The following is a 53,661-nucleotide window of genomic DNA, read 5'->3' as shown; positions in this document are numbered from 1 at the left end:
GCACGAGAAAGTATGAACCCCCCTCAGGCAGATTTGCCTACACTTAAAACTTGCTCAACATGCCCATATGAGCTTTTTGCTCAAGTGTGGAACCCCGTCTAATCCAAGATTTTTGAAAAAATACCCTCGGGAAGTTCCTGAGAAAGTATGACCCCCTCAGATTGATTTGCCTACACTTATAAAAGCACATCTGCCAGATTGTTGTCCATAAATTTGTTAAAAATAAGCCCCTCTTGATATTTTTTTTGGCCACACTTAAAACTAAGCCAAAAATGCTGATAAGAGCCACACCCACCCACACCCACACATATTTACTTCCGGTCCACTTCCGGTTTGCCTACTTCCGGTCCACTTGTGGCCTATTTCTGGTTTATTTATATTGCATCATGTTTTGCAACAAATTACCCAATATTAAGCAACAAATTATTAGACATGTGTAGTTTTCTGATTGGTTGCTTATGACATAATGTAATGATGTGTTATATTCTGATTGGCTTATTGTTTCAGATGTTTTCAATGCGGTCTGTGCTTATGCTATATAAAGAGATTTTGCATTGCATATCAGCCAGTATTGTGAGAGTTGTTGAAGAGTAAGGGTGTGTTGTTGCAGTGCTGCTCATATTTTTTTAAACACAAAAATATTGCAAATTTATATAAATTGAATTACAAATCTATTTGATTTAATAGACAGAATTCTTGACAACCTGTCATAGGTTTATTAAGTATAGAGTTTTGATTTGAACCCCAAGAAATTTTATATAAATACCAAAGCCAAAAATATTAACACACATACATACATACACTAAATATACAAAACACACTGCTGAACCCAACTGATATTTTTTATTAAGCATAGAATTTTGATTTGGACCCCAGGACATCTTTTATAATAAACAACAACAAAAATGCCAAATCAAAAATATTGTAATCAATGCAATAAGAATATATCCAGCCCCAATTGGGCTAAGCATCAAAAGAATTGTAATCCAGACAAATGCAGAACTCCCACAAAAATATGCCCTAAATGCCATAGAAAATATAATCTGGAATATTTCACATATAAACATAAAGGTACTTGTTCTGCACAGTCATCAACATTGCCCCCACAACCATCTACATCTGGTCTGAAAAGGAAGCATGAAACACCTCTTAATGCTAGACCGGCAAAGCAGCCACGCTATGCACCTATCCATAGCAGTTTTAATGGCCAATTAAGGGATCACCGTTTTGTATCAGAGCCAAGATGTGACATTAAGAATTTTTTGAATAGTATAAATCCAGATGTGCAGGCAATTCAAAATTCACAAAATGGCTCTTATAAGCTGTCCCTCAAATTGTTTACACAATATAAGAAGCCAAATGGCACAAAATTTACACAGCCCCACATAACAGACACTGTACCGGTATATTCAAATGCAAATTCAGACAAAATAATAAGCAGTTTGATAGATCAATTGATTATCAAACACTCTGAATTTGCTGGAAAAGAGTCTGGATGGAGCCTATGCGGATCTCCACACAAGTTATATGTTAATATTTCTGAATTCAGCCCATTACAAGGATCTACATATTTGCCATTACCTGCCAATATTAAAAACAAACAAGCCGTGGTTAATATAAAAAATAATGATGAGAAATGCTTTTTGTGGTGTATTTTAGCTGCTTTGTATCCAGTTTCAAGGAATCCTCAGCGAATAACTTTTTATAAACAACATGAAAATGATTTTGATGAAGCAATGGAGGGTTTAGAATATCCAATGTCTGTTCAGAATATTGATAAATTTTGAAAAAAAGGCCAGGAATATCAATGGAAAACAATTATCTATTAATGTATTTATTTGTTCTACTGGCCGTGGCAATTGCTTGATAGATCCTCTCAGAATCAGTACACTTGATGATGAATCTGCTATTCCAATTGATTTGCTCTTAATTAAAGGGGATGGCACATATCATTACACTTTGATACATAATCTTGAAGCTTTAGTCAGAACACAACTAGACAAAACTAATAGAATATTTAAGTTGCGCAGAAGATGTTTAACTGTATTTGATGGTCAAAAAATGGTGAATGGGGTTCGTGAAAAAAATGCAGAAATTGCTAAAAACAAGTTAATTGAGCATCTGAAATACTGTGGCAACCATAAACCTGTTCATATGGTGATGCCAATGCCAAGTGAAAATGCCAAATTCAAAAAGTTTGAAGCCTTGTTGGAACACCCAGCATATATAGTCTGTGATTTTGAATCAAATCTCAAACCTCTTGCATTCTGTAGCCCAGACCCTGAGGAATCTTCAATTACATCGTACCAGTTACATGAACCTTCCAGCTTTTATTATGTGATTGTACAGGATGGTGTTGTTAGTAAAGAAGATTTATACATGGGAGCAGATGCCATCAAAAAATTTGCACAAAGAACAGAAAATGAGTGCCATGACATAGCGTCTAATGTCTTATTAAAATCAAAACCCATGTTGCCTTTAACAGAGAAACAGATTGAAGATTTCAACAATGCAGAAAAATGCCCGGTATGTGATTCTGAATTTTCAGATGCAAATATCAAAGTGAAAAAAGTGAAACACCATTCTCATACAGATGGTAAATTCTTAATGGCCCTGTGTAATAGCTGTAATATTATGATCCAGAGACCAAAATTTGTCCCTATACTTTGCCATGGTGCATCCAATTATGATTTTCATCATTTGATCAGGTACGAGGGGTTTGACAAGCAGAATTTAAATATTTTAGCTGAAAATAATGAGAAATATATTGCCATTAGCAAAATAATTAAAGTTAATGGTGTTCCTATTCACTTAAGATTTCTTGATTCATACAGAATTTTATCGGCTAGCCTGGCTACACTGGCCACTCAATTATCTGATGATCAATTCAAAATTACATGTTCTTTGTTTCCAAATCAGGACCTGAAATTAATTAGGCGAAAGGGTGTATATCCATATGATTATGTTACAGATTTTTCTAAATTTGATGAGTGTTCTCTGCCACCAAAACAACAGTTTTACAGCAAAATCAGCGCATCTGGAATCACTGATGATGATTATCACCATGCCCAGTTGATGTGGAACAATTTAAAATGCCAGACATTTGGTGATTATCACAAGGCATATTTAAAACTTGATGTGACCCTCTTAGCTGATATACTGCAGGCATTCAGAAAATCTTCCATGCAAAATTATAAGCTGGATCCAATGTATTTTTACAGTGCTCCGGGCCTAGCATGGTCTTCAATGTTTTTGAACACTAAAATTCAATTCGATCTGATCCAAGATCAAGATATGTACTTGTTTATGGAGCAATGTATAAGAGGAGGCATGGTGCAATGTTCTCAGAGATATGCCAGAGCAAATAACAAATATATTCCTGATTATGATCCAGCACTGCCATCAAGTTATATACTGTATGTAGATGCAAACAGCCTCTATGGTTATGCTATGATGGATAAATTGCCATATGCAGGGCTTGAGTGGGTTGAAAATTTCAATATTGAAGATCTTAAAGATTTTGATGACAGTGACTATGGCCTCTTCTTAGAGGTTGATCTGACAATTCCAGATAATTTACACAACACATTTTCTGATCTGCCCCCAATTCCTGAGGTTGAGTGCTCACCTGGCTCTAAACAGAAGAAATTCATGATGACTCTAGAGCCAAAACAGAGTTATGTCATATATTACAAAAACCTCCAGTTCCTGATGCATCATGGTGTTCAAGTGACCAAAGTTGGAAAAGTTTTGAGGTTCAGGCACTCAAGATGGTTGAAGCCATATATTGATACAAACACAGAGCTTCGAACATCTGCATTGAGCCAATTTGATAAGACCTTGTTTAAATTGATGGTCAATTCAGTGTATGGCAAAACAATTGAAAATGTCAGAAAACATATTGATGTTAAAATAATTACTGACCCCAGCCGGAGCAAAAAATTGATTGCAAAGCCTAATTTCAATTATAGAAGAATTTATGATGAAAATATGGCACTCTTCAACATGAAAAAAACAAAAATTAAATTTGATAAGCCTATTTATGTAGGGGCTGTGATATTGGAATTGGCCAAATTACACATGTTAAAATTGTATTATAATGTGTTGAAACCTTTTTATGGTGATTGTGTAAAATTGATGTACATGGTCACAGATAGTTTTGTTCTTGATATTCAAACAGAAGATGTTTATCAAGATATAGCACAGCCTGAATTGTTTAAATATTTTGATACCACTGAACATTCAAAAATTAAACACCACAACAAATAAGTGCCTGGCAAGTTAAAAGATGAGACACTTGGTGATGTTATTGTGGCATTTGCTGGGTTAAGAGCCAAGATGTACAGTTTTGAAACATGTAGTGGTGTTGTTGCCAAAAAGGCCAAGGGCATTGGCAGAGTAACTGTTGACAAAGAGCTTGAATTTGAGGATTACAAAAATTGTCTCAAATCATGTAGCACAATCAGAACATCAGAAAATAGAATTCAGAGTGTGGATCACTTATTGACTAGCAATATTGTAAGAAAAGTGGCTCTGGACCCACATGATGATAAGAGATGTATTTTATCATGTGGCATACATACTCTACCATGGGGGCATTGTGATTTGAAAAGTGGCAATCAATGCCCAATTACAGAGCATGATTTGAAATAAATAAACATGCCTATGAACTTATTTGGGTTCAAAAAACAGGCTATTATGGATCTGCCAACACCACAACCCTCTTTTGATATGATATCGAAACTAAGTGCTTTGTTAATTATTCATCTGAACAGCATACTTACAGATGTTGATGATGAAACGGGTAAAACATTGTACATATTTAACAATAAATTAAATCATTATCAATTACCTGTAGGTGGTCAATTGCAATTTATTACAACCCCTGAGGGTAATGTCAAGATTTCAGTGGGGAGAAATATTTATAGAATTAAGCACTCAAACATGGTTTCTGGCACTGTATATACTGTTTCTGCTGGTGACTGCTTATATATTGAGGTCCCGGGATCATATGACAAGCTTATACCTTTTTCTATAGAATTAAGAATTAGATATTCAATAATAAATAACCACTAAAACAAAAATGCCTAATGATATATTTGGCCATACAAGACATGAAGATCACAGTGATGAGATTCTGATGTTTGATGTCAGAGTCAAGAAATTAAGAAGTGATTTACAAGCTTTACAAACCACACTCAATGCCAGTCTTCAATTAGAAATTACAAATTTACAATCACAATGCATGGACCCTCTTCTTAAAATTGACTCAGAACTTAAATTATTGCTTCAGAAATATACTGATTTGGCCACATTGGATAATTTTCAAAGTTTAGAAGGAGCTGTAGCAGCTCTTCAAGCCAAATTTAAGACCCAGGCCACCAACTCTGAGCAATTGAAACAACAATTGGAAGAGCAGATAAATAATGTCCAGACACAGCTCCAAACAATTATCAAAAGCATAAAATCACAAGAAGATTTTGATCTAGTGATTTCCACTCTAAAGGAACAGATTCAATCACTCCAGATACCTAATCTGGACCCCTTGAACAATGCCATAGCCGAGGTTAAAGAAAAAATTGAGACACTTGAAAACTTGCCATCTTCTGATGCTTTGAGTGCAATAACTCGGAGTGTTGCCAACATTCAGCTGCAACTTGAAACATATGAAGATTTTGGAAAAATTCAAAGTACCATAACCCATCTTGAGGGTACAATAGCAGCAGTGCAAAGTGATTTGACAGATGTACAAGAATCTCTAGAATCCCGCCTGCCCGGTATTGTAGACACACTTGTCAGTGTCCAGCAACAGATCACAAAGCTTGAAAACCTCAACACTGAATCTGAGCTATCTCATTTTCATCACTTGATCGATGATATCCAAACAAAACTTGAAATTTTACAACAATCAACACCCACTCAGGCAGATATAGCCCTGCTCCCAAATGCTATGCAAAATGTGGCTGATGCTTCTGAATTAAATAATGTGAAATTGGCACTTGAATCTTTGCAGAATACTGTATCAAATCTGCCTACATCACAGGAACTTAAAAATATTAAGAGAGCTGTGAATAGGATATTGAAATCAGAAGATATCAAGAATATCCAGACAGAGATCAAACAACTTACTCACACAGTGGCCACTCTACCAACTAATCAACATATTAATGAACTGCATGCCCTGTTTGAGGATATCAGAAGACAGGTCCATGATCTTACTGCTCAAAATTCAAAATTGGCAGTTATTGAAAATTTGCAACAAATTGTAGCTAATATCAAGCAACAGCTAGGGACCATGGAATCCAATCAAGCAAATGATCTGTCTGTTTTTGCCACCCAGCTACAAGAGATTGTGCAACAATACAAAAAAAATTGTTGTGGACATAAAAATCAAGCCAGGCCATGATGATGTTGTTAGGACCATCAATGAGCATCTTGAATCTGTAACAAGCAGATTGCTTACAGCAGAAAAAGAAATAACAGGCATAATCGAGAATTCAAAACATACAGTAATTCTTGAATTGTACAGCATCCCCAACAAAGAATATGATTCACCATTTACACCAGGTGGCAAAATATATATGCTGTCCCCTGCACAATTTTATTACCAGTTTTTTGTTGGGGGCACACTGAGACCAATCAAGATCAAATATTGGCTTCAACCACAGGCACACCACTACCCTACCTTATCAATAACAAATGCTGATAACGAAGCAAAAATCACCAGTGTAGAGTTAGAGGATTTTACAGACCCCAATACATTAGAAACAGCCTATGCTGAAGATGATGGCTCTCTGGAATTTAAAATACAAATAGGGGACAAATTATATTTAGAAAATCCTGTAGTATCAGCTGCTGAACACCCTATAGTTGCAATATTCTTGTTTTCATATTATGTCTAGACAAATTATTGTTGATGAATTACACAGACAAGCCAGACATAATTATAAGAGACTGCCAGTAGTCACAAAAGGCATAGATGATTTATGGCAGAGCGACTTGATTGAGATGGCAAGTGGACAGCTGAAAAACTTAGACAAAATCAACAAGGGCTACAAGTATCTACTCACTGTAATAGACACATTTTCAAAATTTGCCTGGGCTGTGCCACTCAAATCCAAGACTGGAAAATGTGTTACAGAAGCCATCAGGACAATCATCAATCAGAGTGGAAGATCACCGCGCTATTTGCAAACAGATAATGGCAAAGAATTTTATAATTCTGTGTTCCAACAATTTATTAAAAGCCAGTCAATACAACATTATTCGAGTTACAGTGATCTCAAAGCCTCAATTGTAGAGAGATTCAACAAAACCCTAAAAAATCTTATGTATAAACAATTTACACTTCAAGGTAATTATAAATGGATTAATATTCTTCCAGAACTTCTACATAAATATAACAACTCGGTCCATTCCACAATCAACATGAAACCCTCTGAAGTAACTCCATCTGATGAGCAAAAATTGATCAGGACTGTTTATTATCCTAGATACCAGCCAACAACAAGAAAGGCCAAATACAAGGTGGGTGATCAAGTAAGAATCAGCAAATATAAGCACTTATTCAAAAGAGGCTTTACAAGAAACTGGAGCACTGAATTATTTACAGTGGTTCAAATTAAACATGGGACCCTTAACACATATATAATAAAAGACCACCGAGGAGAAATTCTCAAAGGCAGATTCTATGAAGAAGAACTCAGCAAAACTAAACAGCCTGACACATATCTCATAGAAAAAATCATCCGCAGAAAAGGCAACAAGTTACTTGTCAAATGGCTAGGACTCCCAGAACACAGCTGGATCGATGCAGACAAAGTAATAATATGAGCACCTGGGATGTTATAAAAAGGCTGCCAGAACCTGAACAGCAGATTAAGAGAAATGGCAAGTTGCTGCCTGAAAATATTAGATGTCTTATTGTTGGGCCATCAGCTTGTGGTAAAACTACACTAATGATTGATAATTTTTTATTGGCACCCAACTGGTTAGACTGGAAAAACAGGCACTTGTATGTCTTCACTAAGAGCTTGGAACAATTAAAATATCAGCAGCTGATGAAGCTATATGATGGATTGGATATAGCTACTTTTGAACCAGATGTTAAGCCACTCCATGAATGTCTTGATAACTCTGTTGTTGTGTTTGATGACATTATACTGGAGAATCAAAACAAGGTTAGAAATTTTTTTACACAGGGCCGACACAAAAACATTGATTGCTTCTACCTTGCACAGACTTTTTCAAAAATACCCAAGCAGCTGATCCGAGACAACAGCAATTTTATATGTGTGTTTCATCAAGATCATACCAACCTCAAACACATACATGATGAATATGTAGGTGGGGACTTGAGCTACAATGATTTTTCCAAGTTTTGCAGTAGGTGCTGGAACCAGGACAGTTATGGGTTTGTCACAATTGATATGACAAGAAAACCCAATAGTGGCAAATACAGAAATAAAATCAACAATTTTCTAGACATTGAAACATATATAAATAACCATGAAAAGGCCAATCATTGATGATCTTAAATTAAGAGATTATCTTGTAAAAAGATTTAAGGGATGGAAATCACAGAACCGAGGAATTTATGAACAACACAAACAAACAGAACAGCCTATTATTGATGCTATTAGTGAATTAGGTAAAAATATCAAAACTGTTACAGAGCAAAATCAAAATTTGATCACAGAGCTTGTACCTGTAGCTGCAAGGAACATATTAGATTATCCAATCACCCCACTTTCCAGTATTCATACACCTAGTCCTACTGCTCCTCGAAGAATTGAAGCTACTCTGGATCCTATTGAATTGGGTCTTCTTGCTCAAAAATATTTAAGCACACCTAAAGACAACAAAGATGAGGTCTTTGGCTTATATGCTGACACAGAGCGTGATGGTAGCATCATACATAGAATTGGCAATTTCAGAGTAACATTTATGGGAGATGATCTCATTGTATATTCAGAATCTCATCTTGGAGAAAAAGGTGGTTTTGTTAAATATCTTGGCACACCTGGATTGTGGGAACTGATGACTAGGAAAAGGCCTTGCAGCTATACAGATCAAGACTATGAGCACTACAAAGAAATATTAATAAAATCAGATGCTCTATACCAGAACAATGATCATACACAAAAAAGAGTCAAGTCTAGCAGTGGAGCAAAATACAATAATTTAATCAAGCCCATATGGTCACAAATTAAGACAGGCAGTGGAATCAAACAATACAACACCCTGCCTAAAGAATTTGTGTGGGTTGATGATGTCAGGAAACTTGTAGATAGGTTATTGGTGATAGCTGGGGAGGAAAATGCTGGCAACCACAATTTTTACAATGAAAAGGTTGGAATTATGGACATGATAAGCACAAAATTGTCTAATGTTAAAGTGAATGACACTAAGGGGATTGGATATCTTATAAAAATTATTAATACTCTACCACCTAAATTTTGGAATATTTCTGAGGGTCGGGGGTTGGTTAATGACATTATAAACAAGCTGCCATTTGAACTACACATTCCAGGCTATCAGTATTTTGGTCCCGGTACAAAATTGGACCATAGATTAAACAGAGGTGATCCTGGTGTTAATTCCCTAGATGCTGCTTGTAGAGACCATGACATAGCATACAACACAGATAGTGATCTTGACAAGAGACATGTTGCAGACAAGAAATTAGAAGAGGCTGCATTTGGTAGATTTGTAAGCAAAGATGCTTCTTTAAGTGAAAAAATAGCAGCATTAGGGACCACCATAGCTATGAACACCAAACAAAAACTGGGGTGGGGGCTGTGAATATGTATATAATAAACCTACAATGAAGGCCAAGGGTGTTATGTATCAAATACCTTATGCAGGTCTTAAATCTCTTAAAACTATTGATAGTCTTTTAACCAAAAAGCAGCGCAAGAAAAAAAGCTCTTGTCTTGCAAAGGGCCATGGTATGAAATTGTTGCTTAGTACCCCCCAATTAAAAAAATTACAACAATCTAGAAAAAAATCACATGTGGGGGGTTTCATATTTACTATCCCGGCCATCTTAGCAGCACTCGGGGCTGTTGGAAGCTTGGCTGGGGGATCAGCTGCCATAGCAAAAACAGTAATAGATGCCAAGAAAAATTGGGCAGAATTAGATGAATTGAAGCGCCATAACCTGGCCATGGAGAAACAAGGCAAAGGTGTTAAGAGAGCCATGAATAAGTTTTAAAAAAACAGAGCCGCTTACAAACCAAGATATTGAAGCTTTAATCAAGCCACTGGGCATCAAAAATTTTAGAGGTGTGTACATGTCTGATTCTTTGCCAGAGCAACCACTCAACAAAGACTGTGGCATTGTTAATTTGGATAAGTACAAAAATCAGGGCACTTACTGGATCTGTTATCTTAAATATTTAAACAATGAGGCATTTGTGTTTGATTCATTTGGAGGTGTTCCACCTGAAAATTTAATAAAATATCTAAAATCAACTAATCTTTATTACAGTAATGCCCGTGTTCAAAATTTCAAAGATGTTAATTGTGGACATTTGTGTTTATCTGTTCTTAGATATATGTCTCAAATAAATAAACCATCAATTGAAAATTTTCAAAAAGCCCTGTGGTATCTGAAACATAATGGGGGTATTCCATCTCACCAGCCAAAATTCAATATTGAAACTCAAATTACATGATCATATAGTGTATCCCAAAACAATAGCTCTCAGAGCATTTTATGGCATGTACTTGATCCCTAATATTACACACCACAACAATACAATTGCAGTAGGGGATCAAAAAATTGTCATCATTCCAGGGCAATATAATCTATCTACTCTAAATGCTCAATTACCCAGAGGTATAGTATTAACTCAAAATTCTGTCACTCACAGAGTAGAGATTGTATCTGCTACAGAAACGGTGGATCTGGGTACTATAGGAGAGCTGTTAGGCTTTGAGAACAACACAAAACTTGAACCAGCCATCAAACACACTGCTATTAATATACCTAAATTCTTAGCCATAGAGACTCTGAATATTCACTGTAATGTGGCGGAGGGTATGATCACCAAATCAAATGGCATAGGCACTCACAAACAAACTGGCATCATTGCAACATTCAAACCTAATTCTGAATTTATGGAGCCAATCATCTACACTCCATCCCCAACATTATATTTTCCTGTGTGCCATAATAGAATAGATAATATTGAATTGATGGTCACTAATGAAAAAGAAGAATTAGTTGATTTTGCTGGAGCCACAACAACTGCTATCATAGAGATTAATATTTAAATAAAAATACATACAAAAAAAATGGAAAATATTGAGAGTTATGAGCTACAATCATTCCCCCCAAACAGGAGGACATTTGCAAATTTAAATCAACCCAACACAGAAATTGAGGTTGATCTTGATGTAGGGAATGGCTTTATACACCCCCACAGAGCAGATCTATACATCAAATTTGATGTTGTAAAGCTCGATGGAACAGATTATCCGGCAAATTCAAATATAAGATTGGTAGACAATTTTGTGCCGCATCTGTTCTCTGAAATTGAGATCAGAAAGCATGGTGTTGTTATAAACAGAATAGATTATCCCGGCATTACCTCCACAGCTTTGGCCACACTAAAATTATCCAAAACCGAGGCTTCTTACTACAAAATAGGTTGATTTGAGGCTGGTGATAAAATTATATCTAAGAACCACACAGTGCTGTTCCCTATGCGCCTGTTGCCAGGATTCTTTTCAGATTACAAAGATATTATGTGGAAGGGTGGTTTAAGAATCACATTTAGAAGAGCTGCCAATGATAATAATGCTTTGATGAGGTACAGTTCATTAAACTCTACAGGGGAAGCTCTGCCTAATACCCTACCTGATGAAGGCAAATGCATTATTCAGACTATGGAGCTAAGAATCCCAGTTGTTGAATATGAAGCCAGTTATGCTCTTAAATACAAAGCAGATATAATAAAAAATCCACAAGTACCTTTACAATTTTATACATATCAATGTGTACAGAAGCCTGCCGCTGGTACTTATTATGAGTTTGATGCTTCAAATTCATTCTCCAGTATACAATATGACATGCCGGATTTTGTGGTGGTATTGTTTCAGACTGGAAGACACAATAATCAGGAAAAAAATTCAAGTAGATTTGATAACTGCAACATCAAGAACATATATCTTAAAAATGGCAGAAATGAGGTATTTCCTAGAGAAAATTATAATTTAGACATGTCCAAGGATGATTTCCTTAAATTATATGAAGCATTTACAGCATACAAAAGGGTCACTACTGGCAATACTGACATGTATTACACACCAGATGAATTCAAAGCACAGAGACCCATGTTTGTCATCAACACTTCAAAAAGGAAACAAGTTGTGGTTAATGACAGGACAAACATTAAAATTATCTGTGAATTCCACGATGCACTCCCTGATGACACCATATGTAATGTTATTCTTATAGGAGAAAAATCATATGTTTATGATGTAAGAAATGAGAGAGTCACAGAACAATTCTAGAGGGCCTCTGCATATCGCACAAGTTGAGGCTGGTGTCCAATTGAACTTAAACCAGAAGTAAATATGTGTGTGTGTGTGTGTGTGTGTGTGTGTGTGTGAGGGGGGCTTAGTTTTAAGTGTGGCCAAAAAAAATATCAAGAGGGGCTTATTTTTAACAAATTTATGGACAACAATCTGGCAGATGTGCCTTTTATAAGTGTAGGCAAATCAATCTGAGGGGGGTCATACTTTCTCAGGAACTTCCCGAGGGTATTTTTACAAAAATCTTGGATTAGACGGGGTTCCACACTTGAGCAAAAAGCTCATATGGGCATGTTGAGCAAGTTTTAAGTGTAGGCAAATCTGCCTGAGGGGGGGTTCATACTTTCTCGTGCTGGTTATAGCATCAATTATACTACTTGCCACACTCGATCGGATCCGAAGCTGATCTTTAACTCAAACGAGTGTGCTGCTTCCTGTGAACAGAAGAGTACAATATTAGAGTACACACATAAAGTGATTTTCTAAACTTTTCAAATTAGCAAACTTATACACTTGTTCCCCTTCATCCAATACGACATGCAGATATTTTCAGTCATCTCCACTGCCTGCGCCTTTCCTGTCTCTCTTTCTGTCATTGTCCAATTCTCTGCTCCTTACATAATTGTTGGCACATACATAGTATGTTATATATTACCTTTTTGCATTTCATAGGTTCATCCCTCTTCCATATTAATTTTCGAAAGCGTTGATAAAGTCCACCACCCATTTGTCCTCTTCTGTTTACCTCATCTGTGCTTCCACTTCCTTCAATTATGCCCCCTAGATATTTGAAACTCTGCACTACCTTTAACTCTTCCGTGTCCATTTCTGTTTAGGATCATTTCTGGCTCTGGCTCCATGGACGTCCACAGGATTTTTTCCAGGGAGGGGCAAGGAAGTTATTTTTTTCCAGGGGGGGGCAACATGGCATATTTTCCCCAATAATAGTGTTCATCCCTCAAAAAACATTGCTTAAATTTGAATTTATCATGTTCATGCAATAATTAACTCACATTATTGTGGCTGAAATTAAATTATGTGTGAAATATGTAATTTTTGGTTGACTTTCGTTTTCCAGGGGGGGCCACGGCCCCCCCTTGCCCCCCTTCCGGACGCCCATGTCTGGCTCTTGTTTTTATTAACACCTCGCACCTTTCTGCACTGAATTTCATTACTGCTCTTCTGATTTCTTCATTCCAACTATCACCTCCCTATGTACGTACTTCTTCTTCCCTGTTTCCCCATATTACTAAAGACACCGGCGAACAACAGGAATGTCATCTCCTCCTCTCCTATATTCTTTCCCAGCTCTTTGTTAAATGCATGCATTGTAATTATGAAGAGCAGTGGGGAAGATCACTTCCCTATTTTAGGGCCGGTTTTTCAATGTCCAGTTATTCTTTCTGTTAGCTATCTGCCAATTGGAGATAATCGCCACTCTTAACCAGTACCGGTTTTTTCAATGTGAAAGTAACTGAGAGTTAGCAAATCATGAGTTTGTACTCAAAATAGTATGTTGGTAATGCTGAAGTGCGGAAAAATTGGGAATCGATCTGCGTGCCATCTATTAGTATAGTTGCAAACGCATCGATTGTCACACAGCCTGGTGTTCAAATATAGAACTGCAAGCGTGCCATGCTTGAAAGCTTGTTATTGCATAGGGAAGATTGAAACAATGTCTACATATACCGTATACATTGTGCGTGCTTATGAAATAAATTAATCAAAACAAAAAAAAAGGTAAAAAAGGTAAAGTGTTCCCCTGTGCATAGCACCACGCCATGAAGGCGTATAGGGGGTGTGGGGGTAACGCCCCACACTTTCTTGATCCGGTCGTGAGTGGGGGTGATGTGATCAGCATCACGCCCCTGACCGCCTTTACCCCCCAGGGTTTCCCCCAGGTACCCATGTTATTCGACGCTGGGTAGGCGCCGGGGCCGCTTCCACCGTTAGAAAAGTTCCCGGATTTGAACCGGCCGGGGATCGAACCCGGGACCTTGAGCATGGTAGTCAGACGCGTTACCGACTGAGCCACCGCGGCTACAATTAATCAAAAAACTTTTTTTTTTTTGAATTAATCAAAACAAGCACTACACATTTGACTTTCTTCTAATAAAAGTCAATTCCATGTGGAGGAAATTCTGCTATGCGGTGCATTCACAGATACTTTCTTGTAGATGAAGCATGAAGAACTCAAAAATCGAAACATTAATAATATCTGTCTGCTGATATACACTATTAATATGTAGATATTCTACATTTGACTGCGTGTTCTTTTTTCTCTCTATGCATGTTTCTTGAGCATAAAAGAACATGTTAGTAAGCATGCTTTGTAGGTCAAGTTCTAAAAATATAAAGGTATGAGTAATAATAATTTTAAAATTTACTATAATATTTTTCCAAGAACATCGTTCAACAATAAAAGCAACACACATAAACAATTGAAAAAAAATCTGCAAAAAGGACTCGAACTCATATTCAGGATTCCCACGCAAACTCCAAATCCATTTTCCCTGAGATTTCCCTGAGTTTTCCAGAATCCTCATATTTTTTCCAGAGAATTGAATGCACAGTAAATTACTACTATAATTTTATAATGGCCTCCTCCATTTCGCCTTCATAGCCATACCACCTCACCTTCTTTATTACTGTTGTTTTCTGATGCAAATAACAAAACTAGTTCAATAATAAAATAAAATTAAACTTCTTTGCATGTAATTAAGAACAAAGACGACCAGTTTTCTAGAACTTTAAAAAACTCTGAAACAATTTCTAACATATCTGATATAGAACACTGAAATATTTTCACACTTTTCATAGATGTTTATAAATGGATACAATATCGATTAATCTGTAATGCATACAATAATAGTTAAGACAAAGAAATTATTGGAATTTTTAAAACATATAAAAATGAAGTGACAATTCTTAGTACCAATTTAAAAAGGAATAATAAGTTACTGAGACTGAAACATAAAACAAGAAATGTACTTAATGTTGGATACTGCAAATTAAGAAACATTACTTCTCAGAAACTTCAAGTTTTTTAATGGTTCTGGAATAGCGTTTGCTTCTTCTTGCATCTTTTGTTGTTTGGCTTGTAAAGCACAGATCTCACTTGCTTTACGTTTCATTTCTTTTCTTTTGTTTTCTTTGTGATCACATTTCTTTCTCAACTTCTGTAATGTTTCTTCGTATCTAATATGTGCACCTGTAACACTCTGGATCATATCTTTGCTTACTGCTACATTTGACACTCCTCCTACCACTTTCACTGCATCATAAACTTGCCGAATAGCCACAACAGACTCTTCTTTCAAGTTTTGTATTAAAACCTGCTTATTTACAGAAAATCCACTTTCCGCATATGCATTGTCAAGTGATAAAATCAAAACCAACTTAACAGTGCTCCATAACTCAGAGAAGTCATCCTTGCTCTTCATGACACCTGTAAAAAAATAATCTAGTGCATCAGTTTTTATTGAAAAGTTACAAAACTTCTCTTTCAATTCCTTTAAACTGGCAAATTACTTTATCACCAGTTACAGCGTTCATTTTCTTTCTCCTGAGAAGTTCCTGTATCAGGTCTTCCATGCGCTGAGCACGTCGCTTTGGATGAGTCATTTGCTTCGGAACTAAACAACTAGCAGCTCTCACCAACCTGAACTTAAGGGGACTACATTCCACAATCTTCTCCTGTTGTTGGTTAAATTCTGCAGCTAGCAAAAAACATAAGCTTCTCCTTTTCATTCACCTCTTTAGCTTCCAAAGCAGCTTTGGCACCAATTCCAATATCAATCTTTGTCAAAGGAATCAAGTTGTCAGAATTCCTGACATCAATTTGCATTAATTTAAAACTATTTTTTGCATTGTTCAAGATGTCACTTTTTATGAATCTCCCCATTACATCTCTAACAACACTTTCGAGGGAGTCATGAAGAAATGGAAACATAGGTTTGGGGGTTTGGAACATTGTCAAATATATCATTCTGGCATATCTGTTGAGAAAACTATTTCACTACATGATATTAATGTAGATCTGCTGGTCCTACAAGTAATTCCATTTTACACATATGTGAGCTTTTGAGGCATGTAAAAATTCACATGTCATGTCATGACTATAACAATAGTTGAACATAATCAAAAACTTAAAATATGAACAAGTATTTATGAACAAAACATAATTCATATATGGCACTAGTAAGTAAATATTTAAAATTCTGTTCTAAATGCAGTAAATACACAATCAACAATATTGTACACAAAAGATGGCAGAAAATAAATATTTCCCTAAACAGGACACTCAATTTTTTTACTATTTTGTAAAAAAAGAAGGAAGAATAAACTTAAAACTACTCCATAATAAGGGAAATCAGATGAACATTGGTTAACTTTAGACATCATGTTATCTTTATTATGCATTTTCCACATTTTGAAATATATTTTACGTCATGTAAAAGATCGAAATTGATTAATTAAATTTCAAAAAGCGCAAAATTTATGAGGGAATACACTTGGTCACCAGCCCTGGAATCACATTTAAAAACAAGAAACAGACAAACAAATAGATATGAGTTCCTTGCTGAAAGAGAAATGCTACAACAGCTAGGATTATCCACAGACAGGAGCATATTATAATCCCTCAGTTTTGCTTCATTGGGAACCATTAATCAATTACAAAATTTTCCCTGAGATTTGTATTTTTTTCAAATTCCCTGAGATTTCCAGGTTTTCCAGGTGTGTGGGAACCCTGCATATTACAAAACACAAACCCTCCACAAGGTGGTGTCGCTAACCACTGCACCCGTTCCCAAATTCCCGTTGGGAGATTCAACAGCCTGGTAGAATGGATATCATTTTCACAAATTCTTCAACACAACCTCAGCAAGCGAATTCTAGCAAGTAGGCTGCTTCATTTCCATATTTGCATAGACATTGTTTGTAAGCTCTGCCAAACAAAACAAGTCTTCGTCTGTACCAATTTAACATTTTTATGAATCATATCTTGTTTAATCTGCCAGTGAAGTTTTGAGTGTGGAACTTAGATAGCTGCACGAGGCAGCAATGTTGCTTTGCAACTTCCAGTTAGGCTCGTAACTGCAAGAAGAAGTAGCAGTAAAGATAATCGCCACCAGAGTTCCAGTTACGAGCTAAATTGTACATTGAAAAACCGAAATTTTCACAAACTTCCAGTTACGTGCTAACATGAACCTTAACTGGACATTGAAAAAGCAGAACTTAGTCCATTACTTTTTCTGAACTACTGTGTTCTTCCCACTGGTGTCTTCACACAGCTCTGGTTTTCCTTGTAGTCACATATCCTAAAAATATCACTTCCGAATACTACCACCAAACTTCGAGAACTGGCTAAATGCATATCAGAGACTATAAATCAGCCAGGAGACAACCTTAGACATGATTATGTCGGATGGAGTGACGCCATCCAAATTGCCATCCAACATATTTTTTAAAATTGAATATCTCAAAAACTACTGAACGGATTTTTATGAAACAAGTCCCATTTTAATGCAAAATGTATTGTTTGGAAGAAAGTGTATTATATATTTTGCCGTAAATTCAATAGTTTGTGAATAAAGTTTGAAATATGAGATTTTCCTTATTTCTTGATTTTGATTCGACTTTTAATTAGCGTCGCTTTTCTGGCACTTTGGGCTAATTGCGATGTGATGAGTGATGATATGATGAAACTGATGAACTCACAAAAACATTCAGACCCTGGAGGGATTCAAACCCAGGACCTTCCTTCCGTATTTCTTGTATTTTCCTTAGACGTAACGTGTGGCAAGTCAGTCATATCCTAAAAGAAATTTGTTCTGGGCCAAACTGACAACAAACGGCCTCTCATTTCAGCAATAGCAAGTGGCTGTAATTCAGCAAATGGAACATTTAAGCTAATATGATGTGTATGAACCTCTCTCATCACATGTTTCTTGAGAAATTTTCCTTGACTTTGAAGGAGATGTTCATAATGGCATAATTAATGGGTGTAGTTCCAACTCTATAAGTAATAGAATGTCTAACACATGCAGCTATTGAACATTGTAGGTGGTGATGAGTATTTTCTATTATCAAAAGTTTAATGGGTCTTTTAAAGGATCGTGTGAAGTTTCCTTTTAAGAAATCACTATTGATTTTTAAAATGGTATTAGAAGGAAAGCAAACCAGCAAAGAAGCTTACTTTGATAACAAGATAAAATAATAGTTGCAGCACTGAATGACTACTGCGTAGGTGGTTAGATGCATTAAGAGAGAATGACAATTAGATGCTCAATTCAGATGTCACAATGTAGATCAAGAAACACCTCCAAATCTTTACTTAGGATTGACATTTCTCAACATAACAGGAGAAAAGAAAGCTTATTGACAAAATTCATCACCTTGGAATTGTGTATCATATTAAAGAGTTAAACAAGTAGAGAAAAAAACATGGCTGGTATCTGTATGTGGATGCTGTAACCACTAAAAGGTACAGTGTATTTGTTCGTTTGATGATCTACAATACAAACCATGCATACCTCCTCTAATAAATCTGTCAATTCATTACAAGGTAAAAATACATAACTAACGAAACACCCCTCATGCAAGAACAATACCAACGAGGTAAAAAGGTAAAGTGTTCCCCTGTGCATAGCACCACGCCATGAAGGCGTATAGGGGGTGTGGGGGTAACGCCCCACACTTTCTTGATCCGGTCGTGAGTGGGGGTGATGTGATCAGCATCACGCCCCTGACCGCCTTTACCCCCCAGGGTTTCCCCCAGGTACCCATGTTATTCGACGCTGGGTAGGCGCCGGGGCCGCTTCCACCGTTAGAAAAGTTCCCGGATTTGAACCGGCCGGGGATCGAACCCGGGACCTTGAGCATGGTAGTCAGACGCGTTACCGACTGAGCCACCGCGGCCACCAACCAATACCAACGAGGTACAAACTCTAAACCTCAGTGCAAATAACTCCTATCAACTTCCCAATGCAATTTCCACAGAACACAATACATAAGATTGATTAAAAGAGTTTCCAAGTATTATTAGTTTTACCTACTTAAAATTGCTCCTTGATGATTCGTTGCTTACTCTATGTCACAGAAGTACACCACACTTTCTCTAACATCAAAACATAACTTTGCACTTCTTTCACAGGCTCTATTTTATTCTCGTAAGGAAGAATAAGAAAATGACAAACTTATAACATTGAAGGGTAAGTCAGTTTTGATTCTTCTTCTAAAAGAAAATATTAACTCCCTAGCTATGGTTCGCATTGTCATAAATATTATTGTCACTATATTATAGAACATTAGGCCAAAACAAACAACTGTTATAGTTGTAATATTACATCAACCAGTATACGCACTTGCGCAAAAACTTTGCTAGAGGTATCGTGGGTTAACTGTAAGGAAGAAAATGTGCTTCATGTCAGGAGAATTACACACTGAAATGGCCATTTTTCCATAATCGTTTCCTGGTTGGAAGGAGAATGTCCTACAGTCAGGTGTTACAACTCCAGGAAAAGCTGAAGGTCTCCTTAATCATATGACAGCAGTGGAGACAAATCATTTGAAAGCTTCACTCAGTGGTGCAACAGAATCCAAAAAGATTATGTTCAGTTCAAGTACTCGATGACAACTATACAATTGCAAGTTGTTCTCCTTGTTTTCATACGAATCATCTGCAAAAGGAACTTCATTTAATTTCTTTCAGCACTTGAAAATATATTCCCTCTATTGTTACTTACCTCTCATTACTATCCTGAGACTAAATTGAAAAGTGTGCAGTGGATTTTTGGTCATTATATATGGTTTGTATGCAAATATAAGGAAATGGATTTTCATGAGCAATTCTTGCACTATATAAAACATGAATATTATCAAAATAGTGAAAATAAGAGGAAAACTTTCTATAGTAACTTTTTGTCAGTTCTTACTGAATGTTAACATGCTAAAATTGTAGTCACACATATGTGATTTCCCGTCAAATATGATTGTATGTTGTTTCTGAAATAATAATAAAAAAAAGCCATGTTACAGCTTCACGTTCTGAAGGTTGAGTGTTTGAGCCCGGTCAAAGAAGATTTTTATATTTTGTAGTTACCAATGAGACTCCAACATGTGTGTGTACGAATCTGCAATTGGAAATTGTAACTTTTTTAAATCTTGAGTAACTATGCATATTCTTGAAAACATGGGAAAGTGCATATGACATGCATTTTCAATCCATGATTTGACCTGCTAATTTCTAAAAACGTCTTACATGTTTTATTCTTTACAAAATCATTTTATACTTGGGAACCAAACATGGAGCTGTTAGACTATACCTGCTTTCAGCCAGGCTGTAAATAACATGCCTCTTCATTTTAATCTACAGAAGATTTCGAGTTTGTTTACACAAGTTTGATTTTCACCTATTAATATGTTTAAGTTAATCTTCTTTGTAGCTAATCAGTGGTGATTTACTCATTCCAGTTTTTTAGACTTTTAACCACTGTTATTTTTTAATACAGATTTACCTACGTTTCGGAGGCCACAAAGAATAATCCTCCAAGGCAACCATTTATATGATCTAACTGACTACATGCTACCCTGAAGACGGAGGCAGATTCAACCTCCGAAACGTAGGCAAATCTCTTTTAAAAAATAACAGTGGTTAAAAGTCCAAAAACTAGAAATAATTTAATCTGTATCTAAATAGATATTGTTCTCGAATCCTAAAATGAGAATGAAACAGACATTTATACTTTTACACAACGTATGCATACTACAAATGTAGTAGCGATACTGATCGGTCGAAAAACAATGTGCTAAAGGTGGTCATAAGAACATTTGTTTCGTTATTCTTATACATAGCTACAGATATAAAACATTATAATGACGTGGTTGTTAAGGATTTTCGCATATACGTTTCAACACCAAGCAAGAATTATAGTGAAATCAATTCCATACACAACAATATCCTCCTATCAACTCTCTATGTCTTTTTGTATTTATGGCTCATCCACATGCCATTTTCTAAGAGATTTAATATCAAGTAGTTACTCTGAAAACCAGTACATTTTTATTAAAAATATCAGACGTTTCTAAATGTGTAATAAATTCCATTCTAGGCATACACTAGTTGCCACTGCACTGCAAAAATAATTATACTTTTGATTAGAAGCAAACCAGGGACCATCTCGGCATCGGCAACTTATCATACCGACTTGGCAATAAAGTCACATTTCCACAGCATTTTATTGCACACTTTGATTTCTGGAGAAAAAAATATTATAGAGAGGGGGGGGGATGTTGACGATCTCTCAAATTTTTAGGAGTGTTTGTGCGTAGTTAAGCCAAGCGTCAAGCCAACCTTGCAGCAGGTTTTTGCATATGTAGATCCAAACGTGCGCGCAAGAATATAGTTCCACTGAGACGGGTTCTATTCCGACACAACTGCATACTTGCAAGAAAACATTTATTTAATTTGTAATATACAGACAAAATAATACATTCATTAGCAGGTATGGACTTAATTGGTTGCAATCACTGTGCAGACGAACTTAGAACCGCAGATTCGCCAACTAAAATGTGTATTGCGTTGAAGAGACACTGAAACTTTAGAGCGAGTCGAGCGAGACTGAATGCGTTGCAGAGCGCGTGGAATCGGTGATACCAGTGTTGCACATCCCACTATTTTAACCCTATGTTTATTGTAGAGTGGCGAGAATGGCTGAATCTCCTGTTCAGCGTGCAGTTTTACCCGAATGTTATTTTGGGCTTCATCCGAAGAGAAATGCTCTTCAAAGTCAAGCAAGTTGTTTAAAATGCATAATCCTCCTTACGGAAACAAGATCAAAGTACTGTATAACAGGGCGTGAGGTGATTTGCCGTCAATGTGAGCACGAATTGTATCACGACAAAAGAATCTCCACGGTATTAAAAGATATCGCAGTGAGAAGAAACATGTTTATTATTTGGACGAGACTTCCTTCAACTCTGTGGGTGGGGGAAGGGGGAATAAAACACGGAAGGATACCACCATGCAAAACCACCGCCAGGGCTGAAGAAACCGACGAGGGGAAGGGAGAGGCTTATTGTTTCAGTTCACCCACTGGCGGCAATGAAAGCTTTGTTGAAGGCGCATATTTACTGTTCCGCGCAAAGAAAGGGAAGGGTGATTTTATCAGCAAGAAATGGACAGACCAAGATTTGAATCCTGGTTTAGTGAAGTGATTCATAAATTGGAACCAGAGTAATAGCAGCAGACAATGCACCTGATTTTCACCAATAACAAATCATGCTTTTTTGGTGGTATATCTTGAAGTGCGTGTGTCTTACAGTAACGGATGTATTGCGAACGAAGCAACCAAGTCTTTCATAAATGTATTTCTTCCTAAACCAAAAACAATAATTTGTCATTAAATTCAAGAGGGGCCTATCGTTGTTTACTTTTATCTTTGTTTATTTTCCTTTTTGCGTGCTCGAAATATACACACATGCTCTCATGTTTAGATGTTATTTCGCTCTTATATTAATGACACATTTATTAAATAATCTATGTGCAGAAAGTACTTCTAAAATATTATGTTTCAGGAGACAAAGAGAAGCAATAATACATTCCACTTGACATGCATGCGGGTTTTGATGTGTTGTGCGGTTGGTAATACTGTGGATTTTCTCAGTGTCTGCGATGTAAGCAGCTCGGCGGTTGAGGAAAGAATGGCACGGAAGATTCTGAGCTCAGTTCTCGCGCGGATTGATACATAAAACCTGCTGCAAACTTAGCCTGACGCGCGGCTTAGGGACTGATACGACGGGCGTATCATAAAGAATTACACTTTATTGTATTCGATACATACAGACATAGATACATTTAATTGGCTATATGCACTTTCTCAACATAGTCCCCCTGGAGCTGTAGACACTTACGCCAGTGGTGTGGAAGTCATTCAAGACCATTTTGTAACCAGTTCTTTGGATTTGTGTGCACCCATCGCTGGACAGCCTCATGGAGTTCCTCACAATTGTTGAAATGGTGACCATGCAGGGGCTTCTTCATGGCGTCAAACAAGTGAAAATCGGATGGTGCCAAATCGGGAGAGTATGCTGGATGTGGTAACACCTTGAAACCCAGTCGGTCAATAGCAGCTGTTGTTTCACGACTGGTGTGCGGCCGGGCATTGTCATGTTGGAGAAGCACACCTTTGCCCCATTTGCCTTGCCTCTTCTTTTAAATTGCACGACGCAACCGCGTCAGTGTTGCCACGTAGACTGCACTGTTAACGGTGGTTCACCTCGGTAGCCAATCAATGAGGATGATGCCATCACTATCCCAAAACACAGTGGCCATTTGTTTCCCACCCGTGGGCGCTGTTTTGAATTTCTTGGGTGGGGGGCTACCCTTATGTTTCCACTGAATGGATTGGGATTTGGTTTCCGGTTCGTGGTAATGCAGCCACACTTCATCACCTGTCACAAGCTTCCCCATGAAATCAGCTGGATTCTGGTCGTAAAGTTCCAAAAGCTCCCTGGAAATGTCTACGCGTTGTTGTTTGTGGCATGCATTAAGACATTTCGGTACCCACCGAGCTGACACTTTACCCATTTTCAAGTCACTGTGCACAATGCAATGCAGGGTTCGTCTGCTTAATCCCGTAATCCTCTGCAGTTCCGTAAACGTCATACGCCTGTTCTCCAGTATGACATTTTCCACACGCGCGATGTTTGCGGCTGTTTTCACACTCACATGTCGCCCTGGACTCTTTCCCTTCTCCGTCGACGTTTGACAGTTTTTCCAGCCAGTTACCCTATTATACACCGTTTTCCGTGACACTGCATACTCGCCACACACAGGCACTAACCGTCTATGGATACGTGCTGTTGTTTCCCCTTCCTTCCGCAAAAACCAACTCGTCAATCGTTGACCACGTTCATCTTGTTCCATGTTGTCCGCAACAGCACTCGTGACGTTGTGCTTCGACGGCTGCACAGGCCACAGACTACGCACTGTCACACGGTGCTGCCACCTGGCGGTAGACAAGGTACCTATGAGCCCATCCTGGGCAGTGCGTGGAATTATGCCATTTCATTTTGCATTAAAACAATAAAGTGTAATTCTTTATGATACGCCCCTCGTAAATGTAGTGATGCAAAGTCGATATCTTCTTCTCTCACTAGGCATGGTACACAATGTCAAAAATTACACAATTTTTCAAGGTGTAAAACAACATATATCATTTTGCATTTTTATAGAAAGAATATAAATGGCAATCTTCAAGAGACATCATTTTATGAAATGAGAGCTTGCCACAAGGTTGCTAACAATTCCAACATTATCCTTTGCGTCCGAGTATAGATTTAGAGTCAAGATTCAATTGCATATCTATAGCCTAATATAAGCAAATAATCTAGTTATGTCAATTCCATGCAAAACACTAGATTCAAATGACAGACTACACTTAAGAGTTTATTTTATTTATGTTTCATTTCACGGCTTCAATTTTATTAAAGTATTTTGGTATTTAGCAGTCTCAAAAACATTTGCAATTTGAATAAAAAATAAAATTATTTGTCATCAAATTTGCAATTAAAATTTTACAGACTTACATTAGTTTGCAATTTATCGTTTTAAGAAAAAATGTTGTAGTGGAGACTCGAACCGGAGACCTTTGTGTGGTGGGCAAGTATCATAGTCACTGGACCACACCATCTCTTTTGAGCAAGTGCTTACATGTCCCTATCCAATCAAGCACTCACACTGATCAAGAAAAAGCGGAGGAAAATCATGGCAACAATGTTGGCTAAAATCTTCACCACGGAGTGTATTGCGACGAAATGCCACTTCAAAAATCTTAATGATAACCTCTACTTTCTGAAGGTACGAAATGTTTTAATTTTTTCACATAGTGTTTAACATCGAAATCTTCCTTACTGGTCATAAAAAGAAAGAAATGTACCTGTATTGACAAAAATACCTCTTCAGAGCCATCTGTACGCAGAAGTTTGAACATGACAGACCTTTTATTTTCTGATATTTACTCATATACCTTCCACCATAACAAAATTATAAGGATTACAGGTTCTACTGAATAAAACAATATTTTATATCAGAAAATTACTTAGTTACTGAATCTATATTAGTTGTACGGTTATCCAAAAATAAACGGGACCTATGCTTTAGTATGGCTCTAGAACACCCTTAATGCAAAAACTTTATTTTTTTTAATAGAAAATGGCATGCATTGGGATTAAAACGAATACACAGTCTTGACAAAATGATATGTCTAGTAGATGCACGAGCTTTTCCTTTCCATGGGTGCTTTTCTAAAGTTACACGAGCATAATGCGTCATGGCAACTGGCAGTTCCATAAGTGCTTCCCTGCATTTTGTGCAATAACAAGCTTATTGCTAACATATTGTGCAATAAACAACAATTTACATAGGTAGTAATGTCAACCAGGCAGGTGTTCGGGCAGAGCAAAACATCTGAAACATGTGATCACGTGCAAGTGAATTTCACACAAGTATTCAAGTTAATGATGAAAATTATTAAGAATTCTTTCTAAAAGGATGTATTTAAGATGTGGTCGAAATCTGGGTGTACAGAGATGAACAACTTATATATTAGGGAGATTATATAGTGACATGTGTTTTTTTTTTTTTTTTGTTTTTTTGCAGGAAAAAACTTGACAGTAATTTGTTTCTAATTCATATATTTGCAAAGAAAACGGTTGCTTTTTTTAACTAAATGATTTTGGAGTTAGGGTCAAATGCTCACCATGGAACAACCAGCTGTATTTCCATTGAACGTGATCATTGTGTGGAAAACTAGTATGTGACAGTTTCTACAGATGTTATGTCATAAACAAAGGACAACAAAGATACAACTTCACAAGTTTTCTTCTCCTTTTAAAAATCAAGGCTGGAAGTGAAAATAAACCTAAATAACTTTATATGGCTTTTCTGAATATGTTACTTTAGTACAATACTACATATATTTGGAAATAATAGAATCCTATGTAAGCTGAAATCCCCTATATTGTATGACTATAGAAAAAAAAAGATTTCAAGAAAAACAGGGCCTCCCGATGGCGTAGTGGTAGCATCATTGCCTTGTAACCAAGGGGTCTTAGGTTCGATACTCGGTGGAGGCACTAGTTCAGATCCACTTTAAACTGTAGGTCCAGTCCCGATTAGCCTTACTGTGCATAAAGTGGACTTAAAACACCAAATCAACAAAAAGGATAATTCCCATTTGAACACAGAGTCGAATTTCATATCCAGTCAGTTTTGAGTCCCATTAATATGTTCCCAATATGTTTTCTTACAGTTTAACTTACTTTTGCAATCTGAGTCTAAGGAGTCATGCCTGGGATAAGTTGCCTCCAGTTATGAATATGTAACACAGTTTCATGCATTAACGAACATAGCAAAGGTTGACCTATTGTCTAGTGAAGTTATAGTTTTTATGAGTCTATGAAACGTGTATTGTTCAGTACAACAGAACTGCATGTCATCAGAAATAGGAATCTAAAGTAGGAACATTTACTTGCAGATCGTCATTATATTTTATAGATATGATCCCTTAGCCATGTGAACAAAATAAACAAATGGTATCCCCAATCTTAAATAATTTACTGACTAGAAGTATTGAAGTAAAATGTAAACATAAAAAGAGCAGATTAATGGAAGCCTGCATGTTACTCAAATTATGTATCATTCACAAAATGTATTATTAATCTAAACTGTATAAGAGTTGAAAATCTATTAGTTCATTTTCTTTATGTTTTCTGATCTGAAGATATACAATTATTAAGACTTCATCTTGTAAGTGCCATTGGGTTCTATCGCTTACACTAGATGATGGATGCTCCCAAAATACATTGAAAAGTCCATTATCTAGTAAATTAGGATGTACATGTTGAAGTATCTATGAGAGCAGTCAGAAAACAAGGGATTCCATGCTGATGGTGTCATAGTGACTGCTGATCCTGGAGTGGTCCTGGCAAAACAAAGTAAGTTGAAGACTGATGGAAGCACCTCCGAATAAGGTGAAACAACAAACGGATTGTGACAGAAACTTCTTTACACCACATTTTTTTTTTTTTAAAAAATCACATTATTCAAATTATTTATTGCACATTAAATACATGCCACAACACAAAAGGCTACACAAGTATCAAACCTTGAATATCTTGAATTATTTAGATTCTGACACAAAATATATTAAATGTTGAATATAAAATACACATTTAAGCTGTATGAATTTCTGAATGTCATCTAAGATCCTCCTTCTGTGCAAATAACTTCATACATGTTGAACACAAATAGGGCTTTTCTCCAGTATGAATTCCTAATGATTTTCAACATCTTTCTTCCGTTTGAATAATTTGGTGCACGTTGAACACACATAGGGCTTCTCTCCAGAATGAATTCTTAAATGTTGTTCAAGACCACCCTTCAATGTAAATGATTTGTTGCATGTTGAACACACATAGGGCACCTCTCCAGTATGAATTAGTGAATGTTGTCTGAGAACTTCTTTCTGTATACGTTATTTGTTATATGTTGAACACACATAGGGTTTCTCTCCAGTATGAATTTTTAAATGTTTTTCAAGACCATCCTTCCATGTAAATGATTTGTTGCATGTTGAACGCACATAGGGATTCTCTCCAGTATGAATTTTTAAATGTTTTCCAAGAGCATCCTTCCAGGTAAATGATTTGTTGCATGTTGAACACACATAGGGCTTCTCTCCAGAATGAATTCTTAAATGATTTTCAAGACCATCCTTCCATGTAAATGATTTGTTGCATGTTGAACACACATAGGGCTTCTATCCAGTATGAATTTTTAAATGTTTTTCAAGACCATCCTTCCATGTAAATGATTTGTTGCATGTTGAACACACATAGGGCTTCTCTCCAGTATGAATTCTTAAATGTCTTTCAAGACCTTTCTTCCGTTTGAATAATTTGTTGCACGTTGAACACACATAGGGCTTCTCTCCAGTATGAATTCTTAAATGTTGTTCAAGACCATCCTTCCATGTAAATGATTTGTTGCATATTGAACACACATAGGGCTTCTCTCCAGTATGAATTTTTAAATGTTTTCCAAGACCACTCTTCAATGTAAATGATTTGTTGCATGTTGAACACATATAGGGCTTCTCTCCAGTATGAATTTTTAAATGTTTTCCAAGACCACTCTTCAATGTAAATGATTTGTTGCATGTTGAACACATATAGGGCTTCTCTCCAGTATGAATTCTTAAATGTTGTTCAAGACCACTCCTCAATGTAAATGATTTGTTGCATGTTGAACACACATAGGGTTTCTCTCCAGAATGAATTCTTAAATGTTGCTCAAGACCACCCTTCAACGTAAATGATTTGTTGCATGTTGAACACACATAGGGCTTCTCTCCAGTATGAATTAGTGAATGTCGTCTGAGAACTTTTTTCTGTGTAAATGATTTTTTACATGTTGAACACACATAGGGTTTCTCTCCAGTATGAATTTTTATATGTTTTTCAAGACCATCTTTCCATGTAAATGATTTGTTGCATGTTGAACACACATAGGAATTCTCTCCAGTATGAATTCTTAAATGTCTTTCAAGACCACTCTTCAATGTAAATGATTTGTTACATGTTGAACACACATAGGGTTTCTCTCCAGTATGATTTTTTAAATGTTTTTCAAGACCATCCTTCCATGTAAATGATTTGTTGCATGTTGAACACACATAGGGCTTCTCTCCAGTATGAATTCTTAAATGTTGTTCAAGACCACTCCTCAATGTAAATGATTTGCTGCATGTTGAACACACATAGGGCTTCTCTCCAGTATGAATTCTTAAATGTTGTTCAAGACCATCCTTCAACGTAAATGATTTGTTGCATGTTGAACACACATAGGGCTTCTCTCCAGTATGAATTAGTGAATGTTGTCTGAGAACTTTTTTCTGTGTAAATGATTTGTTACATGTTGAACACACATAGGGTTTCTCTCCAGTATGATTTTTTAAATGTTTTTCAAGACCATCCTTCCATGCAAATGATTTGTTGCATGTTGAACACACACCGGGCTTCTCTCCAGTATGAATTCTTAAATGTTTACTGAGATTTGACTTCTGTGCAAATGCTTTATTACAAACTGAGCATGCAAAGGGATTATCTCCAGTATGAGTTCTGGAATGCTTTTGAGGATCTTGCTTGCTCACAACACTATGAGATTTCCAATTCTTTTTAAAACTATGTTTAAATGCTAAAGGATTGATACAATTGGAACACAACAATGACTTTTTAACACTACAAACTCCTGTATATTCCATGAGGTTTTTTATCTCCTTTAATGATTCCTTGCACATAGAGCATTCAAACGATTTTGTTCTAGTATGATTTTGCACATGATCCACAAATTCACATTTATCATAATACAAATTACTTCCATCATTGAAAATGGCATAACCTTCTGAGTTCGAAGATTTTGTAGATTCTCCTTCCCTTGTAGATTCTAGATTAGTTCCACTAATCTTTGTTGCAGAGTAGAATGTTGTCGCTAGTGTCGAGCTGCAAGAAAGAAATGCTACTGGAAGTGATTTGGAAATAAGGTTTTGATTTGTAACATGAGTCTGTTGAAGATATGAATGTGCAGCATTATCCAAGTATTTTACACACACACACACACACACACACACACACACACACACACACACACACACACACACACACAACTGTAAGGGTGAATTTATTTTCAAATTTTTTCCTCTATTCGAAAAGCCTCTTTGATATTCCAAAATAAAAAAAAAACTACATATGCTTAGAAATCCATCTACAGCATTATCATGAATTTTCATGTAGTTTGCTTTAACTGTTATCTAGATATTCTCAATAGTTTAACAGACTTACATCATCGTGAAATTTTGGGAATATCTAGATAACAGTGAAACAAGACTACTTGAAAATTCATGTCAATGCTCTAGATGGAGTTCTAAACGTACGTAATTTTTCATATTTTGAAATACCACCGCGGATTTTCGAGTAATGAGGAAAATTTGAAAAAATACACCCTTACGGCTGCCAAAGGTCCAGTCGAGCCTTAATGCCGGATGGTCGATATTTCGACCAGCGGCACACGGCAGCAATTATCATGCAATTTCTCACAAAATACACACGATATTTGAACTCTGGCTTATGAATGTTTAATATACATATAAAGGTATGACATACTTGGGACGTTCAATATATGTTTCCCTATGCTATAAAATATTGTATAAAGCAATGCCATTAAAAAGAAGCACATGGTTAACAAGCGCCACCCTTCATCTACAAGGAACAACAATCGATTCGTTATCAGACATGAAGGAGCATGCGCTCAAGGGCGAAAAGTAAATGCTTGTTCGGAAAACGCGGGCTCGCATCATAAGGAGTTCAGAAGCATAGATGGTGCACGCGTGTTGGAAAGCTGGAGTAAACATGCCCTGTCACAATGCGCATGAGGAATGCATTGCCATCTTGCTGGTATTGCATTAAACCTTCAAGGCTGCAGCCCATGCTCATCAGTCGATTATCGCGACACAGTTGATGAGGAACCCAACGCTCGCCCCCACTTAGCAGTGCAAACACAACAAAAAATTGAAGAATTGAGGTGGGAACAGCTGCCCCACCCTCCATACAGCCCAGATTTATCACAAAGTGATTTCCATCTTTTTCCGGTGTTAAAGTCTGAATTGCAAGGTTACCGTTTCGAAACAGATGATGAAGTGAAGCGGAATTTGAGAATAGTGCTCAATAGCCAGAGCCCTGATTTTCTTGCAAAGGGTATGGACAAATTGGTGCAACGGTGGGACAAATGCCTGAATCTCTATGGGGATTATGTGGAGAAGTGAGGAAGGAACATCCTACACATGTATGTATAGTTTTCTAATGTATCTTAAAAATATTTTTTTTTACAGCATGTGGAAACTTATATTGAACGACCCACGTACTCAAATTGCAAAACATTCATTGTTACTACTATTAGCAAGCAAAGTTTAAAAAAAGTCCTTTGTTTATCTTCCTTTCACTTTGTTACCACCACATTATTATGGGATAGATTTCTAAAAGCAGTTATTACTTGTAAACTACTACATGTATTTTGAAAAATAAATTCTACAAGCAAGAATGAGTAAAAAGCAACTTTTGAAGCAGCGTCCGACAATTAAGGATTTAGGGGGGACATAGGGGCAAAGGCCGATCGTTGAAATTTGCCTCAACCACATGTTAGCATATAGCAGGAATTAATGCGTCATTTCATAAAAACTGTACACTGTATTTCAGTTGTTTTTTTATTACTAGTTTATGTATAAAGGTCATAGATACTGTAATTGCAAAACAATACGTCCATTGTTACTATTATTAACAAACGCCGTTTGAAAAAGCTTTCGTGTCTCTTTTGTTACTATGGGATAAAAGGCTACAACTGCTGATCTACTGCATCTCTTTTAACAATTTAAATTCTAAATGTAAGAATTAGTAAAAACCAACATTTTAAGTAACATCTGAAAATTGAATGTCCAGAGGGGAAACGGGGACAAAGGCCCAAAATTCAAACTCTTCCATAATTACGCAAAATTTTCGAACTTTGATATTTGAGTTTCTCTTTCGCAGTGCTGGCACAAGAATTACATATTTTCATAGTATGGTCTTTTCTTGTGCTTCCCTCCAAATTTAGTCAATCGAGAGTTCATTGGGCCGATTCTATGTGAAATTCCTGACATTGTCCCGAAGCTGGGAACATTGCCACTTTATATAAGGTTGTCTTTTTTCTTTACTCTAAAAGTATCTGTTTCATTTCAATCAAATTTGCACCATTGTTGGAATGTACTGCCGCTATGTACTACATTTTTCATTCGCTTCGGTCTATTAAGAGGGTACAGGGAGTACAGTATGCCAACGTTTTCTTAAACAATTAAACTTTATTTTTGTTTTTCTTCGTTTAAGGCACAATGTATAAATTTTACCTGCACTAAAAACTCTGTCTTTACGAAGAAAAAAAAACGAAAGAAATTTCATCTGTCTACGACAATTAGTTCTTGAGTTGTGATTTTTCTTGTACTTCGCGGTAAGTTTGTAAAGTGCATGCTTGGAAATGCGGGGCGTGAACGAGAATAGAGGTAGAAGAGAGGTCTGGCAGCTAAAGGTTAACCTTTAAGTAGGCATGTGGGGGTCAATTTGACCCCAAGTAGATATTTCATTTATGCCCAGACACTTGCGGACTGGTCACATTGCTAGCTTACTAATACCTTCCGAAAACATTCTCATTCAAATGTCAGGATCATTTCCTTCAATATGTGAGTAATTGAAGCAAGGTGAAACTGCTCCAAACTTGCTGGGGGTTAAATTTACTCCTGTCTGCCTGGTAAGGTGTGTGATTCTTTGTTAATATATTTTTATTTTCTTAAATTTAAAAAAAATGGGTTGGGCAAATATTGAAACATATTGTACAAGGCACTCCACATCTGGAGTACCACATTATGCTTGCAAGGTGAAGCACCCGAAAATATCAATTTGTGTCTGAAGTTTTAAAAGTTCTTAAAAACAACTACCATGATGATAAAAAAAAAGCACGTTGGTTATTTGCAGTAACAATATTAAAGATGATGGAAATATCCTAAGCCTGCTTTTCCTAGGTCTATTTGAGATTGATTTCTTAATATTAAGTTATACTATGTTGCTTTTCTGCCACTTTTGGCTAATCGCGACAATGAAGATGAGTGATGATATTATGAAATTGATGAAGCGACACTCACAAAGTACAATAATCAACAGACCGGGATTCGATCCCAGGACTCCTGGTATTGTGGCATGCTGTGGTAATCACTCCACCACAAAGTTCCACTCCTAGGTCTACCTGAATTGAAACTGATTTATTTTGGTAAACCTGCACCCATAGCATAGTGCTACAAGTACAGACTTTTACAAGAAATGATGTATTTTTTGGGGGGATACGCGTAATAACCGTCCCCTTTAGTCCAGAAGAAAATAATTTAAAAGGCAGGAAAAGATGGCTGGCTACTAAAAAAATTTATAGCCTCCACCGCCTTTCGAAATTCCTTGGTACGACACTCTATATAAAGTTTGGTAGAGCTTTGTTTTTAAGCCCACTTTATGAACAGGAAGGCTAATCCGGACTTGGGACTTGCAGTTTAAAGTGAGATTCGAACAACTTGTACCTTAATCTTGTATCAAACCTAGGACCCCTTGATTACAAGGGGGTGACTTTTCCATATCACCACCCCATTTCATAGCTGTACGATTTGGCAACACAACATCACATGATATGATGTCACGCTACGTAATCTCGATGCCTCGTGTCCGAACCAGGAGATTGGTTCGCCCACTTGGTCTCGGGTAGCAAAGCTATACACACGTACACTGGGGGAAAGCACTATTGCACTTAAGTATTTGAAATGAACCATTAATTAATTAATAACGTAAACTGCTTTAGTAAGCTTATCGGCCATTAGGGCTAAAACTAACATAACTAATTTCGGGGTTTATTATTTTTTATTTTTTTAAACTAAACCTTCATTGATTTGCATGGCTGATAACAGTATGGGTATTAATGCAAGAATTAATATTGATCTACTTTAATATACACAAGGGGGAAACACTAAATCTAGGTGCCAATTGTTCAAGGTTATTTACTATATATATATATATGTGATTGATGGTAGAATTGTTGTTATTAGTTATTCTATTTACTGTTAATATGTTGATTGTAATAAACCTGAAGAATGAAAAGATAGCTTTGGTTATAATTTATGCTTTATTGATAAGGTCTGTTGCTCTCACTACGTAGTTATATGGCTCAAGGAAAATGGGGGCCCAGTATAACTTTCCATTGGTAAGACATTTGCTCGTAAGTTGCTTCATCTATAGAGATAATTTACGTGTGGAGGACATACAAGAGCATGGTTGGTTTGAAGCCAGAGAGCTGTAGCTATATTGCATAGAATTGACCTTAAAAGCTTGTGCGAGAAATTGTTCTGATGGTGTCTGTTAATTTCTGTATGTCATATTATTGCAGTATATAAGATGAGTTATTTGAATGGCAATCCTTATGCGACCGTCGACCAGACAGGAATTCTTGATGTAACTGGATACCAAGGACTACCTGCCATGAGTTCGACACGTAAAGTAGGTCTTAGTAAGTTTGATAGATTAGACAGTCAGCAAGAAAATAATTCTACTCAAATACCCCCTATTAATCAGACTGGAGCAAAAGGGTGACCAAGAATTCCCTTTTTATAGTTCATAGTAAACCTAGGGAACATTTGATTCAGTTTTCCGATTTGGAAGACGAAACTTCAGTTCCAAATGCAATAAGAAATTCTTAACCTTTATTTTCGGGACATACTTTGGGAAAAATTTCAAGTCATGTGGCCCAAACAACCTTGACAGGGATACTTAACAAAGTCCCATGATTAAGTGATAGATGTGATGAACATTTTGCCTTCTTGTACGAGGTAGATTGTATTGTTGGGCTCTTCCCTCCAAGATAATTATTTTTAGCATTAATTCCTAAGATGCCCAAGAAAATCATGAAAATATGGATGGAAAGTGTAGAACGGGGATATTCCTGACAATTTATAATGGATACCCTAATGGATAAATGCATATGTATCTCGGGCCGTAAACATTTAATAGTTTAAATGGGTATTGAAGAAACAAGGGGAAACTGAAGATCCTTTTGAATTTTTAGAAAGTAGAATGCGTGCAGCATGTACACTTTATATTTTCGTGGACACAAGAAGAGAAATGCAAATTATTTTTGGAACGTTTCTTGCCTAAATATTCAGAACGGCTCTTTTTTGGTGGTGTTTTTCCTAATTCATTTGCTGAATTTCAAGTGGCCTTGACCAACATCCAGAAACATCATAAGCTTGACAGGATTTTTATGGGAATAATAAAACGGAAAAAGGGAACTTTCATTTTCCCCAACCACCCCAGAATAAAGACAGAACAGTGAATCAGTACCGTAAGTACCAGGGATTTAACCATAGAGAAACTAATTTCCCTGTCAAGAGAAATATGTTTTCAATGCAACAAAAAATAGGAAATAATTCCCCTAATATTAAGTGTCATGCTATTTTCATTAACTGTATGTTTGTACAACAAGAATTATTAACTTGTGTGGATACAGGAAGTACCCACAATATTTTGAAAGAATCCTTGTGAGACAATATTAAAAAGAACAGGAAATCTAATGAACAGGAGGCAAACTTTCAAGTTACAGTTGGTACTTCAAGTGTGTTGCAAATAAATAAGAAAGTAGTGTTACCCTTGGTGATAAATGAAGTGTCATGGCCTGTGGAATTCTATGTTGCGAAGAACTTACCTATAGACTGTTATAATAGAAATGGGTGGTGGTGGATCTTGTTCGAATTTATTTGGCATTAGACATGAATGTTTAATTACATTGAGAGAAAAACCAAATAACTGTACCAAAACAATTAAGACATGGGGAGGTTGGTTGTGTGAACGGCCCAGAGATCGGCCAACGGAGAAGGACGCATAAGTTCATAATACGTTGGTCTTCGATCACAATCCAATGAAAGCAACTATTATTATAATATGAAGAAATCAGAAATCAGAAATCAGAAAACTGAAACATGTTATGAGATAGTATTTAATGGGCTGCAGTTGAAATATTTACGCCGCTTCGCTCCCTTCTACACAAGCCTTGCAGACAAAATATGATCCCTTACCCATTCTGCACTGGCTCAAAACAAGTTAGCAGCGGAGGCCTCTGATGGCCAGCATTGCACACAAACATTAGTATTTACGTACGCAGCATTTTTTAATAAGTTAAAAAGTCTGATTTAAAACTGAGTTCAAAGTTAAGAGTGCAAACTTTGTCAAGTGAGGAGGAAATATTTTCCTCTCCGATATGTAAAGATGCTGATGCGAGAACATCCTTTTGAAGTTCTTCCTTTTTCACTTGATTTTTCGAGTACGCTGCTCCGGAGAGGAATTGTCGCTCTTCTCTATTGATTGTTGCACTTTCAACTCCTCCCACACGTCGTCATGTTTAAACTGATGGGGATGAGATAAGGGATGATAGCCTTGCACGGGACAACCTTGTTCATAGGTTATTTTGGAGGGTGAAGAAGTATCTGGCTCAAATTAAATTTAAGTCTCTAATAACTTCACAGTGGGCACTTTCCTTTTGACACTTGGTTAACTGATGTGTTTTCTCGCTGTCTTAACTTTCACGGTGGAGATATATTTTCGAGCGAGGTCGGGGGTCAAGATTCCGTACTATTTACCCTTGTCACTTCACTGTCAATGAGCCAGATTAGCTGGCACGCTTGAGTAAGTAATGTCCTCTGTTTCAGAATATTATGTGTAGAACTATTGTTTTGATTCAGGGCCTGGACAGCTGCTTCCACCCTCAAGAACAGAGGGTCGTTATTCAGGACGAGAGCAAGAGTTTCGTTGGGGCTTTTAAATTTTAAAATGCCTGAAGTTTCGTGATTAGCTGCATCTCTAAATTTCAACCATCAAGTAAAAAACATGAATTGATGGTGACTTGAGCCGATAGTGAACTGGATGTATATCAAAGTTTATTGCAGGAACACACTGGCTTCTTTCTCTCGAAGTAGGTGCGGTGATCTAATATATATATATATCCTGGGCTTCGCGGGAAAGAATGCTGGCTTTTTTCAGACGGCTGTCCTTTTCTTAGAGAGCAGAAATATGAGATCTTGGGGAAGTGCGTACAAAGACCGATGGTAATGATAAAAGGTAATTGGTACATTAGTCATACTGTGTATTAGGATTAAACTTTCAAATAAAAACAGACATGAAGATAAATTTGGAAAATGGTTTAATGACTGAAACATTCGAAAAAATAGTGTACCTATTGTGTGGAATAGTAGTATTACTAATGGATGTGACATTTTTCAGGATAAATCATTTTCTACAGCAAGTTCTGGATCCCAAGGACTTCATTCAAGCTATTTTGGAGGAGGAAGTATCGCAGGGACAAGAGCTCGGCGCACTGCTGCAGGTGGCCAAGGTCAGCGTTGGAAGCAAAACAGAGGACCCACCCCACAACACAGAGGCCAATGTCTCAATGCAGCCTTTTCGGAGAAGAAATACTATCAAAATGAAACAGGCATGTCAAAGAAAGAATTTTCGGATGTTTTATGTGATAATAAAGTGGGATGCATTAAGGATTTTGAATATAAAATTAGAGTAACATATAATATTCCTGTTAGTGCTAATCCGCATCCTGTGACACATGAAAAACGTCTTGAAATGGAAGAAATCATACAGGACTTATTAAAGAAGGGTATTATTGAAGAATCTACTAGCAATTATTGTAGTCCCTGCTTTCTAGTTAAAGGAAAAAACAAGAGCAGGCTTGTTTGTAATTATTGAGAACTGAATAAAAAGGTAGTTTACAGACCTTTTCCAATTAGTGTACTGGAAGAAACACTAACATCACTTTGTCAGGGTTCTATATATTGTGTCTTTGATATAACAAAAGTCTTTCACCACGTAAAATTAACAGAAGAATCCAAACCATTAACAGCCTTTGCTAATAGTTCTAATTTGTATCAGTACACTCGTGTACCATTCGGAGTCTAGATAGGAAGTAGCTGTTTGTCTAGGATAATGTATAAAATTCTAGGGGATCTCAAGGGAACTATTCTATGCGGATGATGTGATTATATTTAGTAAAGATAACATTTATGTACTGTATTTGAAAGATTTCATGAATGGGGCGTTATAATTTCACCAAAGAAAAGCCAGTTTATGAAAAATGAAATTAAATATTCAGGATTTATTATTAAAGATGGTACATTGAATATGGATCCAGAACGTTTAGAGGTGATAAGAAAGATCCCCAAGCTTAAGAACATATGTGGAATTAATAGATTATGTGGTTTCCTATCATATTTCAGTAGATTTATTCCTGATTTTCAAGAATTAATGGGACCCCTGTATGAATTAAAAAACTAAGGGAGTAAAATTTAAGTGGGGACAGGCTCAAGAATTGGCCTTAAAGAAAATCAAAAAATGTTTAGAAGAGAATGTAAAATTAAAATTACCAGACTTAAATAAGCCCTTTGTAGTAGAAGTAGGTTGTAGTTTAAAAGGGTATAGATGTACATTGTTACAAAAGGATGACATGGATATATTTAGGGCTGTTCATTTTCATACTAAACGAATTAAAGAAAAATATAAGAATAAGTCAATTTATGAAATTGAATTATTAAGGCTCATATTAGCCATTGAAAAATTTGCATCCTGTTTGAAATTACAGGCCTTTGAAGTACAAATTGACTCTTTAAGTGTAACGTGGATGCTGCTATATGGAGAAATTGTCAGAATTTAAATTTGAAGTTAAACACATCTATAGTAAAAGTAATGTAATAGCAGATTTTCTGTCTAGAATATACAATAATAACGAATTTGATAGTGAAGATTTAGATGTAGAGGCATTGGAAAGTGTAAACTTAATTGATTGAGTTGGTGTTTTAAGTCCACTTTATGCACAGTAAGGCTAACTGGGACTCGACCTATAATTTAAAATGGGATACGAACCACTATGTGCCTCCACTGGGTATCGAACCCGGGACCCCTTGATTACAAGGTGACGACGGTGTAAATTTAAGTATGTGCTTTCATCCACTGTTTTCTATGTCCTTGAAAGATGAACAATGGAAAGATTCTGACTTGTCAGACATTATGAATAGGATAGAGAATAAAGAAGTAATACCTGACTATAAATTAGTAGGTGGCTTGTTGTATAAATGTACCAGAGCAAAATTCTTGGTCCAAAACATTTACAAAATTCTATCATAGATTATTATCATGCAAATGTTATAGGGGTGCTCATAGTTATTGGGTTAAAGCCTTGAAAAAGATACAACGGAAGTTCACTTGGACTGGAACAAATCAAAGCCTTTGTATCTTCTTGCGATATTTGCCAAAAAGCAAAAAAGATAAATGTATTACCATTTAATGTTCTAAAGTCAGAAATTGTCATGCAAGCGTTGCAAACATTGTATGTAGATGTGGTTTGCCCTCTGCCAATGTCTAATAATTTAAAAAATATATTCTTATTTGTGCAGACGGGGCTTCAAAATTCTGCATGTGCCAACCTATGACACAATTAAGTGCTAAAAGTTCTGTAAAAATTATGCATAATTCGTTTATGTTACATGGCATGCCTTTTGAATGCATCACAGATAATGCTGCGTATTTCAAGAGTGAGTATTTTGCTTCATATTTGTTTCAAATGGGAATAAGACATAACTACCTCTCCATATCATGCCACAGCTAATTTAAGTGAACGATACATTGCCACCATTAAAGGTGAATTAAAAACTCACATTCATAATCATCAGATAAAATGGAGCACAATATTAAAAGAAATTCAATTTAGCATTAATTCTGTGTATCACGAAATATTGAAAATGTCGCCAGCAGAATTAATTTTGGGCCATCCATTACATTCGCCACTGGAAATTAAATGGAAACTTTCTCAATTTGAGGAAGATACGAATATAAACGACCTTACTTCAAAATGGGAAATTGCTATTGGAAATATGGCGAAAATGTGGAAAAAATCTGATGCGTTGTACAGAAAAGATATTCTGATATCACATTTTCGGTTGGTGATCTAGTTCTGATACAGTCTCAGGAAATTTGCAAATTGTCAGATAAAATTACTAAATCTTTATGTTTGAAATATCAGGGACCATATTTGGTTCAAAAGTTCTTAGGTGGAAACACTGTTCTGCTGGAAGACTTTAGACACATCAAGAATTTGCGAAGGTCACATGTAAGCTTTCTTAAAAGATATCTTCCTCGCCTGAATCCATAGCTTTAGGATTAGCTACTAGAGACCGACGAGTTTGTGTTTTATCTTGTATATCTGTCAAGAGTACGTACTTCTGTTTTTCTTGTTAGATTCGTTGTTTGTTTACATTTACGTAATCACGTGTTTTATGTAAATCAGTTTGAATGGTACCGGATAATGAATGGACTTAGAAATCGATTTCACCTTTTTCTGCAAATAGGAATATCGTAAACTAAAAATTAATTCATATTCATGTATTAGTCAAAAGTGTGTTTAGATACTGTTTCTTGTCCTTGTGTATTTAAGGACATATGCTGGTGTCAAGTCGACATAGCCCAGGAGAACGACTACACGTGCACTCAGCGCTACCCGAAGATCAAGGCATAAATTGGTATCTTTACAGATAGAAAAGGTGTTGTTATATGGTATTGTATATCTTTGAGGGAAGAGGGGGAGGTTATCACCACCCCATTACACAGTTGTATGATTTGGCAACACAACATCATATGGAATGAAGTCATGCTACGTAATCTCGAGGCCTCATGTCCGAGCCAGGAGAATGGCTCGCCCACTTGGTCTCTGGGTAGGAAAGCTATACACGCATACACTGGTGAAAACTCTATTGCACTTAAATATTTCAAATGAACCATTAATTAATTAATAACGTAAACTGCTTTAGTAAGCTTATCTGCCATTAGGGCTAAAATTAACATAACTAATTTCGGGGTTTATTATATTTTTGAAAACTAAACTTTCATAGATTTCCATGGCCGATAACAGTATGGGTAATAATGCAAGAATTAATATTGATCTACTTTAATATACACAAGGGGGAAACACTAAATCTAGGTGCCAATTGTTCTAGGTTATTTACGGGATATATACGTGAATGATGTTAGAATAGTTGTTATTATTCTATTTACTGTTAATATGTTGATCGTAATAAACCTAAAAAATGAAAAGATCGCTTTGGTTATAATTTATGCTTTATTGATAACGTCTGTTCCTCTTACTACTAAGTACGCAGTTATATGGCTCAAGGAAAATGGGGGCCCAGTATAACTTTTCATTGTGTGGTAAGACGTTTGCTCGTACGTTGCTTCATCTATAGAGGTAATTTACGTGGAGAGGTCATAACTATTACGCTATCCATCAACGGAAGAAAAATGAAAACTGTCCCACAACTTCTCACGACACAGACTCTTCCATTTGGAACCAAAAAGGGAAGAGAAAGGGCTATCCCACATTATGATAGGGGAGGAAGTGTGATAATTTACATTGATATTTCTTAATATTAAAAAAAAAAAAAAATGGTACGAGGGTCCAATGTTTTACTTTTTTCATTTCCATGTGTTAGTACATACATTCAGATACAAAATGGCATAGTTCATTTAATTTATGGTTGATACTGTTTTGAGATAAGCTTAATTCTAAAGTTGTGGATTTCACAATTTATAAGTATTCAAAGGGTATTATCTGCTAACAGCATCAATATCCAAGTAATGTGCTATAGCAGGTAGTTTAACCTAATAGTGAACTTCAATGCCCAGTAAACAAATCTTTGGGGTACTGTTGCTTAACCAAGACATTAAGGGGCAAAATCAGGCAAAAACTGCATTTTGGACCCTCTATGTTGTTGCATAACAATGGAAAGAAACAATGCCCTAACAAAACAATTGCATGGATATAAGCAAACAGTCTTATATTAACAGTATATCAAAATACAAGTTTGGGATTAGAAAGTCTTGAAGCTTTCCTGGCGACGAATGATGAAAAGATTATCTTGGGCTATCGACCAGGTGAGTTGTGGAAAAAATTCCAAGCTTTCGAGAACTAACGTCACTCTCATCTTCAGGGTTGGAGTTCAGTTCTGAGCATCAACCCAGTGTAAACAAGTTCGTAGAGGGAGGATACCAGTGAAGATGGCGGACCAATGGGGTGGCATGTCTGCTGCATGCATGCTTCTGGTTAACTACAGCTAACCAAGCTGGGTCCAGTTCGAGTCCTGTGTCGCGATTAAGATTATCATTTTCTTCATGAATTTAGTTAGTTAGTTACTCCTACTATTACTACTAACGCCCACCCAGCGTCGAATAACATGGGTACCTGGGGGAAACCCTGGGAGGTAAAGGCGGTCAGGGGCGTGATGCTGATCACATCACCCCCACTCACGACCGGATATAGAAAGTGTGGGGCATTACCCCCACACCCCCTATACGCCTTCATGGCGTGGTGCTATGCACAGGGGAGCACTTTACCTTTTTTCACTTTTTTTTTTTTCTTTTCTTCATGAATAGCAGCTTTCTTCCTTGATGATATGGTCCCAGTTGTTTGAAGTCTTGGCTATGATTTCTGTGTTGCTGAAATCTGGTCTATGTCTGTCATTGAATGTTCTGCTAGTCCCGACTTTTCAGGATGGAAATACTTGATGTATTATTTTCCTGTAGTTTACGGTTATTACAAGCATAAGAAAACAGTTTTTCTTTGCGACGTTTCAGGAGAACACACACTCCTTTCATCAGACATTTATTTTCATTTTGACTAAAGATACAGTAATTTTTAATTTCAAAATTGTTTTTAAATCACCAAGAAGTTTGGAATGTACATTTAATGAATTCAAAATGAGAAACTCTCTACCAGATGTAGAAACCACAGGAATATATAATATAAGTTGTTCATGTTCAAAAGATTATGTGGGACAAACAGCAAGGAAAATGGCAATAACATGGCACGAACATGATTTGGACATTATAAATCTAAACCCAAGAACAGGTTTGTCAACTCATATCATCGAAGAGAAGCATTTGATTAAAAAGAGAAGGGTTTTAAAAACATTAACGGGAAACACAGAGTTGAATGTCTGGGAAGCTTCGTTCATTGCAGAAGAACACTGGAATAAATTAAATAATGAAAATGGTAACATACATCCAGTATGGAGTTTTCTTTTTCACATATGGAGTAAGCCACCATCTTTAAAATTTAATGTAACAGAAAACATCAAGAGACTTTGTGAAAACAATGATGAATTTGAATTACCTGATGATATTTGGGATTCATAATCTTAAAAAAAAAATTAAAAAAATATATATATATGAAATAAAAATAAAACAGACTGCTTTTTTCACAGTTAAGTTGCTATATTACAACAATGTAACATTGACAATATCCATTATATAACAGATTCTTTTTGTTTAAAAAAATTACTAACCATTGTTATAACTGTATCTTTAGTCAAAATGAAAATAAATGTCTGATGAAAGGAGCGTGTGTTTTCCTGAAACGTCACAAAGAAAAACTGTTTTCTTATGCCTGTAATAACCGTAAACTACAGGAAAATAATTCTATAATGAAAGCAATGCGTACATACAAGAAAAACTAATACTTGATGTAGCTTTGGTGTTCTTTACAGTGGTTTTATTGCCCTACCCATTTGCCCAATGTATGATTTCCCGCATTTGCAGATAATATTGTAGACTCCCAGTGTCTTGAGTCCTAACTCATCCTTGGGGTTTCATAGTAGGCTTCTGATCTTTGGAGATGGTTTGTGAATGGTTTTTATGTTATTTTTATTGAGAATTTGGCTAATAACTCTGGAGAGATTTCTGGTGTAAGGAAGAATGGCTATCTTCTTGTCAGCTTTGTCCGGGTTTCCTGGAGTGTCCACGTCCCCTGATGTATTCAGATTCCCCGGTGTGTCCAGATTCCTGATGCGTCCGGCTACCCTGATGGATGTGCTGGTCTTCATAGACAGTACTCGTCTTTATGTTTTGTTGATGTTGTGTTCCGAGTACCCATTCTGTTTGAAAGCTGTCCGAAGATGCTGTATTTCTTTTGGAAGATGCTCCACGTTGCTGATAGAGATGGCCCGGTGAAATAAAGTAGAGAGTACTGTAGCTCGTTGAGACGGATGGTGAAGACTGTTGGCATGAAGATATAAATATGTGTGAGTCGGCTTCCGCATCATCAAGGAAGCAATAGCCATTCATGAAGAAAATTATAATCTTAATCGCGACACTGGACTCGAACTGGACCCAGCTTGGTTAGCTTTAGTTAACCAGAAGCGTGCATGCAGCACACACACCACCACATTGGTCTGCCATCTTCACCGGCATCCCCCTCCACAAACATATATACACCAGGTTGAAGCTCTGAACTGAACTTCTACCCTGAACATGTGACGTAAGCTCTCGAAAGCTTGGAATGTTTTTCGCAACTCACTTAGTTGATAGCCTAAGATAATCTTTTCACCAAAAGTTTGGGATGTTGCTTTCCAAAGATACAGCACTTCAAACTTAGTCTCGTTTCACTTTTCATGAAAAATGGAGGGTATAACCTTGAACTTCAACATTTTCTACAGGGGATGGAAAATTATTTCAGGGTTTCAAATTTGCACAATATTCATTTCTCAATACCTACTTCAACATATAAACAAATTAAGGCAAACAAAAAATACTTCTATCTCAGTTTGTGCAAATTTCAAAATAATGGCTCTTAACAAGAGATATTTATGTCATATAAATTGTTAATGTGTGTTAACATAATTTATGACAGATAAATATAATTGAGCTCACGGTGAATACTGCACCAGAAAAAAATCAAGCAAGCTGAGCAGAAGCTTTTCTCGAGGAATGAATAGATGCTTGCAGTGATTTCATGTCAAGTCAACCGATAAAAAATTTTTTTAACCTTAGAGATTCAGATTTTTTAGATTTTTTGTTTATACCTTGCACCTATCAAGAGGACAAAAAATCTTTAAACAGTTCTATAGATCGACCACAAGGAAAAAAACCTTGGGACAACAAGTCCCCACCCAGCTTTCCCTTCTTCCCTCCACCTCGGGCCATAAAGAAGCATGGTACACTCTCCCCCTTCCCTACTCACGGGGGTACGGTGCACAGGAGCCACTATAGATCAAAAACTATTTGATGTAGAGAGCTCAAATTGGAGTCATTATCTTCTGCTGTTAATGAACTTTAATTTGAAATGCAACATGACTGTGGTGTTTGAATGTCTTAATTTTTATGAAACTTGAAAAAAATGTTTTCTTTTAAGTCTCAAAAACACCATTTTTTTAATATTTTTTAAAAATATATATGATTTGAAGACATCAATTGACTATTTGTTTGCAAAATTTCATAGTGGAACGGCAATGGGTTCCGATAGAAATTATTTTTTTGCATTGTAATGTATGCAAAATTTGCTACATTTGTTGACTTCCATGTTATAACTACAACTATATGCTGAGTGGTTGATGTAGAATTCTTCATAATAGTCTATTTTATAATTTTTGGACTAGACATATGAAAATTCATATTATTTATAACCTTTAATATCAGGTATCCTCCGTAGTCGAGCGGGTTAAGGCGTTCACTCGTCTTAAGATAGTTCGCTGCGGGATGGCGTAGGTTTGAATCCGGCTCTGGTCGGAATTTATTCGGCCTACGTATAGGGCCGGTGGCAACCCACCATCGTGAGGAAATTGGGGAGCTCCGAGTGAGTGAGCGTAATCCGGTCGAGACGACCTACTATAACAGCTGGGGATACGTCGGGCCGACCCCCCGATTATTCCAATACTGGTTGCAAATCTCCACGCTTAGAGGTGACGAAGGAAAGTGTGGGAGGGAGACTGGCAGTCGGTAGGTAAGCCAAGGCCCTTCATGGGCAGTCGCGCTAAGGATTATTATTATTATATCAGGTAAGCAAATTGAAAAATGTACGTGGGGAGTCATTAAATAACAGGAATTTTATTCGTCAAAAAAGTTCCTTAGCAACACTGCTCATGCGCAGTAGTTCATACAGCATGGCCGCTCCACTGTTGGCTTGCACTGTAGGAGAGCTACAAAGTGTTTTTCGTTTTTTGTAGTCAGATGGAGTGAAACCTTCTGAAATCGAGAGCTGAATGAAGGTTCAGTACAAGACAATTGTTTAAGTCAGGGGAAAGTAGATGAATGGGTGGAAAGGTTTAAAGACGGAAGACAAGCCAGTTTGTGTGGCAACTAACACAGTAAAACAGCAGATCAATTAGGGAATCCATTAATTTAGTACACTCTCTTCTGACAAACAATTATCTCTGTACTGAGCCTTCATTCTGCTGTAGATTTCAACACAGGACAGACCCTCTGATTAGGGGGGGGGAGCCTTGATGATAGTTTATTTGGTGAAAGAAAAACCTCATTTCATCTCGCTGTTTTATTGTATTGATGGGTATGGAACAAGGGTGTATATATAGAGTGGGTCCCAAACCACTGAAAATAACTGTATTAGAAGAATATACCCTTACGTGACACCGATGTCCTTTGCTCTCTCCATTATTCTCACTAATTTACATATGAACATGGTTTCAGACAGCAGATTTAAAACAACTGCATATAATAAGTACATTTCCAACACTAATGGCCATTGGGGGTGGAGGTGGTTGCTTCTTCACTTTTTGCCCCCAAAACTATAGGCTGTTAATGCTAAGCCTCATCTGCAAAGAAAAAGTAAACTGTCGTTGCCCTCCACCCCACTTTTGTCACTCAATTGCTGCTACTGATTTCTAATGTATGGGCAATTTATCTTGCAAACACATAGGTAACCAAACTAACGAATAAACTGTATGCAAGTGATAATAACAAGACATTTGCTAGAGAACTACGTTGGATAGTTCAATTACATAGAAAATAATGCATCTTACGTAGTTGCTTGGTACTTTCATTGGCTTGAAAATACTTAATTATGTAAAGAGCATAATATCGTTTAATAACAGCAATAAAATTCCTCTGCACTAAATTCCTAAGCACGAGTATTAGCGCACGCCTTTGGATTTCAGAAGGTTTCACTCCCTCTGAACACAAAAAACGAATTACACTTTGTTGCTCTTCTACGGTGCAAGTCAACAATGGAGCGGCCATGCTGTGCAGATGCATACTTCGCCATTGCACGACACCTTTATGGTGTGTTAGCTAAGGAACTTTCTTCAGTGCCAAAACACACATTTTAGTTGTGCATAAATATCCATGAAGTTTAGAATAAATTCCTGTTATTTAATAATGTCTCTTCGTATATATATTTCAATTTGCTTACCTGATATTAAAAGTGATAAGTTTTAGGTATCTTCATGTTATTTGTAGTATAAAAATTATAAAATAGACTAATATGAAGACTTCAACATCATGAGGGGTCCAAAAAAACAGAATTTAATCGTTTGGTCTTGGTCACCAGCCTCAAATTAACAACAATAGATTAAAGTTTGAAAATTTTAATTAAAAAAAAAATAAAGTGTGCAGGAGATGCATTACTGTGAGAAATGCTTACAAAATGGTTGTGCAACTATTAAATTAACTACACGTATGAACTCATCATCATGTTTCATTTGTACCTCACATTTCGTATATATAAACATAAATGTGTATGCTCATTCCAACATTAATCAAACATTGACAACAAGGCAAACTATGCAATGAGATGTGGTTATAGATGAACTTTCATGAAACCCATTCGAGGTCAATAAAACATTGTCAGTTATAGATGTATTTAAAAACATCTAAAAATAATAGACAATTATATCCTTATGACTTGGCCAAGTACTTACAAACCACATTAGCATACAAGGTAATTTTAACTTAACAAGTATAAAAATTCACTTAATGACTTTTTCAGGCATTCGTGTAGGACTCAATATAAAAATAATCTGGCGCATTTTCTTTTATTCCACTTTTTTCCTTTCAGGGAAGAAATCTTAGCAGACGACCTATATGCCAACTACCTTATATATAGAAATAGTAATTTTTTTCCACGTTGGCCAAAACTGATGCCCAATATCATGTTCACTACTTCTAATAGTTATAGTTAGGAGTTACCAAATTATGATCTTCTAAGTCAATTATCACAAGATTATGGAGGAATATTTAATTTCCGCTCCAAAGAAGTTCGAAGAACCAATACATATCCTGACATTTTAATGCTTTGAGGTTGCGTCTTTGTCAACCATGTGTAATGTATCCATGTACAACCAAGAACACCTAGTCCACTTCGCTTATCACACTTGTTAAACTTTCACGTAAAAGAGAGACTAATCATCGTGCTCCAATTTGAGACTTAAAATATTGAAAATAAAGCCTTTTTGAACAAGAAAATCATGCATTGTATTGTCCTGCACCAAACCATCACTTTTTCTTCATCACGATATCCTCACAAGTGTATCCAATACCCCATCCTTTTCCCGTATTTACAGATTACTAACTATCAAATTTACATGAAGAGAAATAACAATTTTGTAACAGTATTGTAGAGATATTTACATTGTAATTCCTTCCAAACCTAATAAAAAGCAACTTGGCAACAGATTTAAATATGCTTCATTATTTCTTACCTTTAACAAGAGAAAAAATACTATACATGTTTGCGCAATTATAGAGGGAAAAAGGATATTTTTGTACTATTCCAATTTTTCCCTACAGAGGTATTTTGCCACACTGAAATCAACACAGTCAATGAGACATTGCTTACAATTATTATTCAGCATTTTTACCATGCAGAATACAAAAATTGAGTTCAAAACACACTGTAGTTAATGAAAAATGAATTAAAATAACCAAGAAAGCGAGAGCTAACTCTATTCATTGTGCAAAACCAGGCAAATACAAAGTCTATTAACATGCAACATTTAGTTCTGTGTAAAGCATGCAAGACTGCAAGAAAGTATTGTGATTTATTTGTTAATTTTGTGAGGTCGGTAACTTTTGATTTAATGTATCGATTTTCATGAAATTTGAAATATAATGAAGAAATCTGACAGGTCGAACAATGAGATAGATCACATTCCACAAAAATGTAATTTAAAAATTAAAGGTTGTAAAACCTTGGCCACATATAATGTACACTTGATGGTATCATTATAACATCATCCACTCAGCATATAGTTGTGGTTATAACATGGAAAGTCAACAAATTTAGCAAATTTCATACACATTACATTACAAAAATGTAATTTTCATAGGAACCCATTGCCGTCCCATTATGAAATTTTGCTCACAAATAGTCAATTGATGTCTTCAAATCATATATGTTTTTCAAAAAAATTAAAAATGGTGTTTATGAAATTTTGAAAAAACTTCTTCTCAAGCTTTTTAAGAATTAAGAAATTCAAACACCACAGTCATGTTGCATTTCAAATTAAAGCTCAATAAAAGCAGAAGAGAATGACTCCAATTTGAGCTCTCTAGGTCAAATAGCTTTTGATCTAGAACTGTTTAAAGATTTCAGAATGTTGGCAAATTTTGGGATATTTGCTTCCTTGAAAGTCAATAACACTAAAACTAAGAGCCCAAAAAAATCTGAAATTTGGCAGTTTTTGTCAACTTTACTGGTACTAACACTGCACCAAAAATTATTAATTACTGAGATGTCAAGGTTCAGATCCCGGTTGATTTGACATGGAATGACCCCATAATCTTATATTATATTATTACAACACATTGCACTTGGTACATAAAAAGAAAAAAAAACAGGAGAGGGTAGGACTTGAACCTACGATGTTTCAATCTTGATGAAAAACTAACAGGATGACTAACCAAACTGCTACGCGAGATTACTCACAAGAAACTCTGTAAAACATGTTCATCTCACTGGAAAGGAACTCGTGCCAGAGTTCTGAATAATTTTTCGCCACAAATCAAGGAAAAGGTGCATTGTACAGAATTGTATAGTATTGTGCAAGATATATTTACTGATATCACACCTACAATTGTAAAAAAATTGGCTCTTTGCTTTCAAATGAGGACAATTCATTCCAAGTGAAGGAGATCCTGTTCAGTGTTTCAACTGCACACATTCTTGTGCTCCTTATTTTATGTTTGTAAAACAGGTAACATATGGTAAAGGGACTGATACACTGAGATTATTTGGTAACATTCATAATGGGACTGAATAATTCTATACCAGCCAGTCAGAACATGAAATAATATTGTATGTAGCACGGAAAAAAAAAATAAGAATAACAATAAAAAAAGCCCCCAAATTTTTAGGAAGTTGGTGGCAGCCATATATAGCTACCAAACAATCAGAACATTTTGCATTTCCAATAAAATGTAATGCTTTCAACCATGGTGTAGCCATTGTGTAAACGAGTGGGCCATTGCAAACTGGTAATGATGTAGACTATGCCAAATATGCTTAACATGAGAGATTTTCAAATAACATGAATAATTCATGGTGGTTGCGGTAAACGCGGTTTAAAATTACTTACGTGAAATTTAAAAATTTCACGTAAGTAATAACATGAATAAGCATTTCAACATATGGATGATAAAACTACAGTGTGGGCGAGAAATAACTAGGTAATGAAAATTTGCTGAAGTTTTTGTAATGTTTAAGCAATCTGAATAAAAGTTTCTGTACATTATGAAATAGAATTACATATGTGCATACAAATTTCACAATACGATGATCCTGTGAAATACATGAAGCACATCCTTAAGTTTTCTTTTTGGAAAGGTCCCAATAGTTCTAAATTCCACCGCCATGTGCCAGTGGTTAGAAGAAATAATTTTGTGAGAATAGGTCAGTCGTGAGTGTGCAATGTCAATTTCATACAAAATTTCATTAAGATCCACCACCTAAGAACTCCATTGATTTAGTGCTGAGGTGCATACTGAAATCTGTCTGAATGGAGTTGGATTACCATATTGACCTGTGCAGAGTAACAAAGGGTGCTGACATTAGCATTTATGAGTTAACTTTGCGATAACCACTGGCACTTAAACATGGACAGTTACATTACACATGTGCAAAATTGTATCCTATTTTGACAATATATGAAAAAATTTAACAAGTTGAAATCATTCAAATAATTTTGAAACATGGTATATAATAAGTAACCCTCCACATGCAGAACACATCACAAAGAGTTGGCAATGATGAAATGACATATATATAGTATAACATAAAAAGCACTCATTTCATTGCTACAACACATCTCTGCAAACTAAAACAATTGAGGCCGACCTCCATGGTGAAGTGGTTAGGCATGTCCTGGGTTCCAATCTCTGCCTAGGAATGTGTGTTCTTTGTGAGTGTGACTTCATCAACTTCAACCTTTCATCACTCATCTCCACGATTAACCAAAAGTGGCAGAAAAGTGATGTAAAATAAACCAAACCAAGCAATCAAAAACAACAGAAAGTGTTCATATGTAAAACTATTCATAAAGAAACCATATTTTGTTCTTAAATATGGGAGACTTGAAATTCAAGCTTCATTGTTTAATTGCTTCATGGAAAAATTCATGACTTTGCCCATATACAAGAAGCAATTCTGAAAATGACTAAATATTCAAGTTGAGGAAATTTTGAGGACCTATGATCAAAGTCTTATGATACTCAGTTTCATTAATGTGAAAATATTTCATGCACTCACCTTTCTGTCTCTGCAGATGGACATTCTTCTTCAATTGTGAGTTCACTCTTCACATCTTCAGGCTCTACATTAACATTGTCACTCTCATCACTTTTGCATGCAACAGCACCAAACTCTGCACTCGCATCCAAATCTTTGCAATCATTCTGCAAAAATTCAGTCATCCCAGCACCAGAGTTCAATTGTACGTGAAAGGCAACATTCCCTGGTTCTTTGACTTTCATTTGTTCCAACTTTGGTTCAGATTTAATAACTGATGATGATGATGCTGGCTGCCAAGTGTTTTCAGTTGACTCTTCATTTGGTTCACTCTTGATTGAACAACTCATGAAATGAGGTTCTGCCTTCAGGAGGTTGGACAAAGAGTGATCATGAAACTCCATCTGTGTTGATGAGGGTGAGGCACTTGCAATCTGAAAAGACATTTTACACATAAACATCAGATAGTGCTCAAATATTGGTGAGCCCAACTTAAGAGTTCAGTATGGGGCTTATGACGACAGCGTTGCCGCATGGTGCGCAGCAGAAGATTGTTCCTTTGCGCGTTGAGCGTTTGCTGTAGTACATGCCAACACAAAAGTTAGTGGTGCACGCAGGCCCATACCCAAGGAGGCATGGGAGCCATGTCCCTCCCTCAAAGATTACAAGAATCTTTGCTAATATGTATCATTTAATTTATAAATATATTATTTTCTAAACATAGAATTATAATGGCCGTTCGGTGGTACTGGTAAATGAGTATTAAAATAAATTTTAAAATATCGCTACTTTGCGGAATACAGTTTACTTTTTCTAGGTGGACAAGGCTTAACATTAAGTAGCCATTCATAGCAGGGGGGGCAATGCCCCCCAAGACCCCATAATCATCACCACTGTAAGCAATAAAAGTAAAATAAGAATGCAAGATAAATATAAGAATGGAATATTAATTCATTATATTAATAGAAAGCAGAACTTAAACATAATAAAAGCATTTCAACTACATTTTGCAATCTGGCATTTTAACCAGTTAGTTTGCTAATTTCAACTTTTTAAATATTTGAAATACTATATAAAAGTAACAAATTAATTCCTTTATGCATAATGTTTAGCAATTTACTTCTGTACGTAACATAATAAATATGTATATTATAATAAACCAATATACCAAATAAAAAATTGCCTTCCACATTTTTTCGGTGGTCGCGGTGGCTGAGTCGGTAACGCGTCTGACTACCATGCTAAAGGTCCCGGGTTCGATCCCCAGCCAGTTCAAATCCGGGGACTTTTCTGACGTTGGTAGCGGCACCGGTGCCCACCCAGCGTCGAATAACATGGGTACCTGGGGGAAACCCTGGGGGGTAAAGGTGGTCAGGGGGGTGATGCTGATCACATCACCCCCACTCATGACCGGATCAAGAAAGTGTGGGCCCCACACTCCCTATATGGCTTCATGGCATGGTGCCTAACACAGGGGAACCCTTTACTTTTTTTCCACATTTTTTCAATTACTCCCCCGCCCCAAATATCCTGTGTCCAGGGTTGGGTCCATGGTTACTGTATAATACAAGAGCACAAATTCATAAAACAAAGAAACCTCCCTTTAAGAATAAGGAGAAAATAATAGGGAATAGCAAAATAATTATAATGATGTATGTACTTACAATGCTACTAAATTCTTATTCCAAAGGCGCAACACTGTCTATTGGGTCACCACTGCCTGAGGAATCGTCATTGGTGGTCATCTTTTAATCCAAAGAATCCTTGTTTAGCTGTATAATTATGGGTTCGATGTCATCCTGAAGTTCATCTGCATCCCACATTTAACTTTCAATTCTTCTTACATGCTCCACACACTTTTTCCACAGTTCACTTGTCACTTCATC

At 36.3% G+C, this 53,661-nt stretch overlaps 1 protein-coding gene across 1 annotated transcript; it reads right to left on the bottom strand.

The window, feature by feature from the left end:
* Positions 1-28,367: 28,367 nt before the first annotated feature.
* On the bottom strand, positions 28,368-53,448 carry LOC145981248 (uncharacterized). The gene is made up of 3 exons (XM_083114399.1): positions 53,440-53,448; positions 51,797-52,209; positions 28,368-30,108 (listed from the first exon to the last, which is right to left on the bottom strand). Exons 2-3 carry the CDS (start codon positions 52,177-52,179, stop codon positions 28,368-28,370), a joined length of 2,124 nt encoding a protein of 707 aa, XP_082970525.1. The 5' UTR covers positions 52,180-52,209; positions 53,440-53,448.
* Between the last annotated feature and the right edge of the window lie 213 nt (positions 53,449-53,661).

This window comes from Lepisma saccharinum, chromosome 29 (assembly GCF_977018435.1).
Source record: "Lepisma saccharinum chromosome 29, izLepSacc3.1, whole genome shotgun sequence".
Classification (NCBI taxonomy): domain Eukaryota; kingdom Metazoa; phylum Arthropoda; class Insecta; order Zygentoma; family Lepismatidae; genus Lepisma; species Lepisma saccharinum.
Note: the sequence above shows the minus strand (reverse complement) of the source record. Positions and strands in the feature narration are given on the sequence as shown.

Bases quoted from the DNA above. Each gene is read 5' to 3' on its own strand.
- LOC145981248 (XM_083114399.1), bottom strand. From the start codon at position 52,179: ATGGAGTTTCATGATCACTCTTTGTCCAACCTCCTGAAGGCAGAACCT. The intron at 30,109-51,796 runs GTGAGTGCATGA...TCTTTCTTGCAG, and splicing joins CCATCTGCAGAGACAGAAAG to CTCGACACTAGCGACAACAT.